Source organism: Mizuhopecten yessoensis, unplaced genomic scaffold (genome assembly GCF_002113885.1).
Source record: "Mizuhopecten yessoensis strain PY_sf001 unplaced genomic scaffold, ASM211388v2 scaffold775, whole genome shotgun sequence".
In the NCBI taxonomy this organism is placed as follows: Eukaryota; Metazoa; Mollusca; class Bivalvia; order Pectinida; family Pectinidae; genus Mizuhopecten; species Mizuhopecten yessoensis.
Window position 1 is genome coordinate 600,231 of NW_018403715.1, and position 62,387 is coordinate 662,617.

Below are 62,387 nucleotides of genomic sequence, written 5' to 3' on the forward strand. Positions count from 1 at the left end.
CGGCCATTTGTATCATGAATTGACGGGTTCTTTACTCATGTGAAATAAGTGTCCCGTTATTCTCCAGGGTCGCCTTACTTCAGTAATTACCCCCAACAGATCTAGATCGTCTCTTGATCATTTACAGGCTTCTGTCCAGTCAGCAAAACACTCTCCATAACGTATCAATGGACGGATTATCATATATCAAGTTAATGTTTCTTAATTAACTTGATTCGACCTTACACCATATGCAAACTATTGACTGATTGTTTCATTACATGTTTACAAATATGTATGTTTGGTGACGCTTGTCCATCTATCGTGTTAAGCTGACAATACTTAAAGGACGAGACCCCAAGTCAATCAGTGATCTGTGTAAAGGTTTTCCCGACTATCGTGGACACATCTTGTTGCTTTCGGCAATTCCCAAGTATCGAGGATACACTAACTACTGCTCCGTAGAAGGTTAAGGGGTCATACAATCCTGCCCAATATAGCGGTGTGAACCGAGTTTTTACTTCTTATGTCAAACAGTCGCATTATCAGGGAACGTAATTTCAAAAGAATTGTTCGAACGGACGCTTGGAGGAGTATCACATGAGACTTGTATCGCTTAAGTACACTGCTCTATGTTTCTCCCGAACAAACAATAACACTTGATTTAAAAGTGATATATAAATGATACAAAATCGTTGAATAGAACTTTAATGTGTTCGTCTATTTCGTCTTGATTGAGTCAAGAACGACTGTTCAAAAAGTGATAATTTTAGGTGTCGTATTCCGGAATGTGCCCAATTGGAAAATGAACGGATGGATTATTACACAATATTCTTGTTTGTAGCTTTGCTATACCTGGATGTAAAATGAGAATTAAGGTATAAATAATTAGTTACGTGTACAGTATATAAAGTTGTGATTCATTTCTAAATTGATTTTCGCAAGAAACATGGATAATTCTAGAAAACTGGAATTTCAGCACTTCCTGTATTGGTTGGCGTGGAACACTGTTATATACGGATGTTCCGTTTGACACTTTTCGCCATCGGTTGTAGTCTGCAATTGTCTGTTTTATTTCCTTTAAATACGACGGCACTGTAATCAGTGGTGGTTCGTAACTTTGGATTTTAAATCTACGAATTTTGTACAGAAACTAGTGCAGAAAAGGTAAGTAGTACTGACTCCGGAGTGAGACGTTTTTTCGTTATTTTAGATTTATTTTTGCTATAAATTAATTTTGTTTTAACGTATTCAGTAATGAAAAGCGCATTCTACGACAGTTGTTGATTATATTTGAATAAAAAACGTCTACCTACACCTTACTTCTGTAATACGATGTGGATAGCATAATTTTTTACCGAGAACATCAATCTAAATTCTATTTCATTCTGGAAGGAAGCAAATTGAAAATGAACATTTAAAAATAACAAAGTATAGACACAGAACCAGGTTGGTGTACTCAACTCACAAGCAGCGCCGACCGGTGTTTAAGCTGTTTGTACATAAAATATTGCTAAAGGCAGTATACTCTCAAGATGAAAGATATCCTTAACAATAACGGATCTTTAAATTGTTTTTCATTTCCTAACTTAAGTTTGTGAAAATTAACTACAAGTGAAAACAATGAAATTCAATCTGTCCTTGTTAAAACCATCCCAAGATACTACATCGGTCGGTTTCCTAAGTTGATGTAATATCATTTAGCTTTGCTGTTAACTCACAAACGGAATTTAAACATAAAGTAAATTACTGGTTTCAAAGCATTTCGTGTGACAGTAATGGTTTGTTGGCCCTAAACCCCGGCTATTCAATACTGTAGGTTTTGCCACAACTTTACAAGTCTATGATAAGCGGATGAATAAATTTCTTCTCTATTATAGCTACGTCAATCAACGCGATGTATAATAGATTTAATTTGAAAACAGTATATTTTTAGATTCCAAAGATCATAAAAATGGATAAAACATTTCGCCGTAGAGAATTGATCTTGGGGCTTACCTTTAGCTAGTGAGTTGATGACCCATTGTGTGGTTACTGTGTACAAGTGTAGCTGCGCGCTGGCGTGTTAGTCGGCAGATTAGTGGCTATGATCAGCGTAATTGTAGATGGTATCGGCCCATTAAGGGGAAAGATTTTCAGATTCAAAGCTACGTTTATGAACACGTCTGTCTTTACAAGCGCCTGATATACTGTGGGCGTTACAAGTTTCACTCCCTTTGAAATAAATACTAACAAATATTCAAAGTGTTTGATACAGAAAAATAACTATAATTTTTTCCCGATTTTTTTCTTCAATGGAAAATATTTTGATGTAACAAATTGTATGAATCGGTAGTCATTTATCCAGAACAAATCCTGGAGATTTCATTCAATTGAAAATAAACTTAGCATTCATGACCGTCTGCTCAGCGCCAGCACGTGGCCACAGCCTATCAACAATACGGGAGAGGGACACCGACGGCGACTATTATTTTGGTCTTATCCAGGAGACACTAAGGCAGCTAGTCGCATTCACGCAAGTAAATTGGCTTCCCTCTATATTACAAAAGATATCCTAAAACTCAGTTAGATGAATTCCATCGCAAACGAAAAAACTGGTTAGCATCGATAGCCTCTATGTTTGTGTGTAGGTGTCAGTATTTGACAGTAACAACTTATAAACGATTGTACATCAAAGGGTAAATTAAGTCAGAAAAAGAAACGGTGTATATTTCTTTCCTCCAATTCGTCGGGAATACACTCTTACATTTCAGGTGGCGTGCAGCGTAAGTCAATGTCTGTGAAGCTACTTTGGATAAACAAATGGAGGGCGGGAAAGTTTGTGGTCGACACTGGCGGCAGTAAGGAAATAATACAATCGAGTGTGTTTAGTTCAGCTTCCTATAAACTCTAAGGAATATTATTGGGAAACAAGTGTTGAACGTTTCAACGAATCACTGATGTCAAGCACCTTACTGTCACACACACAGAGGAAATATACCTGCAGTCATCTTCGTTTTTTTCCTTCTGAGCACCCCCTAGGCTATTCAACGATTGATAACAGAAGAAGACGAGTCATTGATGGACATAGCCCATCATCCCTAGCGAACAGGACGAAAGTCAGCAGACGACATATCGTTTGGCGGGTAATTAATGCCATATGAGTTCAAATTAAAAAAGTGCAGAATGAAAACAAGCATGAAGTGGACTCTTATCATTTCAGGTGAGTATTTGTTATCTCAAGTTTAAATACCAGGAAGAATTTATCTTTATCGTGATGTTCATTTATACCATGATAGCCATGAAAAAAGAATGTGATTTTTAGTATTGTTTTGATGTTTTAGATCCTTGTCGACGTCTATACCGTGACAATTACTGTCAAACGGTCTACAGGGCTTACTAATGACCCTGTCGGCACATAAACTATTGGGGGCACCACAGTGTGGTGTTATTGGAATAGGATAGTAACAGATCACATAAAACCAGCTGTTTTATTATTGAGAATTTACAGTACTAATTTTGACGTCACTCATAATAATAATAATTATATATTTTTCTATCTTCATTTTTAATACATGCATACAATTTCATTAGTTCTTTAACATGTAACCAAGGCTGGGTATGTCTTTATATATCGTTTTTGGTATTTAAGGTATTAATTAACTTTATTATATATTTGTTACCCTTAACCTATGATTCGACATCCTATTTTTTGTCTCGTTTTATTTTTTCAATACCATGTATAAATATATAGTAATTAACTAGGATTACAGGAAAGTGTCGTTCATGACTATGTACTTGTTACAATGTTTCAATTTCATTTGATGAGTTTTAAAACTAATAATTCTTAGTAAAATGGGTAATGGGGTCATATGCAAGCTCTCTTTAAAAAGTACCAATAAGTTCTCATTATTTTCTCGCGAATGACTGTATTGTGTTTTATAAATGATATCGAATTTAGGTATTATTTATATTATCATAGTCTAGCACTGTAGTGGCGAAATGACATCCATTCATTAGATTGATTTCAAACGATAAGATAGGGTAAACGATCCTGCTCAAGAGTTCTAGTGTAATATTGTTAGATATACTATTTTAATTTTATTGGATAAAATACGGTAATTGATCTGTAAAGGAAATATCTCGACTCAACATACGATACAACACTGAAGTAGACCTGCTTTACTTCATCACTTTTTGAAGAGACATTGTTCGATAATTATAGGGAAAAATTATGTCGGTTAACGTTTATTATGATATGATACCACGAGGTACATCATAATTTCCTTTTCCTCACGCCATTTAATAACTGAACACACGACAATAATAATATTTACCAGATGTTATGATCATGTTTGTCTTGTCACCGTTATAGTACCCCACATACAACATAAACAATATAAACAGTAATTATAATCGTTTATATATAACAATGAGATAGCTACGTTGCAAGTGATTATAAACGATAACTCTGTTGTGCGGTTGTTGATTGCATGATGTGAAATACAACATTTCTTTAGAATCAGCAGATTGATGTTAGTCGATCATGGGAAAAGTTTATGAAGAAATATTTTATTTGCAGCTGTACTGTAGATTGTGCTGTTCTTTGAAATGTAATGTAATTTTTGTGAATTCTTTTTTACTTTGGTTATTGGTTGTGTCAAATCCTTTCAATATGTATTAGCTTTTTACGAAACTAATTGTAACAAGAACGCTGTTTTCGCACACTTCATAAATCAATCTTTCCAGGAAGAAATGATGATTTGTATTTTCCTTTTGTTTGATGTCACATCGGTTGTTGACATTCCTATATTTTTACCAGTTGAACTCTGGGGAAAATACAAGGCAGATAATGCAAGGAAACGATAGTTTCACAGTTCTTGAGTAAACAGAAGACATCTTTTAAATTAATATCTTCATTGTGTGTAAGATTGCATTGTTTAGTAGACAATACAAGTATTACATTTTTTCATTTGGCTCGTTCCAAGCTGTGCACTAGTTGTCCGCATGTATCCATTTTTCAAATTCGGAATTTGGGAGTTGTTGCGAACATTTCACTTCCGCTTGTTTTGTCTACATTTTTTTCGTATTTTAAAGAAAGTTTTATTTTAAAGTGTCTATCCGATCTTATTTGTTTATTAAACTTTGCGTGTACATCGATTACGAAAACTATGTATTTTTACACATTATACGTTTTTGATTATTGTTGTACTGGCTGTTGCTATAGAGACGGACTCGTAAGCCGGCGGAAGTTGGGGAGGGTTAATTTAAACAGAATTCCAAATCATTATTAGGATATCTTTGCTCATCTTTATCGTCACAAAAGCAATAACTGATGGATGATATTATTTAAATTTCAGACGTACGTATAACAACACTCGTTGGAAATATATATTTTCAACGAAATTTTAATTTAAAATAGTTTTAATCGCTCTATAGAGAAATTAAAACTGTAGACTAAACTCTGCATTAAGCTTCTGTCTGGTCTGCCTTTTTCTAATTTGCTTTTCTAACATACCATTTATGTTAAGATAAGGGTATATATAATATATAAGTTAATGCACAGCCATTTTTTAAAATAATGAGCAACAACAAGCTTAAACGCAATGTAATAAACTATATAAATGTCAGATTTAAATCGTCTTCGAATTCTTTCTTGTTTTGTAGAATGGTGTACTGGAGGACGGAATTATAGTACATGTATGTGGACCTTAAAAATTGAAAGTACACAAATAAGATCTTGTTGACGCCTGAATCTAGATAAGTTTGAACTTAATAAACCGTTTTCACATGACGTCATACTGTGATCTTATGATAACTGCATGATACGACCAGTTTAAGCTCTTTTTTATACCTAAAGCCAAAAGTTTTAAAATCTGATTAAGGAATATCAATCATACGGGTTAACACAGGACACTACAATGACCGAGTCATTCTAAAATCAGCTGTCACTTACCAATAGATAATCAGCTGTCACTTACCAATAGATAATCAGCTGTCATTTACCAATAGATAATCAGCTGTCACTTACCAATAGATAATCAGCTGTCACTTACCAATAGATACTCAGCTGTCAATTACCAATAGCAAATAGCAAGATCAGATCTATTCGATAATCAGCTGTCAATTACCAATAGATAATCAGCTGTCATTTACCAATAGAAAATCGCATGTTAATATTTATTAGATAATCAGCTGTCAATTACCAATAGCAAATAGCAAGATCAGATCTAGTCGATAATCAGCTGTCATTTACCAACAGCAAATAGCAAGATCTGATCTATTCGATTATTAGCTGTCATTTACCAATAGAAAATAGCAAGATCAGATCTATTCGATAATCAGCTGTCAATTTCCAAAAGATAATAAGCTGTCAATTACCAATAGATAATCAGCTGTCATTTTCCAATAGATAATCAGCTGTCACTTACCAATAGATAATCAGCTGTCAATAACCAATAGATAATAAGCTGTCAATTACCAATAGATAATCAGCTGTCAATTACCAATAGCAAATAGCAAGATCAGATCTATTCGATAATCAGCTGTCATTACCTACAGCAAATAGAAAGATCAGATCTATTCGATAATCAGCTGTCATTACCTACAGCAAATAGAAAGATCAGATCTATTCGATAATCAGCTGTCATTTACCAACAGCAAATAGCAAGATCAGTTCTATTCGATAATCAGCTGTCATTTACCAACAGCAAATAGCAAGATCAGATCTATTCGATTATCAGCTGTCATTTACCAACAGCAAATAGCAAGATCAGATCTATTCGATTATTAGCTGTCATTTACCAATAGCAAATAGCAAGATCAGATCTATTCGATAATCAGCTGTCATTACCTACAGCAAATAGCAAGATCAGATCTATTCGATAATCAGCTGTCATTTACCAAAAGCAAATAGCAAGATCAGATCTATTCGATAATCAGCCGTCATTTACCAACAGCAAATAGCAAGATCAGACCTATTCGATAATCAGCTGTCATTTATCAACAACAAATAGCAAGATCAGATCTATTCGATAATCAGTTTCAAGTATCTGAAGCTGAACATAAATGCATTGCGATTGCTGTATACTGTGTTCATTTTAGCAACAAATGCTTTCTGAAAATGTGAAGCTCTAATAGTAAAAGAAGCAATAGGATTTATTTTCTGTGAAACATTACCAAACAGAACACATTTATATTTATGTGAATATCTGGTGACATTGAAAATAACGACATCTTCTGAGATAGTTTACCTGCGTGGCTATGAATTCTTGCTGAAATGATAAGTGTTGAATTTAATTGTATAGGGATATTGGCTTGTTTATAAAGTAATGCAGTTGAATGGGTTCTTTATTGTACTGATAATACTGATTAAATAATGAAGTACACACTAAGTAATAAATAATTATTGAAAATACTATCATCCATTTCCGGTAATTGTACAACTATATATTGTGACACTATGTCTTTACACTGTCTGGCGATACATTATAATTCGTATAATTTCGCACAATCTACTGATACATATTCTGATTAGATATTCTTGTATCACATGACATTTATGCTTACATCTCTCTCCTTGTTTGTCACCACGAAAAAAAATAAGGTGTCATTCTTTAAACGAGTTTTATTTTACCGAAAAACAATAACAAATTATGATAAATAACCTTAAGCTTCTTTTTATCTATACATGGAAATGGAAGAGCAACGAAGAATAGACCGGTTCGATAGAGTTTAGGAAGATGTTAATTCAGCTGGAGAAAAATAATCCTTGATAAATAAGTTGTCACGTTGGTGGTTTGAAAGTTACTTAGGAATGTAAAATATGGAAAATAACAAAAAATTACAACGCAGGGTTGTTTTAATAAACATGAATAACAGTCGACTCTTAGGTTATAATTTAAGAGTGAATGATATATCCTACAATACCTTATCAAGGTTTTATCCGACAAATCAGTTCTGACATTCTTTTATCAGACGGTGTCTTATCAATGTTTTATCAAATAATGATCTGAGAATGCTCCATCAGACAATACTATATGTGACAACGCTTTATCTAGCCAACCATTATCAAACAAACGTTTATCTGACAACTCGGTATCTGCTAATGCTTTTGTCAGACAGTGCCTTATCTTACCAAGTTTTATCAAACATTTTTTTATCTCTCCAATATTTACCAGACAATTATATGTGGGATAAAGTGTTTTCTGTCCAAGCTTTTTCAAACAATGCTCTATGTGACAAATCTAATTCAGTTTTATACTACAAATTGGTGTCTAACATAGATTTCAGACAATGCTTTGTCACACAAAACTTCATCACGTGATTCTATATCAGACGATGCTTTATCTCCCACTAATCTGCATGAGACGAATCTTATCTGAAAATACTTTATCAGACAATGCTTTATCAGAAAAAAAAACTTTGTTTGTCAAAATGTGTGATCATTCCCTTCCATCCCTCTAGATATCATCTCCCCCGAAATACGATCCAGCGCGGCGTTGCAAATAGCTTTATGATATGGTTTGTCAATTAAGTAATGTCAATTAAGTAATATCAATTTAGTAATGTCAATTAAGTAATATCAATTAAGTAATGTCAATTAAGTAATATCAATTAAGTAATGTTAATTAAGTAATGTGCGTGTCTAAAGGGAGGTGTATTAGTGACTATGAAGCGTTCATTCATTTACATGTATACCAGTTATATGTAGAATTGACGACTGTACAGTTAAACTATTAACTCTTGGATAGAAATTTACCAGGATTTTATTTTCAAAACTAATATAACATACCTACGTCAAATCGCATAAATTTAACCACAAGGAACGATTATTGATGTTCATACACGTATTTAACGGTTTTGAAATTTATTTGTTTTCAAGAAACCAAGACTTGTCGATATTGCATGTACCACTGTGTTATTAGCTGTTCAGACTATGTTTTTTTAGTGATTAATTGATTTCCGATTTTTTGGCACGATATTTTCTCCATGTACATTATTGAAAAAAATATATCATTAAATAATCTGATCTGGTTTTAACAAATTCCTAGTCACGAAGAAGTAATATCAGACACGATCATGTCATAACGTTTACGTTATTATTTGTTTTATCTCGATACAATGCCGACATTGATGAGTCCTCATTTGTCTAGTGCGTTAACATTAATACATGTAGCTACTTGTGTTAGAAAAACATAAAAATACACTTAACCAACTTGTCCCGTCAGACCCTTAGCTCACGCAGTTATTTCAATAACTTGTACGTTTAAAAAAAAATGATAATAAAAAATGAAGTGACCGTTTTATTTGTCACAAATTCGCCCTGATTAGAATGCATATGATCAAACCTCTCTAATACCATGCAGTATCATATTTTTTCAAATATTGCTATATATAAATGCTATGGGTATATTGCTATGAGTATATTTGTTGTCATCTTTTCAATCCATCCATCCATTTTTATTATTTTATTTTTGGGATGTTGGCTTATGTTCGCATTCCAAACGATCTCACTTAGTATATTCCGGTAAACGAACCATCTCCCTATAATGATTTCATGCTTACTATATGCATCCCCTGTACACCAGCTACACATATGTTTGCATTAGGGAAAAAACTTGCAGACGTTTCCTTCATTGTTGATGTTAGTTTCAGGAAACAGAATATTGATTACTTTTAAGCATTGAACATATGTATCTGCGCTTAGTAAGTATTAAAATTTTACTTGTTGAGTTGCAATTATAACTTCAAACAAAATCGTTAAACTGTTGTCAAGATTCTTCACTGTACTTCCACAGGCTTTTGCCTTGCGATGGTCGTGTTGTTGTCAGTAAGTACCACCATTATGTAAGTGCAACGATTGATAAATAACCTGTTTGTTCCTACCCAAGACTTTTATTATCCTTTTACACTGAACGAAGGAATATGTTATGTAACTTGGCTGTGCAATGTTGAAACGCAATTTACACGTACTGAGAAATATTGCGGTTTTAAATATTCTGTGTTCGGTTATCGAAACGTGTCGACGGTTTTATTAAATTTGTACGCGTATATTGACCAATAACAAAATTTTCCTTTTATTTAATGCTTATATGTGGCCAAGGAGAGTGGAGTGAGTTGAAGGGTTATGACGTCATATGAATGACGTTGGAAAAGTAATAAGTACGTCGTTTTTCAAAATGTTTTTTAATCGTGTAAAAGCAGAAAAGAGTCATAACAGTTACTGATTTACGTTTCTCTTTAGGAATCGTTTCGTAGAAGAACGAACTGATCATCACTACTAGGGAAATGCAAACACTTTGTTTAAAATACAATACAGTACATGCTATTCACTTGATCCGCAGTTCGTTATGCTTATAAAGACAGTTTTAGTGGTACACTATCTTTTGTCTCATTTCCCACGTCTTAAGACTCTCATCTGTCTGTGGTCAAAATCCGCTAAATGCTACTTCCTATACCAAATGTACCCTTCTACATCACCTATTCTTCCTACCCTCCCATGATATCATGGTTGCGATTTCCCTACTCCCATATACAACCCTTTATTTGTAGCCCCTTATGCCATCAGCCCATTGATTCCACTAATAACCCGTATCCGTATGAATCCTTCCCCCTTTCGATGGCTTACCTCCTTGTTCAACAATAGCAATCACTATTTACCTTTGCGATCTCTTCTAAATTGTCACCTTTCGATTTGTTCATTATGGTTTCCGTCTATTCTTCAGTAGCTCCGTCCTCTCTATAATCAACTCTCATTTCATCTCTCTATGACTAAAAGTATTTAATCTCTACAGTCGCCTTTCCTTCTACTATACACATGTTTCCTCTCTATGACTAAATGTATTTAGTCTATAAAGTCGCCTGTCCTTCTACTATACACATGTTTCCTCTCTATGACTAAATGTATTTAATCTCTATTGTCGCCTGTCCTTCTACTATACACATGTTCCCTCTCTATGACTAAATGTATTTAAACTCTATAGTCGCCTTTCCTTCTACTATACACATGTTCCCTCTCTTTGACTAAATGCATTTAATCTCTATAGTCGCCTTTCCTTCTACTATACACATGTTCCCTCTCTATGGCTAAATGTATCTAATCTCTATAGTCGCCTGTCCTTCTACTATACACATGTTCCCTCTCTATGACTAAATGTATTTAAACTCTATAGTCACCTGTCCTTCTACTATACACATGTTCCCTCTCTGTGACTAAATGTATCTGATCTCTATAGTCGCCTGTCCTTCTACTATACACATGTTCCCTCTCTATGACTTAATGTATTTAATCTCTATAGTCGCCTTTCCTTCAACTATACACATGTTCCCTCTCTATGACTAAATGTATTTAATCTCTTTAGTCGCCTTTCCTTCAACTATACACATGCTCACTCTCTATGACTAAATGTATCTAATCTCTATAGTCGCCTGTCCTTCTACTATACACATGTTCCCTCTCTATGACTAAATGTATTTAATCTCTACAGTCGCCTTTCCTTCTACTATACACATGTTCCCTTTCTATGACTAAATGTATTTAATCTCTATAGTCGCCTTTCCTTCTACTATACACATGTTCCCTCTCTATGACTAAATGTATTTAATCTCTATAGTCCCCTGTCCTTCTACTATACACATGTTCCCTCTCTATGACTAAATGTATTTAGTCTCTATATTAGCCTTTCGTTCTACTATACACATGTTCCCTCTCTATGACTAAATGTATTTAATCTCTATAGTCGCCTTTCCTTCTGCTATACACATGTTCCCTCTCGATGACTAAATGTATTTAATCTCTATAGCCGCCTTTCCTTCTGCTATACACATGTTCCCTCTCTATGATTAAATGCATTTAATCTCTATAGTCGCCTTTCCTTCTGCTATACACATGTTCCCTCTCTATGACTAAATGCATTTAATCTCTATAGTCGCCTTTCCTTCTACTATACACATGTTCCCTCTCTTTGACCTCAGTTACTGTCCCTGTGGTTGCTTGCATTGCTTTCGATAGTAGGCATCCCTTCTCCGTTGCTTCTTTTCTCCCGGATTTATCTTCTACGATCATTAGCTCTCAACCACTTGGTCGCAGGTTTAACCCACGTGGATCAGTCGCCAAGTACTAGCCGCAGGTCGGTAATTTTCTTCCGTCACTCTGGTTTTCTTCCATCATCAAAACCTGGTACATCTTCTTCCTTAAATGACCATATCTGTTTATAGGACGTTAAACGCAAAGAAACCAAAGGAACCACACCACAACCTCTCCCAATCCATCTCTTAATGTCTATCCCCCCGTTCTTACTCTTGCAGTCCTCCTTTTACCATTGCCCCTTTCTCCCCATGGCCGTTTATCCCTCCTATAGTCATAAATCATTCATTCACACTTTTTCTATCATCTTTACCTTTTAATAACATAGCTTTGCCTTCTCTTCGTTTTTATTCTTTTGGTCGTTTCTTCCTCGGTATTTCGTCTCTCATTGCTTCTTCTCTCCGACTCTCCTACTCTCTTCATTGTTAGCTCTCCGTTCCTATTCACTTTTTTCTGAAGGCGGTCCTCCATTGCTTGTCGATCCCGGTTCTTTGTTGCTGTCCTCCTGGCTTTCCTTTGGTTGCAATCCCTTTGCCCTGCCCCCTTTTTGCTGATCCTTTTTCACTTTGGTTGTCTCACATTTGTTTTCCGTTGGTTGTCCTCTTCTCCTCTATTCTCTTGTATGAACCGTCCTTCTACATTGGCCTCTTGTTTCTAATGTCAGCCCTCACTTTGATCGTCTTTCATTTTTACTCTCCTGTCTTTTATCCCTCTCTGAACTTATCATTCCTCCATTCCCCATGCCCATTTTGGCCCCGTTATGTTTGCCCACCCTCATTGCCGTCTGTTTCAATTTATTTTCTCTGCAACTGTCCTGTCCTCGTTTCACTTTGATAGCCTCCTTCTCTTTCATGCTCTATATCTCTCAATGGTCAATTATCATTTTTCCTTTCAATGATTGTCCTCCTTTTTCACTCTGGTCAACCTTTGATATCTTTCATCACTTTCCCTCTTTACTGAATTTCACCTACCCTTGCTAATCCCATCTGTATGTTCTCTATACTGTTTGGTCACCCTCCCGTATAACTAGACAAAGTCCTCGCTAAGGGCTTCAATTTCTCGTAATAAGATCACTTTCCGCCGTCACCATTTCCCCAATAACCATTATACGTTAATCACGTCTGACCCGTTGGCTAAACTTGCTCGGAGTTGGTAAACATTTTGAGTAAGTGGGTAACAGCCTATATAAGATTTGATAATTTTGATTAAGACGTCACGTAACCCTTTTTTTATGACGTCATTGGCAGTTGTTTCCCCGATTGGAAAAATATATTATATATATTTCTTGAAAAAAACATACGTATCTTTTCTAGATATTACACAATCGTTATGCAGAAAAATGTTCCCGATCGAAATATTTATCTAACTCGACTTAAGCAAACATGATACATGTAACAACGACCAATCGTTTGGGAACTTGTACACTTCCCTCACCTCGCTACGGTTGTTATTCCACCTACTGTCGCCCTTCCTCNGGCCCCCCCCCCCCCCCCCCCCGTGTTTACTGTCTCAACATCACACCAGCTTACACACGTTGGAGGTACGTTCGACCTCCCCTTACGATGTTCACATAACGTTAGGAACACGTGTTTCTATGATAGTATCTAAATTTCCTCGAGCCTATTCCCAATATATCACAAGACGATTTTAACTCGACATGATCCAATAACAACTGATCCTATAGTGTTCAAAAAACACTAACCTCGACAGAACTATTAACGCACAGTGGAGTGCAGATCTATTTGTATACAATCGTTAAACAAATATCTTAATACGATTTTTACGGGTCTAATTGTTTTGATAACTGATAATTGATTTGACATTTGATGATATTTCGTTTCGTAAAAAATATAATTTTGTAAAAAAAAAAAAAAATTGGTTAATAGGATTTGGATGTTTAACCTGTTATGAAGCTTGCAATGCTTAATACGACTAATTCCTTTACGCGTTATGTCTTAACTACAATTCCGTACGCACTTCGAACCTCATTTCTTTGTCGGATTGTACCCAAGCGTGAGGCAATCGGCGGGGAAGTGGCCAGACAATCCGGGCTTTGTGTATTACGCATGACGATATGGCAGAACCTTGTGATTTCGATAGCAATGGTGGACCATTATCACACTGTTTAAGATTAGATACTATCACGGAATAATTATCATAAGATGGGGTTACATGTATTGATTATCTTAACTTAACAGCGTTACTATTCACAAGGAAGTCTGAAGTTTAATGTGAAGTAAAAAGGCGATTTGTTTGAGATAAATAGTCCTTTGATGTCATGCTGACAGTTTTATAGACCTTTTACCTACTTAACACATGTTGTTCGGTTGACATTCTAGGACAATCAACGCTGTTTAGCTTTTATCTTAAATTTGGCATTTTACTAAGGCTAAAATTGATATTTAAACTCAAGGAAAAAATAACCGTGTATGGTTGCGTATAAATTATGTGTTTCCCCAGGCGTTTGATATTGTACTAATAGTCGCATGCGACCTTTTAATACCACCCAGATGCCACCATAATAAACTCTACCTCCCAACTTGAAACTTGATTGACAATAACATTATTTCCTACTTTGGAGGTTGTGTTACTGTGTGAATAGAAATGGATTGAATGAAAAGCTAAGACAAAAGATAAAATATTTGGCAAGGGCTTAAAGAAAATCGGTTTTATTGCATGATGAAATTTGATGTTTGCATACGTGTTTAAAAGTTAGACAGTGATTGTGTCTAAAACAGTTCCAGCCAGGTAGCAGTCAAGACGTTCTTTAGCGTTGGATATTTTTTTCGTAGCATGTCTAAAAAGGTTCACATTTAGTCCAGAGAGACGATACATAAGCAAACCTTATAAAATTGTTTATTAATAAATAAGATAAAGAGGAGACAATATGCCATGATCAGCTACTATAGTTTTGTAAAGGTTTCTTCCAATATGTAAATTTCTGCATAAGACGTTCACTAGAATCCCAAGTCTTATCCATTTCATAGCTGTTCAATTTGTACAGTTTCGATCTTGTCAATGAAAATGACTTTTATGTCGAAATTTGCTTTCAAAAAAGGACTCTCATCGTAATTTTGCTAAAGAAATAGGATCATTTAATAATGAAGGCAGAACCGATTCAGCGAGAACCTAACTTTGTTAAACTAATTTTAGAATCAGATATAAACATGGGTCGATCCTTTGCAATTGCTATTCATACATTTCTCTTTAAGAAATACATTTGAACGATCGTTTAATCTCTGACAGATGACGTCATAAGCTTTGAGAGGACCAACAACTCATGATAAGCGTTGTCTACAATACTTAGAAAGCATTACTCGTCAATGCTTGATCGGACAATACACTGCCACAAAGCTTCGGTGTTATTGCTCTGCAATGTTTGGAAAATATTGGTAATATATTGCCAGTCCTTCTGAAAATAGGCTACAAATTATTGAAGACCAAGAAAATGATCTATATAATTCATAAAATACATCTTTATAAAAACATAACATATCATCATGTTTTATTTTTTGTAATGGTGTAACTTTTGTTTCCCAGTCTTCTTTTTATTGCGACAATGACTTCCAACGTTTCCCTGATGTGCTGACTTTGTAGATATACAAATTATCGTTGACTGTGAAACACAAAACAAAACGATCAAATATGACTGCAACGACAGAATATTAATCAAAACATGAATTTCACAATTGTTTCGTCAACATAACGAGCATTCATTGTCCTATTATTTAAAATTCATATCCAATCTCAATAAATATATTAATAAAAAAACAGAGTTTGCAACTTATTTCTTGTGACCTCCGGGGACCTCGGTGGCCAAGTGGCTACGGCATCTGACATTCTGCTACCATTAGCCTCCACCACTGGGTCGCGGGTTCGAAACCTACGTGGGGCAGTCGCCAGGTACTGGCCGTAGGTAGGTGTTTTTTCTTCGGGAACTCCGGCTTTCCTCCACCACTAAAATTTGGCACGCCCTTAAATGACCATTACACACAAACAAACCAAACAAACCAAATTCTTGTGACCTCATAATAACTATTTAATCAAGATCAAGGAACAGTTGGATATTCGAGAGTTTCCCTTGAATATATCAATCATCCCATTTTGATTGCAAGGACATATCTTGATATAAGTTATTGCAATGCATGACTACAACTTTCACCCCATATGAGTGACAGCTCTAAATATATTTGATGATAAGCGTTTACATGATCCAGATCGAAATTCCTAAGAATGAAATTTAGAGCACTGTACATGTTATTCGTTGTATAAATACGAAATCTGATTCTTCAGAAACAAAGATAAAGGTAGTTATGTAGGTGTATAGGTGGATACGGAAACATGGTGTTTCGTCCATCAGAATAAACATACAAGTCACTTTTTCCAACCAGACGCGTAAAAAGTGGAGAAAATACAGCAATAAAGTTTTCTCCGTGTTGACAGCCCAAACAGCGAATATGGATGGTACTTGACTGCATTTAAATTTATGTGTGTTTTTATTCTGACCTGTTAGCTCGAGGTATATGGAAAATCTGGACTGAGCACGTTGAATAAACTACAAACAACGCCTGTTGATCAGAGTTTCAATATATTTGAACAAGAATAATTAAAACAACACGTTTTATACCGAGTTTCAATGTTGTTTGAATTACAAAAAATAAAATTTGAATAAAAATTGACTCCAATGTTAGATAAACAAAAGAAAATCCTGCTAAATCGAGTTTCACTATTACGATAGAATAAACCAGGTTAAACCCACTCTCAGTGTTGTTGGCTTTGCCCTATACAAAATTTCTACAAATAAATGTAACTTTCAATACAATATTCTGAGATATTACGAGATATAACGATGGTAATAAGAGAAAAAACTGTTAGTTCGCTATCATTGGTCTCCACAAATTGTAAAAATTACAACTTCATTTGCTAGTTCTAATGAAATATTACATTTAATTAGTAACGTGATTTAATTGATCCTAAGTTTAGAACTTTTCCTGTATAATAAACTAAAACGAACACTGATGACGACATCGAAAATCAACTACGTATATAAGCAATACACTTTTTAATACGACTAATGAGAATATTGTAGGCAAATAAGTATTCGAGATGTGTACATGACATCTTTACGTTTGTGTATATACGCGTTGACCTGGTTCATTGTGGTGTAAACAAATTATGAAAAGTCACTTTGTGACAACAATTTGAATTTCGTTCATTCTCCTGGTTTATCATACATTATCAAAATTATCAACTGTGTGCAGACTATCTTAGACTTTTATGCGTACTCTGTACATATCTGTAATCTGTATATATGAAATATAATATCAACATTTTCAGTTATTCGCCGAGCACTCCTAAACGTAGCATTCTTAAGGTACAGCAGTTTGACAACATTGTGAAACATGGGCCAAACACTCCTAGCATTTTTTAAGTAAAGCACGGTGACAACATTTTAAACATGGGCCAAACACTCCTAGCAATTTTTGAGTATAGCATGGTGACAAAATTGCGAAACATGGGCCAAACACTCCTAGCATTCTTTAAGTATAGCATGGTGACAAAATTGCGAAACATGGGCCAAACACTCCTAGCATTTTTTGAGTATAACATAGTGACAAAATTGCGAAACATGGGCCAAACACTCCTAGCATTCTTTGAGTATTGCATGGTTACAACATTGTGAAACATGGACAACAACATTGTGAAACATGGGCAACAACATTGTGAAACATGGGCAAAGCACTCCTAGCATTATTGCACGGTGACAACATTATGAAAAAATACAAAAACACTTCTTGAATATATTGGGTATAGCATAATAATAACATTGTGAAATGGAGGCATTATCTAGGTGTAGCAGTATAACAGCATTGAAAAAAAAAAAAAAAAAACGGACATTAAACATAGAAAAATATGGTATGTAGATGTTTTTTTCAAACTGACACAACTTGTAAGGACGTAAGACAGAGAAGATTTTTAATATGGTATTATAAATCTTCTCTGTCTTAGGTTTAATAATTCTTTCAAAAAGGCGGCACAATATAAATTTATTTAACAAGAACTGTCCAGGAGTCAACGCCATGACATCCTTCGGAATCCAGTCAAAGTTTTCCACAAGCCCGTACCCTTTGTCTGCTGATGCGCCGTTCGCATCAACACGTGGCTGACGGGAAACCCACACCACTTCTTCTCTCATTATTTATCAACCCATGTTTTCTGTTACATTTTATAGCATCCACGTGCACTTAAGACGGTGTAGGAATCATTTTGAAGGACAATTGTTCCAAATGATACGCAACAATTCAGTAAAAGATACACAATGATGTAGATAGGCTTTGATACTGCAGAGGAAGTAGTATGAGTGATATTTTCGACACCCCCGTTGATAGGGAATGAAAAGTGTCTATCAAACAATGGATTAAATCGACTGTGCTGAATGTTTCCACATCAGACACACTTAAGAAGCGTACAGGCTTTTTGTTGTAAGGTTGATTAGCTTGTATCATCGGATTAAAAATGAAAACAAATCTTTAACTAGCCGTGATGAAATTAATATGCAAGGCGACGTTTACTAGATGTATAACTTATTTAAAATAATATCGAAACTTTTTTTATTTTCTGAATCGAGATGAGGGGGCTCATAGACTCTCGCACATCTATGACCAGCTATAAAACTAAGCGTTCCGAATCGTTTCACTGGTCATTTTTCTAATGAAGGTGACATGTATCGTACTAGTCACCGAAACGTCACACCTAAACACTTACTGGTTGTGATATATAAACTTTCTACAAATAATATCGAAAATGTTATTCAACTGCTAGTTAATAAAAGATCGTCAATCATCGTCAAGCAAAGAATTATATGGAAACTGACCTAACTAGTGAGTACATGTACGTCCAAAACAACGTCAGGTTGTAAATCCTCATCGGTCGAACATTTTTTAAAGTCAAACTATAGGATTTTTACCAAGTAATTAAATTCTATAAAACATATTTCATCTACACGGTAACTTTAGAAACTACAAAATAATATAGAAATGATAAAAGTTTAATATTTATATCATTTTGATGTTGAATTATAATTCGTCGTAATTTTACTTCTGTTAATCATTGACCTATTGATATGTCATATCCTTTTATAGTAAATTCATTGTTTGTGTATAGTAATGTCATATCTAATGTAAAGTAATGACTTAAGCAATGTATTGTGATGTCATAATATGTGTTTAAGGATAACATTATATATTTATAGTTATATCATGGTCTGTGTATGGTAAAATGATAGAAAAGGAGTGACAGAAGTGGGCGGTAAAATGCACTGAATCCCTTCACACGTATGTTTAGAGGATAATAATTACTTGAAATTGATGAATGGGGCAAGAAATAATTCCAACAGTGTTGACAATATAAGGTAATTTTTCGGAGCTACACGTTCCTTTATCGAGACATAGAAAATACAGGCATTACATTAAAACCAATAGGATAAAATGTAGGATATGAGATAACGAATATCCGCACGGTAGCGTAAGCCGAATGCAGAACTTGCACTGACCTCTTTCGTATACCAATAACACTGTGTGGGTGCAATCATGACGAAGATACTAGTGTTAAGGGTTGTTTGGTGTGCTCACTTTGTTTTTCTTTTTGTTTCGGTGCCTTCTCCTTTCCGAGTGGATTCCGGGTGTTTTCCTTCTTTAGAAACGTTATATAAGGTCCTCTTTTGCATTCTTCCAATATACAATACTTGTTCTTTTGGTTTAATGTAATGGCAGTTGGCAGGAATATACATTATGCCTATGTAACGATAGATGGGGAACAACAAGTTTGATAAAAGGAACTCTGAAGGTGTGATAGGTTATCACATGTCATATTTTTGACATAATGTGGTAGGGTTTATATCCGTGTTTTAAGATGTTTTTTGTATACGTCATCCTCGATATCCAGGGGTTACGCTCACTTTCGCTTTCTGCATCAGGGATATGTCATAGCAAAATTGAAGGCACGAAGATAACTGTTTGATTGGTCTCAGGTAAAAAAAAAATACCTGACCAATCGCTAGGTTGATACCTGTCCTTTGAAGATTACAAAGGAGAGACGCCCAACTTCAAAACCTGTCAATATTTACCGTTACGTGACCGCGATATTCTTTTGATGTACATCAAAGGATCAAACTAGTTTTCTCGTCTTATCGTCAAGGTGCTACACACTGAGCCTTCGAATTTGCTATGACATATTCCAGGGGTGCAGAGAGCGAAAGTGAGCGTAACCCCTGGATATCGAAGATGTGTATACGTCTGTAACAGATTGTATATATGTCTCTGTTATTGAACTATGATTATGTAAACCACGTGTGACATCACATTCGTTGTAACAATATAGTGTTTTTGCTAGTTTTGATGTTGTAAATCAAGTCCCTTCAAAACATTATATATAGTTATCACAAAATGTGTGGTTTCCATCTATGGTATACTTACACTATAACATCCCTTTATCATTATACATTAACCACACGGGTTACATGTCATTACAAATGTGAGAAGATATGAAAATATGAACGAGGGAGCTTATAGATACATAGAGTCAGGCCTCGAATGGATGTCCCTCGTTTCTTTTGCCACCTCACTTCTGACAACATATCTCAAAGACCTCTTTTCCTTTTCCATTATACTATTTGCTTCATTTTTGACCACGCCCCTTAAATTTGAAAATTTTGTTTAGGCAAATTATGGCAAAAGGACGAGGTTTTTCATCACGAAATAACACATTAGAAAACTAACAATAATAGAATACATAAGTGTGAACAAAACCACAATGCGAGCTCAATATCGATAAAACGAGGGCGAAATAGGATCAAAGGTTTCATATGGGTAAGCGTCTTCTGTTTTTTCGACGACTGTCTGTTTTACATGTGTTATGTTATCTTGACAGTTTCTGATGCTTTTAGAAATAGATATAATACTAATGCACCTACCATGAAAAAACATGAAAATAATATCAAAATGTTATTTATAACAAACAAAAATTCACTGTTTCAGTTTTCACCATCATTGAATGTTTGGCCGAGCGTTTAGAAGACAATGTGGTACATTTGGACCTTCGGAACGGTGTTGTCAGGGGGTTTAGTAATCATATCTCATTCATACATAAACCCACAACGAGACCAGGGAGGTCATGTGATAAACAAGTTGTTTTAAAATTAGATTTTTCTGGTCCATATAAAGAGGCCAAAATTCTATTGGATTATGCTGAACCTCCAAGACTATGGACACTCGACATATCGGATTCACCAACTGGCGATGGGTATGGCGGTGATAACGGATCAACAAGCAATATGGCGGAAACTCAAATTCACAATAAGCAGTTTCGTATTTACGGAAATAATCTGCCTGGTCACATGGACGCTTCTGCAAACGGTGGGCTATTGATAACGACAGTTGACAACTTTATACGGAGAGGAAGTACGGCGAAAATCAGTATTAGTGATGAGCGTGTGGAATGGAAATCTGGACCGCATAAGGATAATATAAAATCCCGCTTTTTGTACACGTTGCGTGGGCAACAGCCGCTGTATGGAACAGTCGATTATAATGTGTATGTTGGACTCAACCGAGTTGTGGCGGGAAACTTCAGGAGCGGAAGTGGTCTTTGTAGCGCTACAATTGCTCTGCAATCTTCGGGTAAGTGATGATTTTTTATTTTCATTTTTTGTGTGTAACTTGTTTTGAAGTTATTCTTTTTTGTTTCACATTACTATCTAAATGCACAGTGTGAGGGGTATACTTACTAACACTGACCCTTGTGTTGGTTATGCAGGCATAATCATGGCTGTACAGACCTTAATCATGATTGTATCAACACTTGTCATGATTTTACCAGATTCGTCGTTGCGTACAAATATGTCCTGATTTTACAAACGTTGGTCATGTTTAAACCTTTTTCGTTACTCTTAATTTACACATCCGTAAAGTTCAGGCAGAACTGAATGGTACTGCAAAAAGCTGTGTTTAATCATATATAGAGAGTATGCATTTATACAAACTTGCGGGTTGTGCCAATATATATACATGTATATAGCTATACAGCGTTGTATTTATTCATAAAACGCTGCGTTATATCCACATTTTAGCCATATTTTGTGATATTATAAAGATACAGTAGGTCATAGAAAGTTATTGTATGATTTGTTTAATTTCGTTGTGCAGGTTCCATAATCAATTTTTACTTCTCGAAATACTGTTAAAAAAGCATGTGTGTTCACCTTAACTACACCTTGCGTAATAAGTTGTCATATGAACAGTCAACATGATAGTTATACTATGTGATGATAAATGAGTTAATGACAAACGTGTCTATCCTATATACATCATATGACGGTCGCCTTCAACAAGGTCGAACTAATCATAACAGTGTTGTAAAAAGCTAGATATTTAGGTGAAGTGTTGTATGCATTTAAGGTTTGGGAGTTACGGCTTTAATGCAATATATTTCATGTATTTAGCGTCTTTTCAGAAACTTGATAACAATTCTAATTTCATCTGTACCTTCAAAGATAAACAAATGTTATTAAGACGGGTAACACATAATTAATCAAGTTCAAAAACATTTCAAAAGAGAAACTTGCAGTTTGCATTCGACTGACAAAAACAAACGTAAATTGTTTATTTAAGGGCAAGTCACTCTAACTAAACAAATGTCATGTTGGTGCCTGTTTCATTGCGCTGAAGCCTGTGCCATTGCTGGTTAAACTGTTTTCTGGTATTATTGCAACACAAATATGCCAGGTGGTAAGTAACCTATGGTTGCCATCGTTACTTGGAATAGAATAAATCAGTTACCATGATACCTCAACTGCCATGGTGACCACTTAATTATACAAAAGATTAACTAAGGAACCAATAAGCCATCCCGTGAAAGTACACTGTGTTTTCTGTAGCATACTACATGTGTATTGCCTTGGATGACAAAATTCATGGAATCAATAATTAGTCTTCATGAAAATTGCATTTTGTAAAGTAATGTTAAGTGAAAAGTGCTAAATCAAATCTGTTTATTTTCTTCAAGAAAGGGAAAGATGTGTTTCAATCAATATCATAAAAGTCAAACCAGTTATAATACTAACTTATACCCTAACAGGTCCTCGTACCACTGCCAAACACTGTTACTAAGTATTGGAAACTGGGGGTTTTCGGCATGACTATAGCTTTGGTCAATAATTTCTGAAAAGAAAAACCATACCTTCCCGGATTTTTATGTCAAATTATAAAGATGAAATAAACAAAATTTATTCAATAACAGTGTTTTGAGCGTAAAACATCAGGCGGACTAGACCAGGATTCGAACCGTGAACCCGTTTTAGCTACCTACGCATCGAAAGTATTCTGGACCAACCTTTTCAATAGTTTTATTGACAGATTGTTTAATTTCCATATTTAATCTTAAGCAATTATTCTCGTATGGCAAGTAGTATCTACACTATCTGGGAAATTGTGACTCAGCATGTTTATTAGCACTCTGTGCCATACTCAATTCACTAACCATATACGGTAAACACTTGCTATTAGATTGCATTAACCTTCAACCAACACGATGTGTTTACAATAATATAACAGATCTAATATCACTTTTCTAAACAATCAGTATTTCTACTGTTCGATTCTACATACAAATTGTTGGTTCTTAAATATATCACTAACCATAGCCACGTTTTTATAATTTTTCAAGTTGATGTTTGTCTTTTTACCTTTTCGTTTGTTCGATGTAATCTGCTTTTTCGTGTTTCATCAACAGTTATTGACCCTTATAACCTCTTTTGTGTTGATGAGCCGTTAAGAATCAAATAATAATGATAATAATAATAATCAATTCCAAGTTTAAGAGGAGGTTACTTGAAAGGAATCAGAAATACATGTCGACAAATAAAGATATAGATCTCTTACCTATCTATATAAAACTGACTTCAACAATTGTTTTATGTTAGTGATAGTTATGGTGTAAGTTAGCTCAACTGAAATATCCATTTTTTTTACTGTATCATATGATTAAGTATCGTTCTTTATTTTCAATTTGTGATTGTATGTACTAAATGTAGCTCCTTATTTAAACAATTTTATTAAATAGACGGTTACGTCGCCAGTAAATATAGGGATGACTTTCACGTCGTGTGCAGTAGTTTTTGAATGCAATTTTTATGTCGACTCTGAGTGAAATATTACGACGACTGGGGTCTATGATTGTCTTCAAGCGTCGACTGTAGTCTATGATTGTGATATTACGTCAATTGTAGTCTATGATTGGGATATTACGTCGACTGTAGTATATGATTGTGTTATTACATTGAAGTTGACGTTGGTTATGTGTTTTTTTAACATTATAGCGTCGAGCGTTGTCTATGTTTTAGTTTTACTTCGACTGATGGCTGTGATTGTGTCTTTTCCCCCCGAAGGTTCCCTGTGGCTGTTCTGTACATGTTATACTCTATGTGGCCTAGGTTGTGCTGTTACGTCAACTGTGGCCTGTTATTGTACTTTTGGCTCTCTACATCAACATGCTAAATGATCTGGTGATTGCTTTACGTCACAGTCTTTTAGATTGTGCTGGTGGATTGTCATTCTCCGAAGTTGGCCATGACCTTGTATTTAGAATTTATTCTTGAACGGTTTCATAAAATACTAGTTTAAGTATATGATTATGATCTGTTGTGTCGAAAGTTGTATAGATTGTCGTGATTAAGTGCTTTATTGACTGCTTTTCTCTTTCTACAGATTTTAGAAAACATTAGATATGGATTTTAAAACATTGACCTTTAACACCTCTGATGAGTCCTAATTCAAGGGTCTTATTTACAGCTAAGGTTATATAAGGACTTGTGTCCATGTAGGTAATGTTTGTGTGCTAACACGGCGGTATACATGCGTGTAATGTGTTTGTGTGCTATGATGGCGGTATACATGTGTTTGTGTGCTATGACGGCGGTATACATATATTTGTGTGCTATAACGGCGGTATACATGCGTGTTATGTGTTTGTGTGCTATGACGGCGGTAAACATGTGTTTGTGTACTATGATGGTGGTATACATATATTTGTGTGCTATGACGGCGGTATACATGTGTGTAATGTGTTTGTGTGCTATGATGGCGGTATACATATATTTATGTGCTATGACGGCGGTATACGTGTGTGTAATGTGTTTGTGTGCTATGAAGGCGGTATACATATATTTGTGTGCTATGATGGTGGTATACGTGTGTGTAATGTGTTTGTGTGCTATGACGGCGGTATACGTGTGTGTAATGTGTTTGTGTGCTATGACGGCGGTATAAATGTATTTATGTGCTATGACGGTGGTATACATGTGTTTGTGTGCTATGACGGCGGTATAGATGTATTTGTGTGCTATGACGGCGGTATACATGTATTTGTGTGCTATGACGGCGGTATACATGTATTTGTGTTCTATGACGGCGGTATACATGTGTTTGTGTGCTATGACGGCGGTATACGTGTGTGTAATGTATTTGTGTGCTATGACGGCGGTATACATGTGTGTAATTTGTTTGTGTGCTATGACGGCGGTATACATGTATTTGTGTGCTATGACGGCGGTATAGATGTATTTGTGTGCTATGACGGCGGTATCCATGGGTTTGTGTGCTATGACGGCGGTATAAATGTATTTATGTGCTATGACGGTGGTATACATGTGTTTGTGTGCTATGACGGCGGTATACATGTGTGTAATGTGTTTATGTGCTATAACGGCGGTATACATGTGTGTAATGTGTTTGTGTGCTATGACGGCGGTATACATGTGTGTAATGTGTTTATGTGCTATAACGGCGGCATACATGTGTGTAATGTGTTTGTGTGCCATGACGGCGGTATACATGTATTTGTGTGCTATGAAGGCGGTATACATGTGTTTTTGCTAGTTAACCCGTTACCACTATATATATAATGTGATCAAGCAACTGATATGCTGGGTGCCTCCAGCATGATATTTTGGTATGGTAGCACTCTAAAGACGTTATTAGATTCGCACTATTACATTGTGAAAAAAAGAGAATGAAATGGATGTTTGGTATAGAAACAAAATGTTAACTTTGTCAGCTTTCTGTATTGACATATTGATTATTTTACGGGTGATTTCATTTAATTTCTTATAATTATAATAGGTCGACTGTGACCTCTGATTTTACTTTTACGACGAAATTGGCCCAAGATTTTGCACGCTAGTATTAGTGAATATCAGAGTGTGTTATTTGACGCAGGAGGATCGTTGTACTCAAGAGCTGGTAATAGACAGCTTTTTACTGAGCAGACAAATGTGTCCAATCTGTTCTTGTTTGCATTTACAGATATACATAATACGAAATACTTCAATTCATTGTAACACAAGTGTTAAAACAACTCGTAATATTTATATAACCCTGTGTGTGTATACACCCCCTAGTCCCGGCTGCAGAATGGAGAACATCCAATTCTCGGGCCTTAGTTTAAACAATATCTCTGGAGTGTTCATCTGTTTAGTCTACAGGTCGAAATCGTTTTTGATAGCTTGCCGATAGACTGTGCAGACCTGCTTCCGGTACCAAACTAAAGAAATCGATGTGGTGACAGAATAGGGAGTAGCCGATCTTTCGGCATTTTTGTTATCGTCCTGTTTGATTTCGTTGATAAAGGGTTAAGGACCTGCACTCTTAACGCGATTTGACTTTTCAGGAGCATGTCTAGATGGATAAGTAGTACGATAAACAGCAAAACAAAACCAAAATCTAAACAAAGTCGAAATTCGAACTCAAAATATAAACAAAGGAATACCTAGGGAAACACTTGACAAAGTTATTGGACAAACTCCAGGTGTTCTGTAAGGGTAACCGGCTGTTTGGCTTCATTTCCGATACCTGTAATCGTGGCACGTGACCTACTCATGTTTTACGATAAATGTATCTGAATATGTATGTCAAATTAAAACTTGATATAAATTGGAACCATTACAAACTTTGCTTTGATACAATGCGCGAGTAACCAATACAGATAAGGTTAGAACTCACGTGTCTTCCTCCAATATTTAGGAAATAGGCCCTGATATTTTTATATCTTCTTTAACATTGATTAATATATTCGCTGGTGATGTCATGATGCTATCATAAAACAAAAAATGTAATACTTGTTTCTCCAAAACATTTATAAAAAATAGTCGTACAGCTATCAGCAGAATGAAGAAGAGAAAGGTACAATATAGACATCGAATCAGACTCATTTATATAAAGGTGTACTGCTGTACAAATTCAAAGGATATGTGGAAAGGTTGTATACCTGACTTGAAATCAATTTTAAGTAAAACTTCAAAGTAGTAAGCCAATATACCTTTGAACAATTTCAATCAATATAGGGTGGTTGGGTGGCAGGGTATACCGCACTTACCTTTCACTGAGGCGACCGGGGTTCGATACTCCGATCGGACGTTAAAATGTATTGGGTCACATGCTCGACGGCGCGGGTTTTCTCCGGGTACTCCGGTTGTCTCCAACATTAAGACCCCCCCGCGTTCTAATACCCGGGCCTTCAAAAGTGATGTATACGAGTTGAAATACTTTGTTCCATACTTGTTGTAAAATAAATAAAGTCTATATTGATATAACTTGATGATTATTTCATAAAAAGTAACAATATAGCGTGCATTTAAAGTTAATTCCTCGGAAAATCTTCTTTCAATAGAACTTAATTTTATAGGATTAAAGACAGACATAGGCCTGAAATAGTATTTTGAAAAAAGTACAAACATAAAGTGAATACATATTTCAATTAAACTAAAAGGTCTTGATCGTCAATAAGAATTTTTGAAACTTTCTAACCTATTAGTATTCCCGACTTCTACTCTGGAGGTACAAATTAACTAACCAATGTAGGGATATTAATTTCATCTCAATTATTTATATAATTCACTCGTCCTGAAGCAATACAATGTTAACATAAGCTGTTATCCTGAAACCTACGCATGCTTATTCACAAGATTAACATCATGTTTTGAAATATAAAATTATGTTCGTTTGATCGCGTAGATTAAATAGAAATGGTATTGCATGATGGTAAATTGTCTTGTACTTATGATTGTCCATAAAAATAACGTACGTTACGTAATGCGTGACGCATGCATTTCCATCCCTAATTACATATTAGGGCACGGTTTTCCATTGGTTGGTAAGCTTAACGTAAATAGTAGATTGTAACATCAAGTTAAAATACAGTCTCCCCACTGGCACTGTTATGAAATGTAATGTAAGTTTTGCAGATGTTTCCCATATAAAAACGCATTTCAATGTATTTTACAAAATAACATTTGCTCGAGTATTTGGGTATCAAATTTAATCATGATTTTTATTACCCTTCATACATAAAACTGACTATATTTGTTATCAAGAAGTTGTAACTGCATAGTGTCTAAATGAATGGTGAATACCTTACAAAAGATAGAAAAGATTGTGTCGCTGCATCTTTTATTTATATGGAAGAGTATGCAAAAGTCGACAAAAAACCTCGGAAATTAAAATCGCATAAGTGATTATAATTATATAACGTAGTCCTTAAAAAAAAAAAAAAACCATTTCAAAATAAGAAATTTTGCAAAACTATGTTAAATTTAAAGTGTTATTGTAATTTTTGTTGCTTTTCGATGATCATTTTTAGCCCTTACCTATGAAATGGTAAAAAAATCGATACATCTTTTTATAATTTTGTCTTTATAAGATGAAAGTTTGTGTTAAGATTGTGTTAAGCTAATTATGCTTCGAGCAACTTAACCTTGGTGTACTTATGTTAATGTTTTGGATCTGCTATTTTTCTCCTATCCCTTTTTTCGGTAATATCGTCCCAGCACCTCTCCTTTATTTGACCTTGAGTCTAACAAGAACGTTAGACCCCGAACAAAACAAACACAAATAAGAGCTCAACACCCTTCATACATGACATTGTTTGCAATATAATAATTTTCGGAATAATATTCATCAGTTTGGTATGAATACTATGAAAAAGTTTCTTTTGAACACACACAGTATTGAAAACTTATTTTGCTTTAACGAGCTTTCGAGAACGTCTGTCAAGCAAAGGGTGTAAATGATCGGTGTTTCGACTCCTGGCCTCCTGTCTACCAATTCCCCTGACTGCCTGTAGTGTTAGAGTGCAATTGGGCGCAATGTCTCTATGATTTTGACAGCTGATTCGGCACACTGTGGCTTATAATTAGTGAGTTGTCTTCTTCGGTTTAGAATCGAGACTATGTTCATTAAAATTTTAAAGGATTACACCGCTATTAATTGATCCAAAGATCCAAAGATTTGTGAGGTCAAAAGGTCAAACTTTATCATAATGTGAAGATGGTTAGTTTAATGCTTCCTTACATTTATTTTCATTCGAGAAACAAAGAATGAAAAAAACATCGTCTAAATATTTGCTCATCAATGTTACGACTAAATAAGAAAATTTGATAACGATTGATAACAACATGTTTTAGATACATTGTAGTAACAATCCAACCACCGCTAGTTAGCGTTGTGCTTGGTTCTGTCAGGTTTGGGTAGGAAGAGAGACAATCACTGTTCAGTGCCTCGACTGTTGGCACATGCTCTGTTATGTATTGGAGATAACTCTGCCAGCCTCTGAATCTAGCCACCAGTCTCTCTAGCTAATGTACTACGATTATATAAAACACTGAACGGTGTGTACTTATGTTCTAACCGCGATACCAGGAACCTTTTTGTGAATCTGAACAAAATCTTTCGTTTGCCTTTGGTTGAGATTTTATACTATTGTACCGTTAATCAAAAGTACACACTCTTATAACCGAGACATAACAGTCGCATTGTTTGAATTTAATCTATTTAGAGCTATTTTACAATGATATTTGACATGGACGTAATATGTTTTAATATTTCAAACTGTGAATGTTTAGGAATCATTGTATCTACTTTAAAAATTGACCTGACAGTGAAGACAGCGGAGAGAGTGGGTTCCAAAGAACGTTCAGTTTACCATACTCATTGAGGTATGATAAAGAATATGTACATACAGTGTACTGAATGGTGTATTTCGCTTAAGTAAATTAGAATAAATGGAATTGGTGCAATATCAATAATGTCTTAAATTGGTGAAATTTGATGTCTTACAGTGAATGGGGTATGTCTTGCGTGAGTAAAAATAATTTCTGCCATTGTTGAAGTATATCTTACGTAACATATAGTGCCTTACATTAGTGAAATATGTCTTACATAGGTGAAAGCAATGTCTTAAATTGGTATTATCTTTGATATTGATTCAAATGAATGTCTTAGATTGGTGAATTTTATTTAAACTTCATTAGAGAAAGGTAATATATTACACCCCATTTCACGTGACGTGACGTCACAATGGCTTGACAATGACGTGACGTCACTAATTTGGAACTCTTCGATTCCGCAATGCGGAAAAGGCGACGTCATGAAATTATAAACCTTTTACGGTATACTTACCGTATACGTAATTAAGATGTGATTAGTTTTCCTGCGCAAACTCTGTTTGCCAATATAGGATATGCTTAATCTGGCTGACTGATTCGTTTTCGTCTAAAAAGCTCAGGGGGGGATTGATATTTTCAAAATGGTGACCAGTCAAAATGCATTTTCATGGTTTCTGAGCTTATTCTGGTGGTTGGAATAAGAGTATTTTGATATTAGTAAGACTCTTCAANCCCCCCCGCCCCAGAATAGTCAGGTAAAGTTTTAACGCCAGTACACATACTTGTACATAGAATTCCCAACTGAAACCACCTTACAAATGATTTAAGGTTAAAAAAAGAGATAATTCGTTTTGTTTAATATACATAAAGGTTGATTTATTGAAAACTGTTCATCATAACGTAACGTAAATGACTGAGTTGGCTGCCATGTAAAACGCCTCGTTCTAAAGTGGTATACACCCTGTAGAACCCGTAACTCGTGTGTACAATGAAGGTTGTAGGTATTTTCAGATTATTGCTTATGCACAAACAAGTGACTTCGCTGTAGGTTCGTCTGCTCGTTAAAGAGACCCGTACTAAGGGGGTTTGGCATGCGCTGCACTAAAGTGGTAATATTCCATTCCGTAAGGACCAGGAGAACACACTCGAAGACACATTACATCAACACGCGAAGACTTGGCGGAAACGCGCATTTCATCCTTCAGTGTTGGGATAGGAGTGAGTCCTGATGCTTTCAAGTCTCGTCGGTGCTCTCATGTCTCGGAACAGGACTTTAACGAAAATTTGATCATATTTTAGTTAGAATTCATCCGTTTTGTAACTATTTACACATTTAATCGGAAAACTTCACTATGGTTATGAAGATAATTTTTTATTACAGTTTTCGTCAGTATCAATACAGAGACTGTTAATTACGTTTGAAGACAACGCTCAAGGTGATTACCATACGCACAATGTATTTAAACTGGGTACTTTGCCACACCTATAAGATTTTTTTACCATACTCTTCATCTATAACCATACACATGCCGTACTTCTACTGGCTACACAGTCATACGCAATTTTATACAGTAGACCTGACAATTTAACGGCAATATAAGTCATACCGAAGTTGTTTACCATACAAACAAAGTATTTCAGCGAGCTACGTATAGTCATGTACGAAAGTTGTTTGCCATTCAAACAAAGTATTTCAGCGAGCTACGTAGTCATGTACGCAAGTTGTTTGCCATTCACAGGACGTACCTCTACTGACTACCTCAACATACACAAATTGTGTATCATACAAATGGCATTTTTATAGTGGTTTCATAACCATACAGAAGCCATTTACGATACACTTCTTGTATTTCTTCTGTTACGTTAAGTTATTATCCATTAATCAACATGTTAATGAAATAAGATATGAACTGGGCGAAGAATACCAGTTTTTAGTCTTTGCTCTAAAGGCCATTGCATATCCAAACAAAATAACGATGCTAGACTCACTTCAATGTCAAAACGCCAATATATATCTGTCACTGAAGATCGGTTCGAGTTGTATGTCCTTGTTTATAGTAAAACGCACATGGTAAATATATACACCGTCGGTGAGTATAATGCAACATGGGTGGTCTAAATATCTACGAGATTTCACTTTTTAAAATGTTAATAATTGAATTGTATTGAGAAGCAAAGTCGTTCAAAACATTTTGAATTATCGGAGTAATACAATACGCCGTCACTGTTGGTGAGGTGCTTATCAAGGGGGAAAAGGGAGAGGATTTTTTTCTTTTCTTTTTAATGTAGTCAGCTCTTTCGTCATTGAAGAAACTTTTGACATTTGCCTTTGCTAATCATATCATGCTGTTTTCTTATTCCGCCATGATGTACAAAACTTACGTTCAGCCTGTGCAACTTCATCTCCTACAAAGGTAGTCTAAAAGGCGACACGTGCAACCGTGTCACGTGTGAAGGACACACTCCGAGGGAACAGTCTCTTAAACAGCAAATGCAGTCTCTCATATTAAAGCAACATGCTCCCTAGTTTCACTGAAACAAAGCAGCCGTGATACTTTTTTTTTAATTCGCCATTTTCTCTGATTAAAGCGACATAGTCCTTACACTACCCGTGGTTAAGACGACACAGTCCTTACACTACCCGTGGTTAAGGCAACACTGAGTTTACACTACCCGTTGTTAAGGCGACACAGTCCTTACACTACCCGTGGTTAAGGCAACACAGAGTTTACACTACCCGTGGTTAAGGCGACACAGTCCTTACACAACCCGTGGTTAAGACGACACAGTCCTTACACTACACGAGGCTAAGGCGACACAGTCCTTACACTACCCGTGGTTAAGGCGACACAGTCTGTACACTACCCGTGGTTAAGACGACAGAGTCTTTACACTACCCGTGGTTAAGGCAACACAGAGTTTACACTACCCGTGGTTAAGGCGACACAGCCCTTACACTACCCGTGGTTAAGGCGACACTGATTTTACACTACCCGTGGTTAAGGCGACACATTCTTTACACTCCTCCTGTTGTTAAGGCGACACAGGCCTTACACTCTTTATGTGGTTAAGGCGACACAGTCTTTCCACTACCCGTGGTTAAGGCGACACCGTCTTCACACTCCTCCTGTTGTTAAGGCAACACAGGCCTTACACTCTTTATGTGGTTAAGGCGACACATAGTTTACACTACCTGTGGTTAAGGCGACACAGTCTGTACACTACCCGTGGTTAAGACGACACAGTCTTTACACTACCCGTGGTTAAGGCGACACAGAGTTTACACTACCGGCGGTTAAGGCGACACAGTCTTTACGCTACCCATGGATAAGGCGACACAGGGTTTACACTCCTCTTGATGTTAAGGCGACACAGTCCTTACACTCTCTATGTGGTTAAGGCGACACATTGCTTACACTTTTCCTGTGTTTGAGGCGACACAGTCCTTACACTCTTTATGTGGTAAAGGCGACACATTGCTTACACTTTTCTTGTGTTTGAGGCGACACAGTCCTAACACTTTTTATGTGGTTAAGGCGACACAGAGTTTACACTCTTTCTGTTGTTAAGGCGACACAGTCCTTACGCTCTTTATGTGGTTAAGTCGACACAGTCCGTACACTACCCGTGGTTAAGGCGACACAAAGTTTACACTACCCATGGTTAATGCGACACAGTCTTTACACTACCCGTGGTTAAGGCGACACAGAGTTTACACTCTTTCTGTTGTTAAGGCGACACAGTCCTTACACTACCCGTGGTTAAGGCGACACATTCTTTACACTCCTCCTGTTGTAAGGCGACACAGTCCTTACACTCTTTATGTGGTTAAAGCGACACAGAGTTTACACTAACTGTGGTTAAGGCGACACAGTCTTTACACTTCCCGTGGTTAAGGCGACACAGGGTTTACACTTCAAGTGGTTAAGGCTACACATTTTTTACACTACCCGTGGTTAAGGCGACACAGTCCTTTCACTACCCGTGGTTAAGGCAACACAGAGTTTACACTACCCGTGGTTAAGGCGACACAGTCTTTAAACTACCCGTGGTTAAGGCGACACAGGGTTTACACTTCAAGTGGTTAAGGCTACACATTTTTTACACTACCGGTGGTTAAGGCGACACAGAGTTTACACTACCCTTGGTTAAGGCGACACAGGGTTTACACTTCCCGTGGTTAAGGCTACACATTTTTTACACTACCCGTGGTTAAGGCGACACAGTCTTTACACTACCCGTGGTTAAGGCGACACAGGGTTTACACTCCTCTTGATGTTAAGGCGACACAGTCCTTACACTCTCTATGTGGTTAAGGCGACACATTGCTTACACTTTTCCTGTGTTTGAGGCTACACAGTCCTTACACTCTTTATGTGGTAAAGGCGACACACTGCTTACACTTTTCTTGTGTTTGAGGCGACACAGTCCTAACACTTTTTATGTGGTTAAGGCGACACAGAGTTTACCCTACCTGTGGTTAAGGCGACACAGTCTTTACACTACCCGTGGTTAACGCGACACAAAGTTTACACTACCTTACACTACCCGTGGTTAAGGCGACACAAAGTTTACACTACCCGTGGTTAATGCGACACAGAGTTTACACTACCCGTGGTTAAGGCGACACAGAGTTTACACTCTTTCTGTTGTTAAGGCGACACAGTCCTTACACTACCCGTGGTTAAGGCGACACATTCTTTACACTCCTCCTGTTGTAAGGCGACACAGTCCTCACACTCTTTATGTGGTTAAGGCGACACAGAGTTTACGCTACCCGTGGTTAAGGCGACACAGTCTTTCCACTATCCGTGGTTAAGGCGACACCGTCTTCACACTCCTCCTGTTGTTAAGGCAACACAGGACTTACACTCTTTATGTGGTTAAGGCGACACAGAGTTTACGCTACCCGTGGTTAAGGCGACACATTGCTTACACTTTTCCTGTGTTTGAGGGTACACAGTCCTTACACTCTTTATGTGGTTAAAGCGACACAGAGTTTACACTAACTGTGGTTAAGGTGACACAGTTTTTACACTTCCCGTGATTAAGGCGACACAGAGTTTACACTACCGGTGGGTAAGGCGACACAGAGTTTACACTACCCTTGGTTAAGGCGACACAGAGTTTACACTTCCCGTGGTTAAGGCTACACATTTTTTACACTACCCGTGGTTAAGGCGACACAGTCTTTCCACTATCCGTGGTTAAGGCGACACCGTCTTCACACTCCTCCTGTTGTTAAGGCAACACAGGCCTTACACTCTTTATGTGGTTAAGGCGACACAGTCCTTTCACTACCCGTGGTTAAGGCGACACAGTATTTACACTACCCGTGGTTAAGGCGACACATTCTTTACACTCCTCCTGTTGTTAAGGCGACACAGGCCTTACACTCTTTATGTGGTTAAGGCGACACAGTCTTTCCACTACCCGTGGTTAAGGCGACACCGTCTTCACACTCCTCCTGTTGTTAAGGCAACACAGGCCTTACACTCTTTATGTGGTTAAGGCAACACAGAGTTTACACTACCCGTGGTTAAGGCGACACAGTCCTTTCACTACCCGTGGTTAAGGCAACACAGAGTTTACACTACCCATGTTTAAGGCGACACAGAGTTTACACTACCTGTGGTTAAGGCGACACATTCTTTACACTCCTCCTGTTGTTAAGGCGACACAGTCCTGATACTCTTTATGTGGTTAAGGCGACACAGTCTTTACACTACCCATGGTTAAGGCGACACAAAGTTTACACTACCCGTAGTTAAGGCGACACCGTCTTTACACTCCTCCTGTTGTTAAGGCGACACAGGCCTTACACTCTTTATGTGGTTAAGGCGACACAGTCCTTACACTACCCGTGGTTAAGGCGACACAGAGTTTACACTACCTGTGGTTAAGTTGACACAGTCTTTACACTACCCGTGGTTAAGGCGACACAAAGTTTACACTACCCGTAGTTAAGGCGACACCGTCTTTACACTCCTCTTGTTGTTAAGGCGCCACAGTCCTTACACTCTTTATGTGGTTAAGGCGACACAGAGTTTACACTACCCGTGGTTAAGGCGACACCGTCTTCACATTCCTCCTGTTGCTAAGGCGACACAGTCCTTACACTCTTTATGTGGTTAAGGCGACACATTGCTTACACTGTTCCTGTGTTTGAGGCGACATAGTCTTTACACTCTTTCTGTGGTTAAGGCGACATATTTCTTACCCATTTTCCCTGGAAAAGGCGACACGTTCGTTACACATTTTTTGTTGGTGACGCGTTGCTTGCACTCTTTCTCTAGTTATTGTGATACGTTTCTTCTTTACCTGGTTAATGCCATGACTAAAACAAAATGTTCTGAATACATTCCTTCGTTCCTGATATTGGTCTTTTTTTGTTAAGAGGACGTAATTGTTACACCGTTTCCGATGTTAAAGTGACATGTTCTTGTTTATCCTCAATACAATACTCACTTACGCTCACTTACGCTCTCTGTACCCCTAGAATATGCCATACCAAAATTGAAGGCACGCAGCTAGCTATTTGATTTGTCTCAGGTGAAAAAACCTGACCAATATGCTAGGCTGGTACAGTTGTGGGACCGCACAACGCACCGAAAATAGCGTGCGCACACCGTGCAAACATCGTTCACACACCGTCCGCACATCGTTCATACATGGTGCGCACAACTGTGCGATTTAGCAATCGTTCGCCCCGTTGTGCGCTTCTCTCCGCACAACTGTGCGGTTTGGTATCATTTGTAGATCAAAATTACGGAATGACAAAAATACGGAAGGCTTGTATGCGATAATGTACACTGTGTATATATCTGTAATTTCTCATCACAATAATCAAGATTATACAATTTCACAATGCGTGTTACACAGTATTACAGCGACCATTAGGCTGTCAAGAATGGGTTTGGCTCCAAGGTAACAGAACAGGTAAATAACAATTTTATGAGTGTCCGGAGTTTTACCTGACCAGTGCCTGACACACAGAGCTGATATGCGATACCGTTTGACCGTAATGAATAGTATTTGTTATTTGCATTCGTTTGCCTATAGCTCCCCTTCACCTGGATTTTCACACCCCCGGCCTTACCCGACGAGTTACGTAAGTGCCCCAGGCGGGGAGAAAACTACGGTCCAGGTACATGTACAAAGTGGTTATGTTTACCTGTATACGGGATTGTGTTGTAATTTTACATGTGTCGATTAAGTTTGTTTAAAAACACAGAAAACACAATTTCTAAATATAAGAATGTATAGACAGAAAGATAAGTTTATAGATGTTGCTAGAATATAGAAACATACGTAAACATCAAGTTTATATGTTTAAACATGAAACCGTATAAATTGTTAAGGCATTCCTCAATTTACACCAACCACGATTGTTATCGCACAACGTCCGTCCATCGTGCGCACATATGTGCGCAAGCAATGATCGTTCAGCTTTTTATCGTTCGCCCATCGTGCACACACCGTTCACACACCGTGCACACATCGTGCGCACACCGCACATCGTGTAACGTTGTGCGATCCCACAACTGTATCTAAACTATGAAGAATACAGATGAGGGACACCCAACTTCGAAGCTAGTCAAGTTTACCGTCACGCGGCCGCGAATTCCTTTTGGTGTCTATCAAAGGATCAAACTGGTCTTCTTGTCACAACCACAATGTTGCGAACACTGAGCCTTTGAATTTGTCGTGAGATCATTTAGGGGTGCAAAGAGCGAAGGTGAGCGTAACCCCTAGGGTATCGAGGATGATTCCAGGGGTGCAGAGAGCGAAGGTGAGCGTAACCCCTGGATATCGAGGATGATTCCAGGGGTGCAGAGAGCGAAGGTGACCGTAACCCCTGGGGTATCGAGGATGATTCGAGGGGTGCAGAGAGTGAAGGTGAACGTAACCCCTTGGGTATCGAGGATGATTCCAGGGGTGCAGAGAGCGAAAGAGAGCGTAACCCCTGGGTTATCAAGGATGATTCCAGGGGTGCAAAGAGCGAAGGTGAGCGTAACCCCTATCGTATCGAGGATGATTCCAGGGGTGCAGAGAGCGAAGGTGAGCGTAACCCCTGAATATCGAGGATGATTCAAGGGTTGCAGAGAGCGAAGGTGAGCGTAACCCCTTGGGTATCGAGGATGATTCCAGGGGTGCAGAGAGCGAAGGTGAGAGTAACCCCTTGGGTATCGATGATGATTCCAGGGGTGCAGAGAGCGAAAGTGAGCGTAACCCCTGGGGTATCGAGGATGATTCAAGGGGTGCAGAGAGCGAAGGTGAGCGTAACCCCAGGGGTATCGAGGATGATTCCAGGAGTGCAGAGAGCGAAGGCGAACGTAACCCCTGGGGTATCGATGATGATTCCAGGGGTGCAGAGAGCGAAGGTGAGCGTAACCCCTTGGGTATCGAGGATGACTCCAGGGGTGCAGAGAGCGAAGGTGAGCGTAACCCCTGGAAATCGAGGATGATTCGAGGGGTGCAGAGAGTGAAGGTGAGCGTAACCCCAGGGGTATCGAGGATGATTCCAGGGGTGTAGAGAGCGAAAGTGAGCGTAACCCCTGGGGTATCGAGGATGATTCAAGGGGTGCAGAGAGCGAAGGTGAGCGTAACCCCAGGGGTATCGAGGATGATTCCATGGGTGCAGAGAGAGAAGGCGAACGTAACCCCTGGGGTATCGAGGATGATTCCAGGGGTGCAGAGAGCGAAGGTGAGCGTAACCCCTGGGGTATCGAGGATGTTTCCATGGGTGCAGAGAGCGAAGGCGAACGTAACCCCTGGGGTATCGAGGATGATTCCAGGGGTGCAGAGAGCGAAGGTGACCGTAACCCCTGGGGTATCGAGGATGATTCCAGGGGTGCAGAGAGGAAGGTGCAGACGGTGAGGTAACCCCTCGAGTGCCTGGGAGGGGTCCATCAATCTCTCTATGTAAGCGGATGCGTTAGCAGTATACGTTTATTTTTACCACATTCTCACTGTTTGTCTCTCCCCCTTTCCGTCTATCTCTCCCTTTGTCTGTGTGTATCTCCCTGTTTCCGTGTTACTTACTTTGTCTGTATATATCTTTTTATTTACACTGTGGACAAGTTAAGGGTTTCAAATTTTCGGAGTGTTCCGCTCCTTTTTCAAGACACTGTGTCTTGAAAAAGGAGCGGATCGCTCCGAAAATTTGACAACCTAAACTTGTCAACACTGTTGGAGTTACTTCTTTGCCCCATATAATATTTTAAGTAATTCGCAACCTACGGACATACCTCCATTAGGATCCAGTGTTATGTGGGATTTTACCGTCTATATTACTTCTTTGACCCATCTCTTTATATATACATATCTCTCTCTTCGTCTGGTTCTGTCTGTCTGACTGTCTGTCCGTCTTGCTTCCCCGTTTCTCTTTCTATGTCTATGTCTATTCACTTTGTATATCTCTGTCTCTGTTCTTTTTTTTCTGAACTGTCCTATCGGTTTTTTCTCTGATCTGTCTCCCCTTCCTCCATGTCCCCTGTCTCTCTTACAAAAACCGCCACAGACATTTCTTGTGGTTCCTTTACCGAAATGTCCTCTGCACGCAATAACCTAAATACCAATGAGTGATTTCCTTGTAACAAATGATAATTAGATTATACACATGCATTGCCTATTAAATAATAATAAAAAAAAAATGATGAGTGACACACATTGAAATATGTCGCGGGGGGAGGGGGGGGATGAAACGAGGGGCGTTGTATCGAGGTCTTACTATATGTATATATTTATTACGACCGTATACATATATTCATTGAAATATTTTCGTGAGTTCGTCACCTGCTCACACAGATACCGCCCGGTCATGTCATTACCGAGACGTATCATGTCGCATTGTTTGGAAAATGCAAAGAAAGTGAGGCATGGTTGTAAATGACACATTCCTCGACTGACGTGTCCTGGTCGAAGTAACGCTTGACTGGGATTGACGGCGGGGACCCAGACAATGTAGACGTAACGTTGAGGCCGCGGACAATGAATCGACCTCATCACAACTTTATAGGTTTACAGTTTTATCTGTTAAACGCCGGATGGTTTTTATTGCTTATGTTCCAACATAAGTCAGACTAGAGGTTCCTGTGGGAGAATTGATTATACAGACCACGCTTTAATGGCTGTGTTCGGGAGCGTTTAAACGTTTTGAAACCGATGTGTGAAAAGTAACGGTGACAATGTATACGCTTATGATGAAGACCACAGGGATTTCGAAGGAGTGTAGGAAAACGGAAATATAACTTATGACACGTCATCAACTGGGGAAGGTGTAGAAAGTGTCTGGTGGTTAGACCTCCAGGTCACTTGAGTTCATAAGTGTCTGATGTTATCGCTTCACGTGTAAATGAAGTATATTAGCAACCGTCCTGGTTGAATATCTAAACTACATCGGTGAACGTTTTTCTGCGACAATTTTCTGTAAAAAAAAAACACTTAGAAGGAAAGTCTGCGACAAGAAATTAAATTTCTTATATAGTACATAAAAAGTTAATACATGGATTAAGACTGAATTAAAATTACAGTAAATTCTTTCGAAAGTAGACGTTGTCCTATTCGAATCTTTGTCTAATCCGGCCAAAGAGTGCGATCCCGATATTGAAAATACATTATAAGTAGGCTCTCTACAATCCGAACTCTCTGTAAATCGGTCAAATTGAAAATATATGGTCCAATGGGTATCCAGATATTTTTTTTACATTAGTAATAATTTGGTTCTGAATCTAAACGAATCATACAGAAAAAAATGTTTTAGTCTATAAATACTGTAAGATGTACGGATAAAAACGTTATTTCTTTAACAGACTGATTCTGTTGTCTGAAATATACGTCAACTTCACTAAATCGTTTTGCAACGCTTTGATTGTTAACCATTTGTATTGGAAACAGTTTTATAAGCATTTGCTTCTATTTTATTTCCGTTCAGTAAAGTTTTTCTTCGATAGTCTTCAATTATTATTGAGGTTACGCACCTACGCGTCTTTCATAATTTATTGTTCTTTTTTTTTCTTGTTAGCAATACTTGCTTTACCTCTTCGAATACAAAATATTAATTGGAAACGAACTTTCCAAAAATTGTGCATTTCAAGGTGTTGGTCGGGTGTTTGAAGGTATTGCGTTTTAAACTGACCACGTTCACTGAAACAGTAGCCTTATGTGATAATGGCTGCGTATATGTTAACCATTTCAGTACATTCCGTGTATATTATATTCGTTTATCAAACGAGTGCGCGACACCATTTTTTTTAATCGTGAATTATTATGCTATGTCTTTGTTACTTGTGACATTACAGTGTATATCTTCCCCAAAAGATGACGTTGCTATCTAAGTTGTACAGGGTTTGCCGTCCTATCAACAGCTAAGGTCATTTAGGGACGTGCCTCCATATATTTGGTGTATGCGTGCATGTCTGCTTGTGTGACGGAGGCAGGGTATGTTGGCGTATTTGCCTCCTTGTGATAGTGTAGCGCGGATCTGATGCCGACTTTATAGTGCTATCTCACTGAAACACCATGCCGCAGGCACACAGCACATTATTCGCCTGGTCATATTATACTGACAACGGGTAAACCAGATGTCGTCCAGATGTTAGAATTTTTGAATTATATTTAGTATATGGTAAGTGTGTGAAACACAAAATATTGGATAGGAACGGAAGACGCAGGTTATTTGTCACCTTCTTGTTTCCTTACCATCGCCAAATTAAATACACTTGTAGTTTTTAAGACACTAATGTTGTTTTGTCGATTCGATTGTGGGTTACATATAATAACAAGGTCTTTTTTTTATCTTATTATAAAATCCCATTCAATTCAAGGAAAAACATGCAATGCATTAAGGAAAATTCATCGTCATATAAGATTTATTTCAGCGAAAAGTTTCGTGGCAAGTTTCATTTATAAAATATGAAATGGAAACAAAAATTAAGAGCAATTTTTCACATTTAAAAGAAAGTATGTATTTTTTTGTGTCAAAGTTTTCTTTAACCATCGTCAAGTTACGAGACCACCAGGGGAAAGTCCAAAATGATATTTCTCAAACACAGGTGGTCTCTTTATATGGGTTCAGGACACAGATGGTCTCTTTATACGGGTTCAGGACACAGATGGTCTCTATATACGGGTTCAGGACACAGATGGTCTCTATATACGGGTTCAGGAGACAGATGGTCTCTTTATACGGGTTCAGGACACAGATGATTTCTTTATACGGGTTCAGGACACAGATGGTCTCTATATACGGGTTCAGGACACAGATGGTCTCTATATACGGGTTCAGGAGACAGATGGTCTCTTTATACGGGTTCAGGACACAGATGGTCTCTTTATACAGGTTGAGGACACAGATGGTCTCTTTATACGGGTTCAGGAGACAGATGGTCTCTATATACGGGTTCAGGACACATGGTCTCTTTGTACGGGTTCAGGACACAGATGGTCTCTATATACGGGTTCAGTTCTCAATGAAATCACTACAATTTCAATTGGGACATTGAAAGTTGTCTCTTAACACATATTTTCTCTTAATACAGTTGGTTGCACAAACAGGTTGAACTGTATCGCCCTTTCGACGTTATATATATTGTCGTCAATAAAATGACAGCGTCATGACGTCATATTTATTGTCGTGATTCTGACGTCACAATAAGTGTTCTTTCATTAGGTACTAAAGAATTGGGTGTATTCACTGACTCGGTAGTCACACCATAAATATTTAAATAATGATATGTACTATTTGTTTGAGCCTAGTGCTGTACGTCTGCACTTGATAGCGAGGTTAGTGACACACAGGTTTATTTACATGTGTGGTCGCTAACTCAGCTCAACCATTTCCTTTGATATCAAGATTTGCAGAGCGATTAATACTTGATTCTGATTACGCCAATAACTGTGTTAGTGATAATTATCTATATTTCTTGAAACATTGAACATTGTTTTTACGATATTATCTGAATATAGTTTTTATAGCTGTTTGCATTTGGTGGAATTCAATGAAATGAATCTGCAGGTTTACCATTTTGATTTTTATTTAGAGCCCGCATGCGATTTAATTGACTGATAAATAGATATACGCGGTTTATAATGTGTGTATGAGAATTGATAAGCAGAGACGAAAATATCGGATCTGCAGGAGTTCCCCTACCACAGCGCATTTTATGCAAATACCTGATTGTGTTTTGTTCGCAGACAGTTCACGTTCTTGACAGAAACTTCACGGAGGTCCGATTTTTTTCGTCTTTACAAAATGACGTTTAAATCTACTTTTGATGCGTACTTCACTAGATGATTTCCCCATCGATATGTTTCCCGAAACAATCTAAAAACAGGATGTTTTTAACCGCTATAGACAGAATGTGCAACGCACGAGGGCTGCTATAGTTCTGTACACACCCACTGGAACACCAAACAACCCCCAACGTAATTCAATTAATTCATTAAGACAGCCATTAATTATATACAGGAATTACAAAATGGCACGAATTGATTCCCATTGCGACATAAAACTTCAGGTGGGATGAAATTCTAAGATTTAGAGGGAGGAACGAGACACATTGGACCTTGAAATGGTCTTTGTTTCAATAAGCAAATCATGAATGTAATCTCTCGGCCTACTGTCTAAAATAACATGTGTAAAATGTATGGAATAAGTAAATGAATTAAGTTTGGTGGGAAACACTTACTAACTCTGTTATGCAGTTTTGAACATTGGTTTTATCCAGTTGCATGATAGGAATAATTTTGTCATTGTGCCAGAAGGCAGGGTAGGACACACACGAGGAAACCCTTCAGAGGCCTTCTTGTACATTTCAGGTAAAAATGTGTTCATTCTGTAAAATGGAAAGTGTCGTTTTATTTATTGACATTTCTGAAGTCTTCAATTTTGTGGGCTCTGTACATGTAGTGCGAGTAAAATCGTTACATTATCTTGTCTCGTGACAACTGGTGGATTGTTAAGTGTCGGTATATATGGTGGATTGTTTAGTGTCGGTATATATGGTGGATTGTTTAGTGTCGGTATATATGGTGGATTATGTAGTGTCGGTATATATGGTGGATTGTTTAGTGTCGGTATATATGGTGGATTATGTAGTTTCGGTATATATGGTGGATTGTTTAGTATCGGTATATATGGTGGATTGGTTAGTGTCGGTATATATGGTGGATTATGTAGTGTCGGTATATATGGTGGATTATTTAGTGTCGGTATANTAGTATCGGTATATATGGTGGATTGTTTAGTGTCGGTATATATGGTGGATTATGTAGTTTCGGTATATATGGTGGATTGTTTAGTATCGGTATATATGGTGGATTGGTTAGTGTCAGTATGTATGGTGGATTATGTAGTGTCGGTATATATGGTGGATTGTTTAGTATCGGTATATATGGTGGATTGTTTAGTGTCGGTATATATGGTGGATTGTTTAGTGTCGGTATATATGGTGGATTGTTTAGTGTCGGTATATATGGTGAATTGTTTAGTGTCGGTATATATGGTGGATTGGTTAGTGTCAGTATATATGGTGGAATGTCTAGTGTCAGTATATATGGTGGATTATGTAGTGTCAGTATGTATGGTGGATTGTCTAGTGTCGGTATATATGGTGGATTGTCTTGTGTCGGTATATATGGTGGATTGTCTTGTGTCGGTATTTGTGGTGGATTGTGAAGTGTCGGTATATATGACGGAATGTCTAGTGTCAGTATATATGGTGGATTGTCTTGTGTCGGTATATATAGTGGACTGTCTAGTGTCGGTATATATGGTGGAATGTTTATTGTCGGTATATATGGTGGATTGTCTAGTGTCCGTACATTTAGAGAATTGTGTATAGCGGTACATTTAGAGGATTGTCTAGTGTCCGTACATTTAGAGGATTGTGTAGTGTCGGTACATTTAGAGGATTGTCTAGTGTTGGTATTTATGGTGGATTAGGAAGTTTCGGTATATATGGTGGCATGTCTAGTGTCGGAACATTGTTGGAATGTCTAGTTTCGGTACATTTTGTGAATGTTTAGTGTTGGTATATTTAGATGTTTTTCTAGTGTCGGTACATTTAGAGGATTGTTTAGTGTCGGTATTTATGGTGGATTGTCTAGCGTCGGTACATTTGGTGGATTGTCTAGTGTCGGTATATTTAGAGGATTGCTTAGTGTCGGTATATTTAGAGGATTGTTTAGTGTCGGTACATTTAAAGGATTGTCTAGTGTCGGTACATTTAGAGGATTGTCTAGCGTCGGTACATTTAGAGGATTGTTTAGTGTCGGTACATTAAGAGGATTGTCTAGTGTCGGTATAATTAGAGGATTGCTTAGTGTCTGTATATTTAGAGGATTGTTTTGTGTCGGTACATTTATAGTATTTTTTAGTGTCGGTATTTATGGTGGAATGTTTATTGTCGGTATATATGGTGGAATGTCTAGTGTCAGTATATATGGTGAATTGTGTAGTGTCAGTATATATGGTGGATTGTCTTGTGTTGGTATATATGGTGGAATGTCTAGTGTCAGTATATATGGTGAATTATGTAGTGTCAGTATATATGGTGGATTATGTAGTGTCAGTATATATGGTGAATTATGTAGTGTCAGTAGTGTCGGTACCTCAAGAGTATTGTCTAGTGTCGGTACAATTAGAGGATTGTCTAGTGTAGGTACCTCAAGGGGATTGTCTAGTGTCGGTATAGGATAGTCTAACGTCGGTACATGTGGTGGATTGTCTAGTGTCCGTACATTTAGAGAATTGTCTAGTGTTGGTACATTTGGTGGATTGTCCCGTGTCGGTATATTTAGAGGACTGCTTAGTGTCGGTATATTTCGAGGATTGTTTAGTGTCGGCACATTTAAAGGATTGTCTAGTGGCGGTACATTTAGAGGGTTGTCTAGTGTCGGGACATTTTGAGGATTGTTTAGTGTCGGCAAATTTACAGGATTGTCTAATGTCGTTATGTTTAGAGGATTGTTTAGTGTCGTTATTTATGGTGGATTGTCTAGCGTCGGTACATTTGATGGATTGTCTAGTGTCGGTTTATATAGTGGACTGTCTAGTGTCAGTATATATGGTGAATTGTGTAATGTCAGTATATATGGTGGACTGTCTAGTGTCAGTATATATGGTGAATTGTGTAGTTTTCTGTGTTATATGTTCGTGTCGGTGTTCCTGTTTGTGTCTGTATATATGGTGAATTGTGTAGTTTTCTGTGTTATATGTTCGTGTCGGTGTTCCTGTTTGTGTCTGTATATATGGTGAATTGTGTAGTGTCAGTATATATGGTGAATTATGTAGTGTCAGTAGTGTCGGTACCTCAAGAGGATGGTCTAGTGTCGGTACATTTACCGGATTGCTTAGTGTCGGTATATTTAGAGGCTTGTTTAGTGTCGGTACATTTACCGGATTGCTTAGTGTCGGTAAATCTAGAGGATTGCTTAGTGGCAGTATATTTAGAGGATTGTCTAGGGTCCGTACATTTATAGGATTGTCTTGTGCCGGGACATTTACCGGATTGTTTAGTGTCGGGACATTTAAAGGATTGTCTAATATCGTTACATTTGGTTGATTTTCTGGTGTCCGTACATTAAGAGGATTGTCTAGTGTCCGTACATTAATAGGATTGTCTTGTGCCGGGACATTTACCGGATTGTTTAGTGTCGGGACATTTAGAGGATTGTTTTGCGTCGGTACATTTAGAGGGTTGTTTAGTGTCGGTACATTTACCGGATTGCTTAGTGTCGGTAAATCTAGAGGATTGCTTAGTGTCTGTATATTTAGAGGATTGTTTTGTGTCGGTACATTTATAGGTTTTTTTAGTGTCGGTATTTATCGGGGATAGTCTAACGTCGGTACACTTGGTGGATTGTCTAGTGTCCGTACATATAGAGAATTGTCTAGTGTTGGTACATTTGGTGGATTGTGTAGTGTCAGTATATATGGTGAATTATGTAGTGTCAGTAGTGTCGGTACCTCAAGAGTATTGTCTAGTGTCGGTACATTTACCGGATTGCTTAGTGTCGGTACCTTTACAGGATTGTTTCATGTCGGTCCATTTAGAGGATTGTCTAGCGTCGGGACATTTAGAGGATTGTTTAGTTTCGCTACATTAAAAGGCGTACATTAATAGGATTGTCTTGTGCCGGGACATTTACCGGATTGTTTAGTGTCGGGACATTAAGAGGATTGTCTAATGTCGTTATGTTTAGAGGATTGTTTAGTGTCTGTACATTTACAGGATTGCTTAGTGTCGGGATATTTAGAGGATTGTTTAGCGTCGGTACATTTAAAGGATTCCCCCGTGTCGGTACATTTAGAGGCTTGTCTAGTGTCGGTACATTTACCGGATTGCTTAGTGTCGGTAAATCTAGAGGATTGCTTAGTGTCTGTATATTTAGAGGATTGTTTTGTGTCGGTACATTTATAGGATTTCTTAGTCTCGGTATTTATAGGGGATAGTTTAACGTCGGTACATTTGGTGGAATGTCTAGTGTCGGTGTATATGGTGGATTGTTTAGTGTCGGTGTATATGGTGGAATGTCTAGTGTCGGTGTATATGGTGGAATGTCTAGTGTCGGTATATACGGTGGATTGTCTAGTGTCGCTACATTAAGAGGATTGCTTAGTGTCGGGATATTTAGAGGATTGTCTAGGGTCCGTACATTTATAGGATTTTTTAGTGTCCGTATTTATAGGGGATAGTCTAGCGTCGGTACATTTGGTGGGTTGTCTAGTGTCGGTATATGTGTAGTGTCGGTACATTTAGATGATTGCTTAGTGTCGGTATGTTTAGAGGATTGTTTAGTGTTGGTACATTTAAAGGATTGTCTAGGGTCGGTACATTTACAGGATTGTCTAGTGTCGGTACAATTAGAGGATTGTCTAGTGTCGTTACATTTAGAGGATTGTTTATTGTCACTACATTTAGAGGATTGTTTAGTTTCGCTACATTAAAAGGATTGTGTAGTGTCGGTATATACGGTGGATTGTCTAGTGTCGCTACATTAAGAGGATTGTTTAGTTTCGCTACATTAAAAGGATTGTGTAGTGTCGGTATATACGGTGGATTGTCTAGTGTCGCTACATTAAGAGGATTGTTTAGGGTCGGTACATTTAAAGGATTTTCTTGTGTCGGTACATTTATAGGATTTTTTAGTTTCGGTATTTATAGGGGATAGGCTAACGACGGTACATTTGGTGGATTGTGTAGTGTCAGTATATATGGTGGATTGTCTTGTGTTGGTATATATGGTGGATTGTCATTGTCTAGTGTCGGTATAGGATAGTCTAACGTCGGTACATTTTGTGGATTGTCTAGTGTCGGTACCTCAAGAGGAGTGTCTAGTGGCGGTACATTTAGAGGGTTGTTTAGAGTCGGTACATTTTTAGGATTGCTTAGTGTCGGTACCTTTACAGGATTGTTTCATGTCGGTCCATTTAGAGGATTGTCTAGTGACGGTACATTTAGAGGATTGTTGAGCGTCGGTACATTTAGAGGATATGTCTAGTGTCAGTATATATGGTGGATTGTGTAGTGTCGGTATATACGGTGGATTGTCTTGTGTCGGTATTTATAGTGGATTGTCTAGTGTCGGTACCTCAAGAGTATTGTCTAGTGTCGGTACAATTAGAGGATTGTCTAGTGTAGGTACCTCAAGGGGATTGTCTAGTGTCGGTACCTCTACAGGATTGGCTAATGTCGTTATATTTAGAGGATTGGTTAGTGGCGGTATATTTAGAGGATTGTTTTGTGTCGGTACATTTATAGGATTTTCTAGTGTCGGTATTTATAGTGGATTGTCTAGTGTCGGTTTATATAGTGGACTGTCTAGTGTCAGTATATATGGTGAATTGTGTAGTGTCAGTATATATGGTGGATTGTCTTGTGTTGGTATATATGGTGGATTGTCTTGTGTTGGTATATATGGTGGATTGTCTTGTGTTGGTATATATGGTGGATTATGTAGTGTCGGGATATATGGTGGAATGTCTAGTGTTGGAAAGTCTAGTGTCGGTACATTAAGAGGATTGTCTAGTGTCGGTACATTTACAGGATTGTCTAATGTCGTTATATTTAGAGGATTGTTTAGTGTCGGTACATTTACAGGATTGCTTAGTGTCGGTACATCTAGAGGATTGCTTAGTGTCGGTACATTTAGAGGATTGTTTAGTGTCGGTACATTTACAGGATTGCTTAGTGTCGGTACATCTAGAGGATTGTCTAGTGTCGGTACATTTAGAGGATTGTCTAGTGACGGTACATTTAGAGGATTGTTTAGTGTCGGTACATTTACAGGATTGTCTAATGTCGTTACATTTAGAGGATTATTTAGTGTCGGTACATTTACAGGATTGGTTAGTGTCGGTACATTTACAGGATTGCTTAGTGTCGGTACATTTAGAGGACTGTCTAGTGTCGGTACATTTACAGGATTGGTTAGTGTCGGTACATTTACAGGATTGCTTAGTGTCGGTACATTTAGAGGATTGTCTAGTGTCGGGACCTCAAGGGGATTGTCTAGTGTCGGTACATTTAGAGGATTGTCTAGGGTCGGGACATTTAGAGGATTGTCTAGTGTCGGTACCTCAAGAGGATTGTCTAGTGTCGGGACATTTAGAGGATTGTCTAGTGTCGGTACATTAATGTCTAGTGTCAGTATATATGGTGGATTATGTAGTGTCAGTATGTATGGTGGATTGTCTAGTGTCAGTATATATGGTGGATTGTGTAGTGTCAGTATATATGGTGAATTGTGTAGTGTCAGTATATATGGTGAATTGTGTAGTGTCGATTGTCTAGTGTCGGTACATTTAGAGGATTGTCTAGGGTCGGGACATTTAGAGGATTGTCTAGTGTCGGTACCTCAAGAGGATTGTCTAGTGTCGGTACATTTACAGGATTGGTTAGTGTCTGTACATTTACAGGATTGCTTAGTGTCGGTACATTTAGAGGATTGTCTAGTGACGGTACATTTAGAGGATTGTCTAGTGTCGGTTCATCTAGAGGATTGTTTATTGTCGGAACATTGAGAGGATTGTTTATTGTCGCTACATTTAAGGTTTGTTTAGATCTAATGTCGGTACATCTAGAGGATTGTCTAGTTTCGGTACATTTAGAAGATTGATTAGTGTCGGTACATCTAGAGGATTGCTTAGTGTCGATATATAGGGTGAATTGCTTAGTGTCGGTACATCTAGAGGATTGTCTAGTGTCGGTACATTTAGAGGATTGTCTAGTGTCGGTATATAGGGTGAATTGTGAAGTGTCGGTGTATATGGTGGAATATCTAGCGCGGTATATATGGTGGATTGTCTAGTGTCGCTACATTAAGAGGATTGTTTAGTTTCGCTACATTTGGTGGATTGTTAATTGTCGGTATATAGGGTGAATTGTGAAGTATCGGTGTATATGGTGGAATATCTAGCGCGGTATATATGGTGGATTGTCTAGTGTCGCTACATTAAGAGGATTGTTTAGTTTCGCTACATTAAAAGGATTGTGTAGTGTCGGTACATTTAGAGGATTGTCTAGTTTCCGTACATTTGGTGGATTGTCTTGTGGCGGTATATATGGTGGATTGTTAAGTGTTGGTACATTTAGGGGATTGTCTAGCGTCGGTACATTTGGTGGATTGTCTTGTGGCGGTATATATGGTGTATTGTCTTGTGTTGGTATATGTGGTGGATTGTGAAGTGTCGGTATAAATGGTTGAATGTCTAGTGTCGGTATTTATAGTGGATTGTGAAGTCTCGGTATATATGGTGGAATGTCTAGTGTTGGAAAATTTGGTGGATTGTCTTGTGGCGGTATATATGGTGGATTGTCTTGTGTTGGTATATATGGTGGATTGTGTAGTGTCGGTGTATATGGTGGAATGTCTAGTGTCGGTATATATGGTGGATTATGTAGTGTCGGTATATATGGTGGAATGTCTAGTGTCGGTGTATATGGTGGAATGTCTAGTGTCGGTATATACGGTGGACTGTCTAGTGTCGGTATATATGGTGGAATGTTTATTGTCGGTATATATGGTGGATTGTCTAGTGTCCGTACATTTAGAGAATTGTCTAGTGTCGGTACATTTGGTGGATTGTGTAGTGTCGGTATATACGGTGGATTGTCTAGTGTCGGTATATATAGTGGACTGTCTAGTGTCAGTATATATGGTGGATTGTGTAGTGTCGGTATATATGGTGGAATGTCTAGTGTCGGTATATATTGTGGATTATAAAATGTCGGTATATATGGTGGAATGTATAGTGTCGGTTTATATGGTGGAATAGTTATTGTCGGTATGTGTCCGTACATTTAGGGGGATTGTTTAGTTTCGGTACATTTTGTGGATTTTCTTGTGTCGGTATATTTAAAAAAATGTCTAGTTTTGGTATATCTGATGGATTTTCAAGTGTTGGTACATTAAGAGGATTGTGTAGTGTCGGTATTTATGGTGGATTGTGAAGTCTCGGTATATATGGTGGAATGTCTAGTGTCGGTAAATATGATGGATTTTCTGGTGTCGCTACATTAACAGGATTGTTTAGTTTCGGTACATTGAGAGGATTGTCTAGTGTCGGTACATTTGGTGGATTGTTAATTGTCGGTATATATGGTGGATTATGTAGTGTCAGTATATATGATGGATTGTGTAGTGTCAGTATATATGGTGAATTGTGTAGTGTCAGTATATATGGTGGACTGTCTAGTGTCAGTATATATGGTGGATTGTGTAGTGTCAGTATATATGGTGGAATGTTTAGTGTCGGTATTTATGGTGGAATGTTTATTGTCGGTATATATGGTGGATTGTCTAGTGTCCGTACATTTAGAGAATTGTCTAGTGTTGGTACATTTGGTGGATTGTGTAGTGTCGGTATATACGGTGGAATGTCTAGTGTCGGTATATATTGTGGATTATAAAATGTCGGTATATATGGTGGAATGTATAGTGTCGGTTTATATGGTGGATTGTGTAGTGTCAGTATATATGGTGAATTATGTAGTGTCAGTATATATGGTGGATTGTGTAGTGTCAGTATATATTGTGGATTGTGTAGTGTCAGTATATATGGTGAATTGTGTAGTGTCGGTACATATGGTAGAATGTCTAGTGTCGGTATATATGGTGGACTTTCTAGTGTCGGTATATATGGTGAATTGTTAAGTGTCGGTACGTTTAGAGGATTGTCTTGTGGCGGTATATATGGTGGAATGTTTATTGTCGGTACATTTAGAGGATTGTTTAGTGTCGGTACATTTAGAGGATTGTTTAGTGTCGGTACATTTAGAGGATTGTTTATTGTCGGTACATTTAGAGGATTGTTTATTGTCGGTACATTTAGAGGATTGTTTATTGTCGCTACATTTAGAGGATTGTTTATTGTCGCTACATTTAGAGGTACATTTAGAGGATTGTTTATTGTCGCTACATTTAGAGGTACATTTAGAGGATTGTTTATTGTCGGTACATTTAGGGGATTGTGTAGTGTCGGTACATTTAGAGAATTGCTTAGTGTCGGTATATAGGGTGAATTGTTAAGTGTCGGTACATTTAGAGGATTGTCTAGTGTCGGTACATTTAGAGGATTGTTTATTGTCGGTACATTTAGAGGATTGTCTTGTGGCGGTATATATGGTGGAATGTTTATTGTCGGTACATTTAGAGGATTGTTTAGTGTCGGTACATTTAGAGGATTGTCTAGTGTCGGTACATTTAGAGGATTGCTTAGTGTCGGTATATAGGGGGAATTGTTAAGTGTCGGTACATTTAGAGGATTGTTTAGTGTAGGTACATTTAGAGGATTGTCTAGTGTCGGGACATTTAGAGGATTGTTTATTGTCGGTACATTTAGATGATTGTTTATTGTCGGTACATTTACAGGATTGTTTATTGTCGCTACATTTAGCGGTACATTTAGAGGATTGTTTATTATCGGTACATTTAGAGGATTGTCTAGTGTCGGTATCTTTAGAGGATTGTTTATTGTCGGTACGTTGAGGGGATTGTGTAGTGTCGGTACATTTAGAGAATTGCTTAGTGTCGGTATATAGGGAGAATTGTTAAGTGTCGGTACATTTAGAGGATTCTCTAGTGTCGGTACCTTTAGAGGATTGTTTATTGTCGGTACATTTAGAGGATTGCTTAGTGTCGGTATATAGGGTGAATTGTTAAGTGTCGGTACATTTAGAGGATTGTTTATTGTCGGTACATTTAGATGATTGTTTATTGTCGGTACATTTAGAGGATTGTCTAGTGTCGGTACATTTAGAGGATTGTCTAGTATCGGTACATTTAGATGATTGTCTAGTGTCGGTACATTTAGAGGATTGGTTATTGTCGGTATATATGGTGGACTTTCTAGTGTCGGTACATTTAGAAGATTGGTTATTGTCGGTACATTTAGAGGATTGACTATTGTCGGTACATTTAGAGGATTGTTTATTGTCGGTACATTTAGAGGATTGTCTAGTGTCGTTACATTTAGAGGATTGTCTAGTGTCCGTACATTTGGTGGATTGTCTTGTGGCGGTATATATGGTGGATTGTCTTGTGTCGGTATTTATAGTGGATTGTCTAGTGTCGGTACATTTAGAGGATTGTCTAGTGTCGGTACATTTAGAGGATTGTTTATTGTCGGTACATTTAGAGGATTTTCTAGATCTAGTGTCCGTACTTTTGATAGACTGTCTAATAGTGTTCCTTACTTTCTTTTGAAACAAATGAAAGGAATTGTATATTGTAAGAGTAAAACAAAGACCGTTAGAAAAAACAGATGCTTTTTTATATCTATATTACATGATGACTTTTCTAATTTGAGATGTTTGTCTTCAATGACAATACCATGATTTAAATTATCAAAACACAAACATCCAAACGATTTAAAGCTTCACACAAACGATATGATTATTGTTCGAAAATACCACACTCATTACGTCTGCCTATCACTGACGTCCTTGTATTGTTGTTTCGTTGTCATTACCCCGGTTGCCTCGACGAGAACATGACATCACTCAGATTTTACCTTGATTATATGGCGGCTGTAGTCGGTTAGATGCGTACCCTTTCGGAACACTTTGTCCTTTCTCCATGGTACTCGTGTTAATCTTTCCTTTAGTCTGACTATCATTGATCCTGAGTTAGAATAATCACTTTTAGCTTTTCGGGTTTTCTCTAGTTAGCATGTGACGAGCTTGATATTTACATATCTATAGAGGATAATTACCTCGACATTTGACAGTTTGCTTAGAAGACGGTACGAAATTTGACTTTTCGTTGATATCCTCATGACCTCTGACATTGATAATATAAAATATTTTCAACGTGACCTTGACATTTTGTTGTAATAGTTTAGGGGATGTTAGAAGCATCATTCTTTGATGGATGAAATCAGGTGTGGCATGTTGTGACCTAGACCATTTATTGATGCCATAGGAGATAGGTGTAACCTTGACATTAGTTTGACGACCTTGAAGATAGTGATTGTGCTTTAGCAGATATACTGAGATATACGAACAAGAGTTCTTTGTTGACTAGGTTTTGTACACTTTTAAACAGACTAAAATGTTGTACCAAATTCACGGTTATACAGACGCTACTTAGCCAACAGATGTGGCGTTACACGTTCTCTTTAGTGTATTTCTGTAGACTAGTTCCCCTATGACGTTATGATATGTGCGTGTCGCGCTCGACACGTCTTTTGTGTTCTGTGTTCGATTGTACCGGCTACTGCGCAAGCTGGTCCCAACGCCTGCCCATGTCTGAGACCCGCCGATTCCTAGCCCAGCTTCCTGGTGTTCGTGGTTATTTTTTCATTTGTCTGTTTTACGAATCCACTCAGACGGCCGGGACAGTCTACTGGAACGAACATCTCTCTCATTAGCAAGTCAAGTATATGGTGCTCTGTCGGAAACCTATTATTCTCCCGGGGCCCTTAAACGCTTGGAATTCATTGCTAATTGACCCAGAATTAATATTGAGTGATCATAATCAGTAGCACGTTTGAAACATTGTTGAGCACGAGATGGGGCTGGTGGTAGCATGGCTTCCTGTACCACGTATACCAGAACTTCAATCCCTGCCGAATGATGTACAGATATAAATAGGGTAACACGTGTCGTTTCGAACACTTTCCAGATCTAAATAATACCGTCTCTTTTTTCGCTTTGTAGATCTGTGTGCAGAAGTAATGCACTTGCCCCAATCATATGTTAAATCGTATGTACCTGCATTCCTTCCATATTTTTTTTCTATTCTCGAATCTCAGACCTCGTTAGAAAGTATTTAGTAATCGACAGTTGAGCGCTAGTTAAAACTCTACCTATGCAGATTAAGAACGAACATGTCTTATTGTTCCTTTTAATGTAATGAGTTAGTTGGTTTGGTTTAGCTTTACGTCCTATTAACTGCTATGATAATTAAGGATGAGACGGGTTTTTAGTGGTGAAAGTACCCGGAGAAAAACCACCGACCTACGGTCAGTACCTGGCGACTGCCCTAAGTAGGCCTCGAACCCGCGACCCAGTGGTGGCGGGCTAGTGGTCGTAGATGGTAAAATGCCTTAACTAATTAGTCAATGCGCCCCCTCCCCCACATGAATTGAATTGTAATTTTTAAAACACCTATTTTGTGGGAATACCTCAAATGTAAACTATAGCAAATGGAAAACCTATCAATGACCGAAATCCTTTTCATCGTTGACATACACATGTAGCTGTTTCAACGACGCCTTTCCCATTTTTGACGACCCATCCAAACGACGACACGTTTCAGTAAACCTTTTACTCGTCCTAATTGTCTTAATATATCAAAATTAAAAGAACTATTTGTGATATTGAGAAAAAAAATGCACCAGAGGAATCCATGCTACGACCATCGGGTAATCCTTAAATGGAAAACAACTTGGATAGACATGAGACAAGATCATGGCGTCGCTTTAATAGCATGTCCCGGTCACCTGACCCTTTACCAACGCCACCTCTATATATGACGCTACGTCAACATTTTCAGAGCTGCTCGACCACCGACACATCTGAAGGGCATATCTACCATCACTTACGTCACTTCCGTCTCCGATGCCGCTCTTATCACAACGCCCCACCTTCTTCTCTTCCTAAAATACCCTGTCATCATTTATGCTTTTCATCATCGATGTCCCTCCCATCACCGACAACCGTGTACCACCAAAGCCCTTTACGTTACAGAGACCCGTCCCATTTCTAACGTTACTTCCATCGTTGACAATATCATCTTCAACGTCGTCACTATCTTCTCCGAAATCCATCCCAACGTACCTTTTTAAAGCATTGAAATTACTTCAAGTTCAAAACTTATATTTACCAATTTTTGAATCTGTTCATTTCATAAAAAAATCAATTACACGATTCAGTATTCAGCATTAACTTCACATAATGCATTATCTTATATGCTAGATCAATCAATGGACCAGCCATCTTTCCAGAGAGGGGCAGTGGTATCAAACGTTACTACTATGACGTCATAATAGAAATGACCTCAACAATCGAGTCATGGCGTTCATAGAATGCCTCTGAACTTAATTTAAGTTTTTCTTATATTTCCAACCTGTTATCGCATTTCAAAGTCAAATTTCGCGCTGTATGTCAATGGGAGCTGTTCTTGTGACGTCACGAGTACAAGCGACCGTTCCCGGCAAAACAATATAGTTCGTTGAAATTAACTCAAAATCATCAATTTAATATCAACAGTTTAATCATTATATTTCCCTGTGAGGATATTCACCTTTTATACAACATAACGGCATAAATTGTTGCGAGTTACATTGATCAATTGTGGGTTTTTTTCATCCAGTAGCACGGGTGGGTTACCACGAGGAACGCGTATTGCGACAATGTTTCATGACGTTAATAATACACTTCATATAGTGACGTCGGTCAAAACGACGTCATTTAGTCACGACGTCACAAACATATTCTTCATATCACTACACCAATGGGAAATATGTGAGAATTATGATCTGATATCTTTCTATTTGGTTTTGGTAAGGTTATATAGTGGCAATGCAGAGCAAATGGAAATATACGAAGATAACGTCCCATCCCGAATGACGCTTATCTCGTCAACGCTGTCCCCGGTATCCAGTGTCCTTTTATCACCAAAGCCTTTTGTTGACACTAGTTTCTTCAACGTCGCTTCGCCAGTCATAGACATCCCTATTTCAGATACCCGGCGTCACCAACTTACTGACCACTTCCTTTTCCCCTTAACCGTTGCCCCCTACCGTTAGATACATTGTACTTGACGCCACCGTTTCACCGTCATTTTTCCATTTATAGACCCTATCCGCTTCATCAACGCCCCTTTCCACTGACGTAAGTTAACTATTTTATGTCGTTTGCTGATCAATGTAAGGCATTCCTACCATTCAACACTCTTCGAGTCATTAACGAATGAAAAAAATATCCCACGGTCCAAAAAACACCCACATCGTCTAAATAACTATCTGTGGCATGTTCCTTCTTATATATATCTATAAAGACACGCGGACATGTTGTCTGTTACAAGTGTAGAGACTCACCAACCCATACCTCTCGTGGTAACTTGACTTTCACAGACATTCTATACGACTTCAAAGATATATAGCACGCGATAGATTTCCTATCTGTGACACTTGTGGCCATGAATTTGAATTTTTTAAGTGTTTTGTTGATTTTCGAACGAATTTGTGAAAGTCATTGCGTCCTTTTGATTATTAAAATACGATTATATACACCGAAAGTAAAACCATATTCATAATTATTTTTCTTAAAACACTACCCAGTGAAATATTGCAAATTGGTGTCAAACGTTTTTTGTGAAATTGATTCACAAAATACATCCAAGTGCATTTATACCATGATCATCTATTTGAATGATTTGGCAATGATTGCAAAATGAGATCTTCATGAAAATCTCATATTGATTCAAAAAGCCGATACGAATACGTACATATGAAAAAAAGCGATTTGTAAATATGGCAGTGAGCACGGCAGCTCAACGGTTACATAGATCTTATTGATAATGAATAAGGCCATGTAACGGTCAAATATGAATTATTGATAATGAATTAGTTAACAAAATAGTGAAATACATGTATGTATTATGGATAACAAATAATGCAATTAACGGCCAGATAAGCCTAATTGATAATGAATAAGGCAACAAAAAGGTAAAAAACGTCTAAGTGATTATATTATGTATAGGGCAATGCAAAGGTCAAATAAGCGTAATTAATAATGAATAAGGACATTTAACGGTAAAATATGCCTAATTCATTATAATCAAGGCACTATAAAGGTCAAATATGATAATGGACAAGACTACACAACGGTCAAATGCCTGATAGCATAAATACACGTAATTATACAAGGGGAATAAAGTATATCAATGAACAGATCACTTTTCGACTTCCACTGATTACTAAAATACCAAATTGTAAATAATAAATAAAAACATGAGTTAAAATTTTCTATACGTTTTCATGTGTGAAAGTTTAAATCATTAATTTGAAAAGACTGCCTCCTACCCAAGTATACATTAGAACGGTACCTTTAAACCGGACTCATGAGTTGTATTTTATTATATTGATGAGAACTGCAAATACTGTGTGCACCAACATTTCATATACATGTAATTGTATTGAACGAAAGCCAATATAAAATTCACACCTGGTCTTAATATTTGAGTGCGTATTCTAAAATCGTTTTAAAAACATGACAGTGTCAATATACCTTGATCGGAATCAGACAATCATGTGGTGTATATCAAACATCGGTAGAAATTGTGAATGTATACGAACGCACCTCGCCATTCAGCCACATGCAAACGAGATCTATATTATATTGGGCTAAACAATTTACATGTCACCAAATTCAATACCGTTTTGCTAAATGCATGGCTACGTATTAGCATTTTGTTTGATTTCTTTCGTACGGTATCAAAGAGATGCACTTTACATCGTAAAGTGGCATGAGAATCTCCGTCTCCGTCGGTATCAGAGAATCAGAGCGTAGTAAGACTCATGTGTGCTATATGCGTTACGTATACACAGTATGCACCGTTCCGCACCTTACATAACCTTTTATTAGCTTCTTATTTAAAATAATCCATTTTTATGAAATTTTGGTCATTATATTAATCATAATGATATTTAGTATCATGTGTTTAGATTGTAGAGAAATGTATTCAATTATATTTTCACGGTAATATACACGAGGGCACAAGTCACCTATCGAAGCACCCGTGTTGTCATGAGACACGTGCAGCTCTTGTAATGTAATGACTTAAAAAATCTCACACGCCAGACAACTTTAAATGTTGTTTCATTAGAACCATATCTATTTGCAAGATACTTGACTCCGACATCTCCATGTAAATTATGAAGAACACGTGCTTTCCGTGTGGGAGACGTGTACCCCCACACTACATTACAACAGAGGGCAAAGGTTAATCATTTTAATAACAACTGAATATCACCTTCGTTTTTTAAAATTAAAAAGAAAGTGTATAAGTTAATCATTGTAAATGAGGATATCGCCGATATCCGTGTCACTCAGGGCCCGGCACGATAGTCAATCCCCCAACTCATTCCCCTCTTCTAATACAATCGGCTACCAATACAGCATTTTTTATAGCCTCTCAGTCAGCCAAAGGTTATTTTTTTCATATCGGTCTCTGTAATCTGTCGTTATGCTGTGTGCCAGCTAAAACCTATATACTTGACGGCCAGACCCTGTCGCGTATTTAGACATTCACGGCATGCATCAACGAACTTGCCTGTTGTAGAGTTTGTGACAGACTACATACCATCGGGGGAATCTCCTGTTATGGGGATCAGCTGCTGCCAAACTCTGTAGTCTCGACACAAATAACGTAAGAAACGTAATTTGTGCAATTTGGTTTACGGAAAACAAATGAGAGTTTAAGAGAAACATTACCTGTTAGAACCATCATACGGTGTGATGAATTTGTCTACTTAATTTTTCTACCAATGAACTAAGAGCGGTCTCTAGTTAGGCTTTCAGAGATGGAGTGTTAGGAGCGAAGTGCTATACGATTAAGTTGAAGCAAGCATGTGTTTCCTATGTTCCAATGTAATCTTAACGGGAGGAGATGTTTGGACGTTGTTGGAGACTGTTCGGACTATTTTACTAACATCGGGAGTTTTGTCATCAGACTAAGGGAACAGTGTCATTATCTGGCCTGTCAATAAGGGACCAATCGGCTTTCGGCGCCCCTGAGGAACCTTTCTATGACATTTATGGATATGAGAATCGGCTGTGCATTGCTTACAGACGAAACGAATTCATCATGTGTACTGGTAAAGGGAATACAATATCACATTCTAGCTGTCAAATACTACGTTTGTTCTGTATATGAGTTTTAATTGTGCGTGGGATTACTAGGACTGTGTGGAGGGTCCCGCGAGGACATGCTACCCCCACGACACGGCCAGCTGATTTGGGGGTGTGTACTTGTCATCATCATGCTCCTCGCTGTCACAGGTGTGGAAAGCAGGAAAAAGAAAAAACAAAAGCAGCGCTCAGGTAAGTTGTGTAGGTCAGCGTTGTATACGTGGGTTGGGTATATGTGGGAGTTGACTGGGGATACAGGTGTGCTTGTTCAACTCCGGTGCAGCGTGATAGTTACTATGCACTTGTGGGCAGTCGAGACGATACATAATACCTGTAGTAATACACTGTTAGTAATTACGGGACAGGTAAATCTGAGGTGACAAGGCAGATACCGAGAGTAATAAGCGGTCCGGCTATGGGACACATTAAACATTAGAATATTATTGGTATAGCTGTGTAATTATGATGAGCGCATACGGGGGTAATTCGTGCGATAGGTAGTTAAGTATGTTCGACACATTCTGAAGGAAATTAGTAATGCAGGTATGTCAGTATAGTGAAAGGGACACGATAGGTAATTAGTGATACAGGTATATTGGTATGATAAGTCGGATACAGGTGGTAATTATTGATACAGGTATGTCAGTACGAACAGACAGGTACAGGAGGCAATTAGTAATACAGGTATGTCAATATGATAAGATATATACTGGAGGTAATTAGTGATACAGGTATGTCAGTACGATAAGATATATACTGGAGGTAATTAGTGACACAGGTATGTCAGTACGATAAGATATATACGGGAGGTAAATAGTGATACAGGTATGTCAGTATGATAAGATATAAACGGGAAGTAAATAGTGATACAGGTATGTCAGTATGATCAGACATATACTGGAGGTAATTAGTGATACAGGTATGTCAGTACGATGAGACATATACTGGAGGTAATTAGTGATACAAGTATGTCAGTACGATAAGATATATACGGGAGGTAAATAGTGATACAGGTATGTCAGTATGATAAGATATATACGGGAGGTAAATAGTGATACAGGTTTGTCAGTATGATCAGACATATACTGGAGGTAATTAGTGATACAGGTATGTCAGTACGATGAGACATATACTGGAGGTAATTAGTGATACAGGTATGTCAGTACGATGAGACATATACTGGAGGTAATTAGTGATACAGGTATGTCAGTATAAGATATATACGGGAGGTAAATAGTGATACAGTTATGTCAATATGATGAGACATATACTGGAGGTAATTAGTGATACAGGTATGTCAGTATGATAAGATAGATACTGGAGGCAATTAGTGATACAGGTTTGTCGGTATGATGAGACATATAGTAGAGGTAATTAGTGATACAGGTATGTCAGTATGATAAGATAGATACTGGAGGCAATTAGTGATACATGTATGTCGGTATGATAAGATAGAAACTTGAGGTAACTAGTGATACAGGTATGTCAGTATGATGAGATAGATACTGGAGGTAATTAGTGATACAGGTATGTCGGTATGGTGAGATAGATACTGGAGGTAATTAGTGATACAGGTATGTCTGTATGATAAGATAGATACGGGAGGTAATTAGTGATACAGGTATGTCGGTATGATAAGATAGAAACTTGAAGTAATTAGTAATTCAGGTATGTCAGTATGATGAGATAGATACTGGAGGTAATTAGTGATACAGGTATGTCAGTATGATGATATATATACTGGAGGTAATTAGTGATACAGGTATGTCAGTATGATGAGATAGATACTGGAGGTAATTAGTGATACAGGTATGTCGGTATGATGAGATAGATACTGGAGGTAATTAGTGATACAGGCATGTCAGTATGATAAGACAGATACTGGAGGTAATAAGTGATACAGGTATGTCAGTATGATAAGATAGATACTGAAGGCAACTAGTGATACAGGTATGTCAGTATGGTAAGACAGATACTGGAGGTA

At 37.7% G+C, this 62,387-nt stretch overlaps 1 protein-coding gene across 1 annotated transcript; it reads left to right on the top strand.

Annotated features, from left to right (window-relative positions):
- Positions 1-1,014: 1,014 nt before the first annotated feature.
- On the top strand, positions 1,015-60,595 carry LOC110452627 (the record flags this gene model as incomplete). The annotated part of the gene is made up of 4 exons (XM_021501262.1): positions 1,015-1,146; positions 2,733-3,181; positions 21,082-21,723; positions 60,455-60,595. Coding segments are annotated over exons 2-4 (853 nt in total), but the record flags the coding sequence as incomplete, so codon positions are not given.
- Between the last annotated feature and the right edge of the window lie 1,792 nt (positions 60,596-62,387).